Source organism: Apodemus sylvaticus, chromosome X (genome assembly GCF_947179515.1).
Source record: "Apodemus sylvaticus chromosome X, mApoSyl1.1, whole genome shotgun sequence".
Classification (NCBI taxonomy): domain Eukaryota; kingdom Metazoa; phylum Chordata; class Mammalia; order Rodentia; family Muridae; genus Apodemus; species Apodemus sylvaticus.
Genome location: NC_067495.1, coordinates 70,201,116 through 70,273,204, shown reverse-complemented (window position 1 = coordinate 70,273,204; position 72,089 = coordinate 70,201,116). Strand labels below are relative to the sequence as shown.

The 72,089-nt window shown below is 36.4% G+C and overlaps 1 pseudogene; it reads right to left on the bottom strand.

Annotated features, from left to right (window-relative positions):
• Positions 1-51,220: 51,220 nt before the first annotated feature.
• On the bottom strand, positions 51,221-52,691 carry LOC127674539 (kinesin-like protein KIF18B; annotated as a pseudogene).
• Between the last annotated feature and the right edge of the window lie 19,398 nt (positions 52,692-72,089).

Below are 72,089 nucleotides of genomic sequence, written 5' to 3'. Positions count from 1 at the left end.
CTTAGTACAAGGCGATAAAGATGGATCAATTCGCATTCTTCTGCATGCTGACCTCCAGTTGAACGAGCACCATTTGTTGAAAAGGCTATCTTTTTTCCATTGGATGTTTTCAGCCCCTTTGTTGAGGATCAAGTGGCAATAGGTGTGTGGGTTCATTTCTGGATCTTCAATCCTGTTCCATTGATCTGCCTGCCTGTCACTGTACCAATACCATGCAGTTTTTAACACTATTGCTCTGTAGTATTGCATGAGGTCAGGGATACTGATTCCCCCAGAATTTCTTTTGTTGCTGAGAATAGTTTTAGCTATCCTGGGTTTTTTGTTATTCCAGATGAATTTGTTAATTGCTTTTTCTAACTCTGTGAAGAATTGAGTTGGGATTTTGATGGGTATTGCATTGAATCTTTATATTGCTTTTGGCAAAATGGCCATTTTAACTATATTGATTCTGGCAATCCATGAGCATGGGAGGTTTTCCCATTTTTTGAGGTCTTCTTCCATTTCCTTCTTCAGAGTCTTGAAGTTCTTGTCATACAGATCTTTCACATGTTTGGTAAGAGTCACCCCAAGATACTTTATACTGTTTGTGGCTGTTGTGAAGGGGGTCATTTCCCTAATTTCTTTCTCAGCCTCTTATCCTTTGAGTATAGGAAGGCCACTGATTTGCTTGAGTTGATTTTATAACCTGCCACTTTGCTGAAGTTTGTTATCAGCTGTAGGAGTTCTCTAGTGGAGTTTTTTGGGTCACTTAGGTAGACTATCATGTCATCTGCAAATAATGATAGTTTGACTTCTTCCTTTCCAATTTTTATCCCTTTGACCTCCTTATGTTTTCGAATTGCCTGAGCTAGTACCTCAAGTACAATATTGAAAAGATAAGGAGAGATGGGGCAGCCCTGTCTAGTCCCTGATTTTAGTGGGATTGCTTCAAGTTTCTCTCCATTTAGTTTGATGCTGGCTACTGGTTTGCTGTATATTGCTTTTACTATGTTTAGGTATGGGCCTTGAATTCCCGTTCTGTCCAAGACTTTAAGCATGAAAGAATGCTGAATTTTGTCAAATGCATTTTCAGCATCCAATGAAATGACCATGTGGTTTTTTTCTTTGAGTTTGTTTATGTAGTGGATTGCATTGATGGATTTCCGTATATTAAACCAACCCTGCATTCCTGGGATAAAGCCTACTTGATCATGGTGGATGATCGTTTTGATGTGTTCTTGGATTCGGTTGGCAAGAATTTTATTGAGTATTTTTGCATCGATGTTCATAAAGGACATTGGTCTGAAGTTCTCTTTCTTTGTTGGATCTTTGTGTGGCTTTGTTATCAGCGTAATTGTGGCTTCGTAGAAGGAATTGGGTAGTGTTCCTTCTGTTTCTATTTTGTGGAATAGTTTGAAGAGTATTGGTGTTAACTCTTCCTTGAAGGTCTGATAGAATTCTGCACTGAAACCATCTGGTCCTGTGCTTTTTTTGGTTGGAAGACTTTCTATGACTCCTTCTATTTCTTTAGGCATTATGGGACTGTTTAGATGATCTATTTGGTCCTGATTTAATTTTGGTATTTGGTATCTGTCAAGGAAATTGTCCATTTCCTCCAGATTCTCCAGTTGTGTTGAGTACAGGCTCTTGTAGTAGGATCTGATGATTTTTTGGATTTCCTCAGTTTCCGTTGTTATATCTCCCTTTTCATTTCTAAGTTTGTTAATTTGGATACTTTCTCTGTGGCCTTTGGTCAGTCTGGCTAAGGGTTTATCTATCTTGTTGATTTTCTCAAAGAACCAGCTCCTGGATTCATTAATTCTTTGTACAGTTCGCTTTGTTTCCAATTGATTGATTTCAGCCCTGAGTTTGATGATTTCCTGCCTTCTACTCCTCCTGGGTGAATTGGCTTCTTTTTGTTCCAGGACTTTCAGGTGTGTCATTAAGCTGCTAGTGTATGCTCTCTCCATTTTCTTTTTGGAGGCACTCAGGGCTATGAGTTTACCTCTTAGCACTGCTTTCATTGTGTCCCAAAGATTTGGGTATGTTGTGCCTTGATTTTCATTAAATTCTAAAAAGTCTCTGATTTCTTTCTTTATTTTTTCTTTGGTCAAGGTGTCATTGAGTAGAGTATTATTCAGCCTCCATGTGTATGTGGGCTTTCTGTTGTTTTTGTTGCTATTGAAAATCACTCTTACACCATAGTGATCTGATAGGAGGCATCCCATGCAGTTTTTAACACTATTGTTGGGTACTACTGCTTGAGGTCAGGGATACTGATTCCTCCAGAAGTTCGTTTCCTTTTATATATATATATTCTATATTCATTGTTTACAATCCAAAAGCTTTCCCCTTTCCCAGTTCCCCCCTCCCCATATGTCCCATAAGTCCTCTTCTCTCCATCCATTCTCCTATCTTTCCCCCTCCCTTTTCTGTCCTGGTACTCCCCTACAATGCTGGATCAAGCCTTTCCAGAATTAGGGCCCTCTTCTTCCTTCTTCATTGGAATCATTTGATATGCTAATTGTATCTTCAGGATTCAGAACTTCAGGGCTAATTAATATCCACTTATCAATGATTGCATTCCATGTGTATTCTTTTGTGATTGTGTTACCTCACTTAGGATGATAGTTTCCAGTTCCATCCATTTGCCTAAAAAAATTCATGAATTCATTGTTTTTAATTGCTGAATAGTACTCCATTGTGTATATATACCACATTTTCTGTATCCATTCCTCCATTGAGGGATATCTGGGTTCTTTTCAGCTTCTGGCTATTATAAATAAGGCTATGATGAACATAGAGGAGCATGTGTCCTTATTGAATGCTGGGGAATTCTCTGGGAATATGCCCAGGAGAGGTATAGTAGGGTCCTCCAGAAGTGTCATGTCCAGTTTTCTTAGGAACCGCCAGACTGATTTCCATAGTGGTTGTACCATCTTACAATCCCACCAGCAGTGAAGGAGTGTTCCTCTTTCTCCACATCCTTGCCAATACCTGCTGTCTCCTGAGTTTTTAACCTTAGCCATTCTGACTGGCATGAGGTGAAATCTCAGGGTTGTTTTGATTTGCATTTCCCTAATGGCTAATGATGTTGAGCAATAAGGTGCTTCTTAGCTACCCGAATTTCTTTAGGCATGGGATTATTTCAATCTTTTTATATTTGTTGAGGTCTGTCTTGTGACCAATTATATGGTCGATTTTGGAGAAAGTACCATGAGGTGCTGAGAAAAAGGTATATTCTTTTGCTTTAGGGTGAAATGGTTTATATATATATATACATTTATATACATGTATATATATATACATGTATATACATGTATATATATATATATATATATATATATATATATATATATATAATCTAATTGGTCTAAAGCTTCAATTAGTTTCATTGTGTCCCTGTTCAATTTCTGTTTCCTGATGGATCCATTGAGAAAAGTGCAGTGTTGAAGTCACCCACAATTATTGTGTTAGGTGCAATGTGTGCTTTGAGCTTTAGTAAAGTTTCTTTTATGAATGAGGGTGCCCTTGCATTTGAAGCATCGATGTTCAGGATTGAGAGTTCTTCTTGGTGTATTTTTCCTTTGACCAGCAAGAAGTATCCCTCAGAGACTCTTGATGACTTTGGGTTGAAAGTCAATTTTATCTGATATTAGAATGGCTATTCCTGCTTGGTTCCTGAGACCATTTGCTTGTAAAATTGTCCAGCCTTTTACTCTAAGGTAGTGTTTGTCTTTGATACTGAAGTGTGTTTCCTATATGCAGCAAAATGTAGGATCCTGTTTAAGTATCCAGTCTTTAGTCTATGTATTTTTATTGGGGGAATTGAGTCCATTGATGTTAAGAGATATTAAGGAATAGTGATTATCCTTTGTAGGGCTGGGTTTGTGATAAGATATTTGGTGAAATTGCTTTTGTCATGGAATATCTTGGTTTCTCCATCTAGGGTGATTGAGAGTTTTGCTGGGTATAGTAGTTTTGGCTGGCATTTGTGCTCTCTTAGAGTCTGTATGAGATCTGCCCAGGATCTTCTAGCTTTCATTGTACCTAGGGAGAAGTCTGGGGTGATTCTGATAGGTATTCCTTTATATGTTGCTTGACTTTTTCTCTTACTACCTTTAATATTCTTTCTTTGTTTAGTACATTTGGGGTTTTGATTATTATGTGATGGGAGGTATTTCTGTTCTGGTCCAGTCTGTTTGAAGTTCTGTAGGATTCCTTTATATTCATAGGCATCTCTCTCTTTAGGTTAGGGAAGTTTTCTTCCATAATTTTATTGAAGACATTTGCTGTCCCTTTAAGTTGTAAAACTTCACTCTCATCTATGCCTATAATTCTTAGGTTTGGTCTTCTCATTGTGTCCTGGATTTCCTGGATGCTTTGGGTTACAAGCTTTTTGCATTTTGCATTTTCTTTAACTGCATGTAACCCAAAGTCCATGGTTTCTATGGTATTTTCAGCATCTGAGATTCTTTCTTCTATCTCTTGTATTCTGTTGTTGATATTTGCATCTATGGCCCCTGATTTCTTCCCAAGGTTTTCTATCTCCAAAACTGTCTCCTTTTGAGATTTCTTAGTTGTTTCTACTTCTGATTTTAGATCCTGGATGGTTTTGCTTAGCTCCTTCACTTGCTGGTTTGTGTTTTCCTGTAATTCTTTAAGAGCTTTTCGTGTTTCCTTTTTCATGACCTCAGCCTGTTGACCAAAGTTCTCCTGTATTTCTTTAAGTGATTTATGTGTTTCCTTCGTATTGGCTTCTGAATTCTCCAGAATTTCTTTCAATGATTTTTGTGTTTCCCTTGTAAGGGCTTCTAACATTTGGTCCATTTTCTCCTGAATTTCTTTAAGAGATTTATTTATTTCCTATATGTGATTCTGTAACAGCATCATGACCAGTGATTTTATGTTTTTTTATTTTGTGAGTATATTTTTTTAATTTTTATTTTTATTTTCTATATTCTTTGTTTATATTCCAAATGATTTCCCCTTTCCCAAATTTCCCCCTCCCCATATGTCCCATAAACCTTCTTCTCTACATCCAATCTCCAATCACCACCCTCCATTTCTCTGTCCTTATATTCCCCTCCAATGCTAGATCAATCCTTTCCAGGATCAGGACCCTCTCCATACTTCTTCATTGGAGTCATTTGTTATGCAATTTGTGCCTTGGGTATTCAGGGCTTCTGGGCTAATTAATATCCACTTATCAGAGATTGCATTCCATGTGTATTCTTTTGTGATTGGGAAACCTCACTTAGGATGATATTTGCCAGATCAAACCATTTGCCTAAAATTTTTGTGAATTCATTGTTTCTAATTGCTGAGTAGTATTCCATTGTGTAAATATACCACATTTTCTGTATCTATTCCTCCTTTGAGGGGCATCTGGGTTCTTTCCAGCTTCTGGCTATTATATAGAAGGCTGCTATGAACATAATGGAGCATGTGTCTTTATTGCATGCCAGGGGAATGCTTTGCGTATATGCCCAGGAGAGGTATATCAGGGTTCTCAGGAAGTGTCATGTCCAGTTTTCTGAGGAATCACCAGACTGATTTCCAAAGTGGTTGTACCATCTTACAGCCCCACCAGCAGTGAAGGAGTGTTCCTCTTTCTCCATATCCTCACCAACACCTGCTGTTTCCTGAGTTTTTGAACTTAGCCATTCTGACTGGTTTAAGGTGAAGTCTCAGGGTTGTTTTGATCTGCATTTCCCTAATGACTAATGATGTTGAACACTTCTTAAGGTGCCTCTTGGCCATCCGAATTTCTTCAGGTGAAAATTCTTTGTTTAGATTTGTACCCCATTTTTTAATAGGGTTATTTGGTTTCCTGGGGTCTAACTTCTTGAGTTCTTTGTATATATTGGATATTAGCCCTCTGTCAGATGTGGGGTTGGTGAATATCCTTTCCCAATTTGATGGTTGCAGATTTGTCCTTTTAACAGTATCCTTTGCCTTACAGAAACTTTGTAATTTTATGAGGTCCCATTTGTCAATTCTTGATCTTAGAGCATAAGCTATTGGTGATCTGTTCAGGAATTTTTCCCTTGTGCCCCTGTCCTCAAGGGTCTTCCCCAGTTTCTTTTCTATTCTTTTCAGTGTGTCTGGTTTTACATGGAGTTCCTTGATCCACTTGGAGTGAAGTTTAGTACAAGGAGATAAGAATGGATCAATTCGCATTCTTCTGCATGCTGACCACCAATTGATCCAGCACCATTTGTTGAAAAGGCTATCTTTTTCCCACTGTTTTCGGCTCCTTTGTCAAAGATCAAGTGACCATAGGTGTGTGGAATCATTTCTGGATCTTCAATTTTATTCCATTGGTCCACTTGTCTGTCACTGTACCAGTACCATGCAGTTTTTAACACGATTGCTCTGTAGTATTGCTTAAAGTCAGGGATACTGATTCCCCCAGAATTTCTTTTGTTGTTGAGAATAGTTTTAGTTATTCTGGGTTTTTTGTTATTCCAGATGAATTTAAGAATTGCTTTTCCTAACTCTGTGAAGAATTGAGTTGGGATTTTGATGGGGATTGTACTGAATCTGTAGATTGCTTTTGGCAAGAGGGCCATTTTAACTATATTAATCCTGCCGATCCACGAGTATGGCATATTTTTCCATTTTCTGAGGCCTTCTCTGATTTCCTTCTTCAGAGACCTGAAGTTCTTGTCCTATAGATCTTTCACTTATTTGGTTAGAGTCACACCAAGATACTTTATATTTTTTGTGGCTATTGTGAAGGGTGTCATTTCTCTAACTTCTTTCTCAGCCTGCTTATCCTTTGAGTATAGGAAGGCAACTGATTTGCTTGAGTTGATTTTATAACCAGCCACTTTGCTGAAGTTGTTTATCAGCTGTAGGAGTTCTCTGGTGCAGGTTTTCGGGTCACTTAAGTAGACTATCATGTCATCTGCAAATAGTGATAATTTTACTTCATCCTTTCCAATTTGTATCCCTTTGACCTCCTTATGTTGTCTAATTGTTCTAGCTAAAAATTCAAGTACTATATTGAAAAGATATGGAGAGAGAGGACAGCCTTGTCTAGTCCCTGATTTTAGTGGGATTGCTTTAATTTTCTCTCCATTTAGTTTGATGTTGGCTAACAGTTTGCTGTATATTGCTTTAATGATGTTTAGGTATGGGCCTTGAATTCCTGTTCTTTCCAATACTTTTAGCATGAAAGGATGCTGAATTTTGTTAAATGTTTTTCTGCATCTAACGAGATGATCATATGGTTTTTTTCTTTGAGTTTGTTTATGTAGTGGATAGCATTGATGGATTTCCTTATATTGTACCATCCCTGCATCTCTGGGATGAAGCCTACTTGATCATGGTGGATGATGGTTTTGATGTGTTCTTGGATTCGGTTGGCAAGAATTTTATTAAGTATTTTTGTGTCAATATTCATAGGGGAAATTGACCTGAAGTTCTCATTCTTTGTTGGATCTTTGTGTGGTTTTGTTATCAGCATAATTGTGGCTTCATAGAATGAGTTGGGTAGAGTTCCTTCTGTTTCTCTTTCGTGGAATAGTTTGAAGAGTATTGGTGTTAGGTCTTCTATGAAGGTCTGATAGAATTCTGCACTGAAGCCATCTAGTCCTGTGCTTTTTTTGGTTGGGAGACTTTCTATGACCCTTTGTATTTCTTCAGGTGTTATGGGACTGTTTAGAAGATCTATTTCATCCTGATTTAGTTTTGGTGTCAGATATCTGTCTAGGAATCTGTCCATTTCTTCCAGATTCTCCAGTTGTGTTGAGTATAGGCTTTTGTAGTTGGATCTAATGATTTTTTGAATTTCCTCAGGTTCTGTTGTTATAGCTCCCTTTTCATTTCTAAGTTTGTTAATTTGGATACTTTCTCTGTGCCCTTTGGTCAGTCTGGCTAAGGGTTTATCTATCTTGTTGATTTTCTCAAAGAACCAGCTCCTGGTTTTGTTGATTCTTTGTATGGCTCTCTTTGTTTCTACTTGATTGATTTCGGCCCTGAGTTTGATGATTTCCTGCCTTCTACTCCTCCTGGGTGAATTGGCTTCTTTTTGTTCCAGGGCTTTCAGGTGTGTCATTAAGCTGTTAATGTATTCTCTCTACATTTTCTTTTTGGAGGCACTCAGGGCTATGAGTTTTCCTCTTAGCACTGCTTTCATTGTGGCCCATAGATTTGGGTATGTCGCATCTTCAATTTCATTAAATTCTAAAAAGTTTTTAATTTCTTTCTTTTTTCTTCCTTGACCAAGGTATTATTGAGTAGAATATTGTTCAGTTTCCACATGTATGTGGTTTTTCTGTCGTTTTTGTTGCTATTGAAGTTTTACTCCATAATTATCTGATAGGAGGCATGGGATTAGTTTGATCTTCTTATATTTGTTGAGGTCTGTCTTGTGACCAATTTTATGGTCGATTTTGGAGAAGGTACCATGAGGTGTGAGAAAAAGGTATATTCTTTTGCTTTAGGATAGAATGTTCTTTATATATCTGTTAAATCTAATTGGTCCAAAACTTCAATTAGTTTCACTGTGTCCCTGTTCAGTTTCTGTTTTCCTGATTTGTCCATTGAGGAAAGTGCAGTGTTGAAGTCACCCACAATTATTGTGTTAGGTGCAATGTGTGCTTTGAGCTTTAATAAAGTTTCTTTTATGAAGGAGTGTGCCCTTGCATTTCGAGCATAGATGTTCAGGATTGAGAATTGTTCTTTGTGTATTTTTACTTTGACCAGCAGAAGTTTCACTCAGAGTCTCTTTTGATGGCTTTGGGTTGAAAGTCAATTTTATCTGATATTAGAATGGCTTCTCCAGCTTGTTTCCTGAGACCATTTGCTTGTAAAATTGTCTTCCAGCCTTTTACTCTAAGGTAGTGTTTGTCTTTGACCCTGAGGTGTGTTTCATGTATGCAGCAAAATGTAGGGTCCTGGTTCCTTATCCAGTTGGTTACTCTATGTCTTTTTATTGGGGCATTGAGTCCATTGATGTTAAGAGATATTAAGGAATAGTGATTATTACTTCCTGTCATTTTTGATGTTATTTTTTAACTTTGATTGGTTAAGTTCTTTTGGATTTGATGAAAGAAGGTTACTATCTTGTTTTTCCAGAGTGAAGTTTCCCTCCCTGTATTGCTGTTTTCCTCCTATTATCTTTTGTAGGGCTGGGTTTGTGGATAGATATTGGGTAAACTTGGTTTTGTCATGGAATATCTTAGTTTCTCCATCTATGGTGATTGAGAGTTTTTCTGGGTATAGAAGTTTTGGCTGGCATTTGTGTTCTCTTAGAGTCTAAATAAGATCTGCCCACGATCTTCTAGATTTCATAGTCTCAGGTGAGAAGTCTGGTGTGATTCTGATAGGTCTTCCTTTATATGTTACGTGGCTTTTTTCTCTTACTGCCTTTAATATTCTTTCTTTGTTTAGTACATTTGGTGTTTTGATCATTATGTGACGGGAGGTATTTCTGTTCTGGTCCAGTCTGTTTGGAGTTCTGTAGGCTTCTTGTATATTCATGGGCATCTCTCTCTTTAGGTTAGGGAAGTTTTCTTCCATAATTTTATTGAAGATATTTGCTGTCCCTTTAAGTTGTAAATCTTCACTCTCATCTAGCCTATAATCCTTAGGTTTGGTCTTCTCATTGTGTCCTGGATTTCCTGGATGTTTTGGGTTACAAGCTTTTTGCATTTTGCATTTTCTTTAACTGCATGTAACCCAAAGTTCATGGTTTCTATGGTATCTTCAGCATCTGAGATTCTTTCTTCTATCTCTTGTATTCTGTTGTTGATATTTGCATCTATGGCTCCTGATTTCTTCCCAAGGTTTTCTATCTCCAAAGTTGTCTCCCTTTGAGTTTTCTTAGTTGTTTCTACTTCTGATTTTTGATCCTGGATGGTTTTGCTTAGCTCCTTCACTTGCTTGTTTGTGCTTTCCTGTAATTCTTTAAGAGCTTTTTGTGTTTCCTCTTTAATGACCTCAGCCTGTTGACCAAAGTTCTTTGTAAGGGCTTCTAACTTTTGATCCATTTTCTCCTGAATTTCTTTAAATATGTCCTTCATGTGTTACTCTACCAGCATCATGACCAGTGATTTTAAATCCAAATCTTGTTTTTCTGGTGTGATGGGGTATCCAGGACATGCTGTTAAAGGAGAATTGTGTTCAGATGCTGCCATATTGCCTTGATTTCTTTTAGTTATGTTCCTAAGTTTGCCTTTTGCAATCTAGTTCTCATTGGTGTTAGTTGGTCTTGTCAATGCTGGACTCACCAGTGCAAGCTGCCTCTTCCCAGGTGGCCTCTGGTGCATAGCTGACCTCCTACACTGCCTGGAGACAGGGTGCTGTGGTCCAGGTTGTTCAGATCCCGAAGCAGATACCTGAAGGCTCCTGCTGGGGCCTGCTGGACTCACCAGAGCACACTGACTCCTCCCAGCCGGCCTCACGGTTGCCCCTCTGTCCTCTTGCAGGACCTGGAGATGTGGAGTTGCAGCCCAGGCTGTTCTGGATCCAGAAGCGGAGATCTGAAGGCTCCTGCCAGAGGCCTTAGGACTGGAACCTAAGCTCCATGCTGCCGGAGCAAGCTGTGTGCTCCCAGTCTCATGGCCAGTGATTTTAAATCCATATCTTGTTTTTCTGGAGTGTTGGTGTATCCAGGACATGCTGCTAATGGAGAACTGGGTTCAGATGCTGCCATATTGCCTTGATTTCTGTTAGTAATGTTCCTTCATTTGCCTTTTGCCGTCTAGTTCTCACTGGTGTTAGTTGGTCTTGTTGTCAATGCTGGACTCAACAGTGCAAGCTTCCTCTTTGAAGCTGGCCTCCGGGTGCACAGCTGACCTCCTGCACTGCCTGGAGGCTGGGTGCAGTGTCCCAGGCTGATCCCAATCCTGAAATTGAGGCCTGAAGACTCCAGCCAAAGGCCTCAGGGCTGGATCCTCTGCTCTGCAAGGCCTGACTCACCAGAGCATGCTGCTTGCTCCCAGCTGGCCTCTGGGTGTACTGCTGGCCTCTTGCATTTCCTGGAGACGGGGAGTTCTTTTACTCTTAAGAATAGTTTTAGCTAACCTGGGTTTTCTGTTATTCTACTTGTACATGAGATTTGCTCTTTCTAACTCTATGAAGAATTGAGATGGAATTTTGATGGGGATTACACTGAATCTGTAAATTGCTTTTGGCAAGATGGCCATTTTTACCATATTAATCCTGTCACTCCATGGACATGGAAGATCTTTCCATCTTATTATGTCTTCTTTGATTTCTTTCTTCAGAAACTGTAAGTGCTTGTCATACAGGTCTTTCACTTGTTTGGTTATAGTTAGACCAAGATACTTTTTATGATTTGTGACTATTGTGAATGTTGTCATTTCCCTATTTTTTTCTTAGCATGATTTTCCTTTGAGTATAGGAAGGCTACTGATTTCCTTGATTTAATTTTATATGCTGAAGTGGTTTATCAGCTGTAGGAGTTCTTTGGTGAAGTTTTTTGGGTCGCTTAGGTATACTATCATAACACAGGCAAATAGTGATATTTTTAATTCTTCTTTTCCAATTTGTGTCCCTTTGATATCCTTTTGTTGTCTAAATGCTCTAGAATTTGTTGTCTAAATGCTCTAGCTAGAATTTCAAGTACTATGTTGAATAAATATGGAGAGAAAGGGCAGCCTTGTCTAGTCCCTGATTTTAGTGGGATTGTTTCAAGTTTCTCACAATTTATTTTGATGTTGGCTGTATATGGCTTTTACTCTGTTTAGATATGGGCATTGAATTCCTGTTCTTTCCAAGACATTTAACATGAAAGGATGCTGAATTTTGTCAAATGCTTTTTCAACATCTAATTAAATGACCCTGTGGATTTTTATTTTGAATTTGTTTATGTAGTGGATTACATTGATGGATTTCCACATATTGAACCATCCCTGCATCCCTGGGATGAAAGCTAATTGATCCTGGTGAATGATCATTTTGGTGTGTTCTTGGATTCCATTGGCAAGAATTCTATTGAGTATTTTAGAATCAATATTCATAAGGAAAGTGGGTTTGAAGTTCTCTTGCTTTGTTGGATCTTTGTGTGGTTTTGGTATCAGCGTAATTGAGGCTTCATAGAGTGAGTTGGATAGTTTTCCTTCCATTTCTATTTTGTTGACCAGTTTGAAGAGTATTGGTGTTAGGTCTTCTTTGTATGTCTGCTAGAATTCTGCACTAAAATCATCTGGTCCTGTGCTTTTATTAATTGGGAGACTTTCAATGACTGCTGCTATTTCTTTAGGGGTTATGGGACTCTTTAGATTGTATACCTGATCCTGATTTAACGTTGGTCTTTGGTATCTGTCTAGGAAATTGTTCATTTCATCCAGATTTTCCAATTGTATTGAGTATAGGCTTTAGTGGTGGGATCTGATGCTTTTTTGAATTTCCTCAGTTTCCATTGTTATGTCTTCCTTTTCATTTCTGATTTTGTTAATTTGAATACTGTCTCTGTGCCCTCTGGTTAGTCTGCCTTAGGGTTTATCTATCTTGTTGATTTTCTCACAGAACCAGCTCCTGGTTTTGTTGATTCTTTGTATAATTCTTTTTGTTTCTACTTGGTTTATTTCAGCCCTGAGTTTCATGATTTCCTGCATTCTACTCCTCTTGGGTATATTAGCTTCCTTCTATTCTAGAGCCTTCAGGTGTGTTGTTAAGCTGCTAGGGTATGCTCTCTCCAGCTTCTTTTCATAGGCACTCAGAGCTATGAGTCCTCTTAGCACTGCTTTCATTGTGTCCTATAAATTTGGGTATGTTGTGCCTTCATTTTCATTAAATTCTAAAAAAGTCTTTGATTTCTTTCCTTATTTCTTCCTTGACCAAGGTATCATTGAGTAGAGCATTGTTCAGATTCCACGTGTATGTGGGCTTTCCTGTTATTTTTGTTGCTATCAAAGACTACTTTTACTCCATTGTGATCTGATAGGAGGCATGGGATTATTTCAATCTTCTTATATCTATTGAGATCTGTTTGTGACCAATTATATGTTCAATATTGGAGAAGGTACCGTGAGGTGCTGAGATGAAGTTATATTCTTTTGTTTTAGGATGAAGTATTCTATAGATATCTATTAAATCCATTCGGTCCAAAACTTCTGTTAGTTTCACTGTGTCTCTATTTAGTTTGTGTTTCCCTGGTCTGTCCATTGAGGAGAATGGGGTGTGGAAGTCAACTACAATTATTATGTGAGGTGCAACGTGTGCTTTAAGCTTTAGTAAAGTTTCTTTTATGAATACATTTGGAGCATAGATGTTCAGAATAGAGAGTTGTTCTTGGCAGATTTTTCCTTTTATGAGTATGAAGTGTCCTTCAATGTCTTTTTGATGACTTTTGGTGGAAAGTCAATTTACCCAATATTAGAATGGCTACTCAGGCTTGTTTCCTGGAACCATTTTCTTGGAAAATTCTTTTCCAGCCTTTGACTCTGAGGTAGTGTTTGTCTTTGACAGTGAGATGGGTTTCCTGTTTGCAGCAAAATTTAGGGTCCTATTTATGTATCCAATCTGTTAGTCTATGTCTTTTTATGGGGAAATTGAGTCCATTGATGTTAAGAGATATTAAGGAATAGTGAGTGGTTTTTGCTTCCTGTTATTTTTCATATAATTTGTGTGTTTGTATGGTTATCTCCTTTTGGGTTTGTTGAAAGATTAATTTCTTGCCTTTTCTAGTGTGTATTTTTCCTCCATTTGTTAGTGTTTTCCATTCATTATCTTTTGAAGGGCTGGATTTGTGGAAAAATATTGTGTAGATTTGTTTTTGTCATGGAATATCTTGGTTTCTCCATCTATGGTAATTGAGAGTTTTGGTAGGTATAACAGCCTGGGTTGGCATTTGTGTTCCTTTAGAGTCTGCATGACATCTTCCCAGGCTCTTCTGGCTTTCATAGTCTGGTGAGAAGTCTGGTGTAATTCTGATAGGTCTACCTTTATATGTTATTTGATATATTTCCCTAATTGCTTTTAATATTCTTTCTTTGTTTAGTGCATTTGGCATTTTAATTATTATGTGATGAGAAGAATTTCTTTTCTGATCAAATCTATTTGGAGTTCTGTAGGCTTCTTGTATGTTCATGGGCATCTTTTTCTTTAGGTTAAGGAAGTTTTCTTCTATAATTTTGTTGAAGACATTTACTGGCCCTTTAATTTAGAAATCTTAAGTCTCTTCTATAGCTATAATCCTTAGGTTTGGTCTTCTCATTTTGTCCTGGATTTCCTGGAAATTTGGGGTCCTATTTATGTATCCAATCTGTTAGCCTATGTCTTTTTGTGGGGAATAGAGTCCATTGATGTTAAGAGATATTAAGGAATAGTGAGTGATTTTTGCTTCCTGTTATTTTTGATATAATTTTTGTGTTTGTGTGGTTATCTTCTTTTGGGTTTGTTGAAAGAAGATTAATTTCTTGCTTTTTCTAGTGTGTATTTTCCCTCCATTTGTTGGTGTTTTCCATTCATTATCTTTTGAAGGTTGGATTTGTGGAAAAATATTGTGTAGATTTGTTTTTGTCATGGAATATCTTGGTTTCTCCATCTATGGATTTTTTTTTTTTTTTGCATTTTGTATCTTCTTTGACTCACGTATCAATGCTTTCTATGGTATCTCCTGCACCTGAGATTCTCTGTTCTATCTCTTGTATTCTGCTGTTGATGTTTGCATCCTTGACTCCTGACTTCTTTCCTAGGTTTTCTATATCCAGTGTTGTTTCCTTTGTGATTTGTTTATTGTTTCTACCTCTACTTTTATATCCTGAATGGTTTTGTTCAACTCCTTCACCTGTTTGGTAGTGCTTTCCTGTAATTCTTTAAGGGTTTTTACCTGTTTACCTTTGTTCTCCTGTATTTCTTTTAAGGGAGTTATTAATGTCATTCTTGAAGCCCTCTATCAGCATCATGAGCTGGGATTTTAAATCCAAAGCTTTCTCTTCCTGTGTGTTGGGGTATCCAGGACTTGCTGTTGTGGGAGAATTGGGTTTGGCTGTTTCCATATTGCTTTAATTTCTGTTAGTAATGTTCCTACATTTGCCTTTTGACATATGGTTATCTCTGGTGTTGGTCCTGCTGTCTCTGACTGGTGCTTGTTCCTCCTGTGTGCCTTCAAGCCTGTCTCTGCACCCCTGGTGACCTGCTTTCCCCTGGTATAGAGTGCTGTGGTGCTTCGCAGCTGCTGGGTGCTGGTGGGGTCCTGGCAGACCATAACCCAACTGTTCTGACACTCAAGTGTTCCCTGTGTTCCTGACTGTACCTGTCTGCTTAATCACAGGAGCAAAGATGGCAGCCCCATCTTTCTAGTAGTTATGCTAGGGGTACAAATTAACATTTCAATATGATTTTGATTTATACTAACTTGATAATTAATGATGATAGAATATTTTAATGTCATTTTATATAGTTTTTATAGTATCAGGTTTTATATGATTTTTTTTTGTTTGAAAACAAAACAAAACAAAAAAGAACTGTTTCTGAGTAGTAACTGAAATGGCTCAGACAGTAAAGATATTTCCTGCCAGGGCTGAAGACCTGAGTTTAATCCTCATGATCCCCTTGGTACAAAAGGACTGTGCCTATAAATTATCTTTTATTTTTTTACATGTATGTCCTGGTGATCCTACGGCAATAAATAAGTAAATGTAACAAAAAATTACAAAGGACTAACAAAGCTTTTAAACAATTTAATTTATGCCTATGTATTTTTAAGGATCTCATATATCACAGGCTGACCTTGACCTTTAGTAGGTGCCCAACAATGCCACTGAACTAATCTTCCTGTTTCCATGTACCTCATCTGGAGATGACAAAGGCACTACCACATTTTAAACTCTTTGTAGAAATTTCAGCCCAAATTCATTTTCCTATACTTAATTGCACTTTTATTTTCATTGTGAGTTGGAATTTCTTATACAGTTTATATGCCAGGTACTTATCAAGAACATGATTTGCAAATACTTTCTCCAATTCTGCAAGTTCTTTTCATATTTTCATGCCTGGTGTGTCTTATGAATCACTGAATCATAATTAGAAAGGGCAAATCTACCTTAGCAAGAATATTTTATTAAACAGAAATTCTCATTCTCCAAGTATATCATATTCCAGTGTGTTTCATGTGAATAAATAACTAAATATTAACAGCATTTCTGAGATGAGAAATTCTCTATTTAATATGTGATGTTTATTTCGTGCCCCAAATAATTATATATCCACAAAGAAAGTTGGTTAATATTTAAATCTTCATAGGATTAATATCAGTATTTGAATTCATTACTTGTAAACAATGACACTAATAAAAGCTAAGGTGATAAAACAACAACTAAAAACTAACTGACTTGAAATGACATCATTTGAGGAAATAGAATCTAATGAGATAGAAATGGAAGACCATTGTGTCAGTGATGTTCTTTAATCAATACAATAATGTAACAAGATACTGAAATTAGCAAATGTCTGAATCTGTTGATTCCAATGATGTCAGTGTAATACTGAGAGAAAAGAGACAAAAGAAGTACATGTTCTGTAACTCTAGCTTGATCTCTCTCTCTCTCTCTCTCTCTCTCTCTCTCTCTCTCTCTCTCTCTCTCTCTCTCTCCCTCTCCCCCTCCCCCTCTCCCTCTCCCTCTCCCTCTTCCTCTCCCTCTTCCTCTCCCTCTCCCTCCTTTTCCCCCTCTCTCTCTGCCTCTCTCTGCCTGTCTCTCTCTCCCCCCATGAGCAATGAGATGCTTATTCAACTATTATGTTCAGGTGGATCATTAAAACCCTGACAAATAATTTGGGCACTAGTGTATGATGAGCAAATTAATAAATAAATAAATAAAAAGAATTGATTTAAGAACTCTCTCTTTAATTTAAGAAAAAAAACTCAACATGTCAAAATTTGATTTAATGAGGAACATAATTCTGTTCAAGCCGATGTAAATACTCATTTGAATTTTTATTTTATAATTCTAGTATTTTTTCCTTTGATGAGAATTAATTTTCACTTGATGAGAATAAGTAAATTCATTTAACTATTTATTGCATGAATACTTGCATATCAAACTATATAAAAGATATCAAAAGTCATGCACTAAAAATTCCAAGAATTGCTCTTCAGCATGTTTTCAAATCCTATTAACAAAATTAGGAAATTTGTGCTGGGGCACGTGAGGATTTTAAAATTAAATCTGCTGTAGTTAGTATTTTGAATGTGTCCCCAAATGCCCATGTTGATAGTTAAATTGATACTACTAAGAGACTATAGAAGCTTTGAACATAGGTCATGGTCAGACATGAAGACATTATGAGGCACATCTATGTTCTAAATTTTAAGAAAGTGAGGGGCTGTCCTACTGCTATCATGATAACCTACCTAGCCACAAATCTCAAAATAAGGGAGCCAATTGATAATTAGTAAGGACACAGAATTATAAGCAACAAAATGTACATTAACCATAAGCTTATTACTCTCAGGTAATAGAAACTTGTGTGGCATGGAAAATCTTTGCTAAGAAATTCCAATATTGCTGTAATAACTTTAGTGATGTAGAGAAACATTTTAATTTGGCTCATTGGATGAGTTTGGTAAATTTGTATTGTGAAGACTTGAGAACGTCTTGAACTCTGAATAGCGTTTATGAATAAATTATGGTAGGGACATTTAGACAAGAATACTAGTAAAAACAGACAATAAGTATAGTATCATTAAATTTTGCAGTGAAGACAATGATTCTATGTAGACTCAAAGACATTCTTGACATACTGTAAAAAAATATATTTTCTCTCTTCTATTGCTTTGATGGAGGTAGAGTTGAAAGGCATGGGGTAATTGATATGTATAAATTTAAAAGAAATCACTCAGATATAGAGTGTTGATAATAGTTTTCCCACTTGGTAGTCTGCCATTGTGTCCTATTGATGGTATCCTTTGCTTTACAGAAACTTTTCAGATTCCTGAAGCCCCATTTATTAACTTTGATCTTAGTGTCTACTTTGATGGTGCTTTCATCGGGAAACTATCTCTCATTCCACTGCATTCAAGACTATTCCTTGCTTTGTCGTCTATCAGGTTTAGTATATTTCATTTTCTGTTGAGATCTTTGATCCATTAGGATGTGAGTTTTGTTCAGGGCAATAGATAAAGGTCTACTTGCACCCTTCTATATACCAATATTCAGTTAGACTAACACCATTTGTTGAAGATTCTTTTTTCTCCCTTTATATATCGAAAAAGATTTTTGTCACCTACTGACAAGGGGTTAATATTCCAAATACAGTAAGCACTCAAGAAACTAGACAGCAACAAACTAAGCAATCCATTCAAAATGGGGTATACATCTGAGTAGAATTCTCAAAAGAGAAATCTCAAAGGGATGAGAAGAACTTTAAAACATGTTCAGCAACTTTAGTCATCAGGGAAATGCAAATAAAAACTACTTGGTGATTCCAACTTATACCTGTCAGAATGGCTTAGATCAATAACACAAGTGGCAAGGATGTGGACCAAAGAGAACACGCCTCCATTGCTTGTGGGACCAAAAAGAACACGCCTCCATTCCTTGTATAGGCAATATGAAAATTAATGTGGTGATTACTCAGAAAATTGGGGAAATATGTATGTCATAACTCACCTATACCCCTCTTAGGTAATTACCCAAAGGATTTTCCATTCTACCACAATGACACCTGTTCAACTATGACTTTATTATGAATAAATAATAAACTCATTCATTATTACTTTATTTATAATAGCCAGAGACTGGAAACATCTTAGATATCCCTCAACTGAAGAATGGATAAAGAAAATGTGACAAAGTTACACAATGGAGTATTACTCAGATATTTAAAAAATGACATCATGAAATTTGTAGGCAAATGGATGCACCTAGAAACCAAACCATCCTGAGTGACATTACACTGACCCATAAAGCCAAAAATGGTATATGTATTCACTTATAAAAGAATTTCAGCTGTTAAGTGAATAATAATCAAGATAGAATCAATAGTCCTGGAGAAGTTGAATAAACACAATGGCTGTTCCTAGGAAGGTTCAGCCAGCAACTGACCAATGCAAATATGAATGCTTGGAGCCAACCATTAGGCTGAAAAAGGACTGGAGGAGTGGAAGGGCATTGAAACCCCATAGGAAGAGCTACATCAGCTGCCTAGACAATCCAGTGCTCCCAGGAAATAGATCACCAACCAAGGATCACGTAGGGAGGGAAAGGACAGAGGAAGAGAGTACAGGGATGGACAACTGAAATTTAGGGACATTTTGGATTTAATGTGGAAACCTAGTGATTGGAAACTTCCTGGAATCTATGAGGGTACCTTGTGAGGACTTCTAGTAATAGAATATAAGGAGTGTGAACTAGCTATCTTTTATAACCTATGGTGGACAGTAGTTGCACTCAGTTGAGTTGTATAATGAGGAGCCCCATGGACATCCATGAAAATTCCCCAGGCTGATCCTAGGATACAGGGTTGCTCTCTGAAAACTGACAGTGGGGCCCCATTGCCAAGGAAATCTACACAGTTCATTAAAAGTAGAGAGGTCGGTCTGATGCCTGTATTGAACTTTATGCCTTGGTTCTAATCCCTTTGATGCTGCAAAGTACTCTGTGGGCTATAAAAAGATAAAACATGAATACCAATATAGACACAAATCCCTTGACTTATAAATCTGTTCTGTTGGCAAGATGTGCTGGGACAATATTGGCTCAGAACTGGTGGAAGTGGTCAGCCAATATTTGGCTTAACATGAGACCCATAACATGATAGGGAGACCATGCCAGACATGTACAATTCTCAGAATCTAAATTGACAAGTGGTCTTGAAAAACCCCACATGGGTTCTGGGAATCATATTCTATTCTCTGAATTATTAACATGCATTTTTAACCTCTAAGCCATCTCTCCACCTCCCATAAAATTGTTTGAGAAGAGAGACTTGGGGTATCATTTTCTTCCTGCTTGATTTAGGAAATTATGTTCCCTAAGGCAGTATTCTTTTTTTCAACAATTATTTTACCCAGTGTTCTTAGAGCAATGGTTCCAATATTTTCAGTACAGTTAGTATTCCTGGAAGAGTTTGAAACCAACCATATATGTGGAATTCAAGGGTCATGGTTGCTTCTACTTGATATTTCAAAGGAAACCTAGGATATCTAATATATATAAAGGTCAAAATTATTGCATGTATGTCATCTTCAGAAAGGTGTATATGAATCTCAGTAGAGTATGTATGAATAGAGGCAAATGAATTAAAGAGAGATTTACAGAACTTCCCATTTTAACAAAGCATTATATGCACTCATCTCAGTAGTCAATGGAAGTTCTGCTCAGTTACCATTTTAAAGCACCAAGCAAATCTTAATGAGTATAATCAAAGATATATAATTTCCTATATTCTATTTTAACATAATGGAATAAAATAAAATGAACAAGAAGATGAACTACAGAAAGTATACAAACTGAGGGATTGAAGAAAATAGGCTATCAGTCAAGTGAGGAAAGAAATAAGAAAACAATTTCTGAATAAAATTAAAAGAAAGCATTCATCTTAGAATCTTCAGTATATGATGAAAGTTGTTCTAAGAAAGAAGTTTATAATTACAATTACTCATGTTTACAAACACAAGAGGGTGGTTCAAAGGTAAAGAATGACACTTACAACCAAACCTTACTACCTGAGTTCTATCATGGTAGCACACACCATTGCTCTAAGGAGAATGAATGTACTAATGATTGAAAGAGAAATATTGTTTTAGAAAAACTAAATTCCTAAATAAACCAAGAGGAAAAGGATGTACCAGGGCTCTCTGTGATCCACAAGGTAGATGAAGATAAATGACTGCAATAAATTATCCTCTGACCACCATATGTTTGTGGTGGCATGTGCATGCAAACAAACACACACACAAACATGAATGAGATTTTAAAAATTAACAAGCCAAATTCAGTATCAGTGGGTTGAAGGAAATGATAAAGTTCAGGGCACAATGAAATGGAAACATAATGACACAAAGAATGACTGAAAAACTTGCTGATATTTTTTGGAAGTATGCTTATTAAAATTTATTTTAGTAATCATTGTTTATGACTATATTTACTATTTATATTTATGCAGTAAATATTGATGATTTGCCTATTACAATTATATAAATTTATTATTCTAGGTTTAATTATGACTTTAGCACAACCAGTGGGTTTGTACTTCCATATGTTTTTATGATATTAATTTCCTTCATTTTGACTCCATTCAAAGCTCAGTTCTATTATTGCCTGGGAAACTATTTCTTTTTTTTTTCTTCAAGCTTTGCAATATAATATTTTAAACTGACCTTTTAGTACTCAAGTTTTGATGTCTTGCCATTCTTCTACTTAGTCTGCAAAGTTATTTCTTACAAAGGTGCTGAATTATAACATTTATTGGAAATTGTTGAGCCTTTATCCTCTTGATGCTTTGAGTATCTTTCTTTACTATTAATTTTTGACAAATTTATTACAATGTGTCTCTATGTACTCTTTATATTTACTTGAGATCCACAGAGATTTTTGAATATGGATATCTATTTGTTTCTTTTCCAAGATTTACACATTCCCACCTAATATTCCTTTAAATAAGCCCCCTTTCTGTTTCTCCATCACTGTCACTCCCTCCACCCCTCTCCTTTCTGAGACACTCCTTTATCATATATTCATGTGCTTGATGATAGCTCCTGTCTCAGGTATATCTTATACTTCATATTCTTCACTCTTGTTTCTTTGTGTTTATCTAACTGGCTAATTTCTACTCATGGTCTTCAAGTTCATTACTTCTTTACTTTGTGTTGGTGAGCATAACATTGCAATTTTCCTCCTAACAGATTTAAAGGATCATGGATAATTAAATGTATTCATTTTCATTAAGATTATTTGAATAAAAAAGTTTACAAGATATTCTTACTTATGTTCACTATTACTTGCCATCAATTCACCACTATTTGTGTAAAATAAAATGAATTTGATATATAGTATGTGCAAAACAAGTCTTAATTTAAATGCAACTTATTAAAGCATTCACCACAAATATGTTACCAATTTGCCCGTAATGGTGAAAGAGAAAATACTGTGTGCTACCTACTTAATGTTGACACTGTCATAGGAATCAATTATTTTAATTAATATTAGTATCACTAAATACAAAGCTAAATATGAATGTGAAACTTTGCTTAATCCTTAATGAAAAATACTATTTACTCCTTTTATAAAAAAAATCATAGTGAATAATAGTGTCTACCTCTGAAGCTTACATGTCTCATAAGTTATACTCGTTGCTTCAGTAGTAATGGGAATATAAGAATATAAAAAATTGTGCTGGTTAAGATAACAATATCATCTGATTTTTGGTTTTTTCTCTTATTAGAAATAATACACTAATTTAGGGTAGAGAGAAGGTTTTTATTAAAGTGGATACTTCATTTGCATTTCCACAATATTGAATATGTGGTTAGCAGAGTAGCAGTGCATGTTTCTGAGATGTGCAATGCTGTTCTTCTTGTAGTGAGGCAAAGTACTTATTTTTCAACTCATGCTGGCAATTGTAATCTACTGAACTATATTTTTGTAAGGGTTTGGTTCTTGGCAAAATGAAAATGTGAAGTCTTCTCTCTTTGCTCCTCTTTGCTACTGATTACCATCACATTTTGGATTAAAGTAGCCAGTAATTAACATATAATATTCTGAATAACTTATTGCTTTGAAAGTTTCTCTATGGCCTTTAGTCCTGTGAGGGCTTGATGTCCCACTGAAGTGGAATGCTAGGGCATTGAGGTAGGAGTGGATAGGTGGGGGAACACCATCATAGAAGCAGGGGAGGGAGATGAGATATGGGGATTGCAGAGGAGAAACTAGAAAAGGGGATAACATTTAAAATGTAAATAAGATATCCAGTAACAAAGAACTTACTCTATAAGATGAAATATCCCATCACCTGAAATCCATGACCTGCCACAATGACATAAACAAATGGCTTCCAAATTCTTTGCTTTAATTAAATAGTAGTGGAATTTAGGTTGATTCACAATAATGATCTTCTTCTTTTGGAAATATATTTTTAATCCTGACCAACATCACCTAACAAGCTTTATTTAAAGAAATTAGGCTTTCTCTAGTTACTTTTTCCAAGCTTTTCCCACAAACAATTTTTACAAGCTGTTCTATGACCTCAGGTATAACTACAATAAGAGACCTAATTTTGATACCAATTTTCTACATTAATAGTCATCTTTCCATTACTGCAGTGTAGTTACTGAAAAAGTAAACATAGAAGACAAAATATTGGTCAGGTATAGTGTTACACACTTACAATAGCAGTGTTCAATAAATGAAGTAACTAAGAGATCAAGGCAAGTTTCACCTACATAGCAGAGCAAATTCCAAACAAGTCTGGGCTGCATGAGACCCTGTTCCAAAAAATAAAAAGTAAAATTATCTGTGTGGGGGGCAGGGAGGTCACAATACTGGAAATATCATTTCCTGTTTATTTGGGGTTGTTATTTTAGTAAGTGTTTTAAGTCCTAATCTTTCATGTATAAATGGTTAATTTCCTTTAAATATGTTCCATAAAGCCATTATGTAATTGTAGATGTCAATAAGAAAGAATTCATAGGCTATATTTAGTTCTTTTGTGGCAGGTTTTCTCAGTCATTCAACTCAGCAGAAGATGTGTTCTCAGTGCAGTGTATTATTAGTTTTACATAACTTATGACACACAAAATATGAAGGATAATATTTTACTATGCTAGATCTACTGAAAGAGGTTAAACTGACACAGATCATGTATTAAAAATGCAAGTAGACTAACAGGCAGTGTATTCTGGCTCTATTATTGTTCAAAGAATAATAAAGTCATAGGCATTTCTCTTAATGTAGACATAAGTGAACTGCAGAAATTAATGAATGGTGTTAGTAAACTATGATGTGGACTTGAAAAAACATCAACAAAATTACTGAATTGGTGAAATGCATCATTTTCAGGGCCATATCATCTCATTTCATTTATCTGTATGAACTCTAAGACAATAAAAAATTCATTCTATCTATTTCATATTGATTTGATGCATTCCTAACTAAATGCAAAATTTATGAGTCAAGTACAGAATTTATGTGAAGGAGAAATTTTGTGTTTCTAATATAGTTTGTTAGTTATGAAAGAATGTTACATGACATAAAGGAATATGAGAATTCACTATAAAAAATTCAGAAAATGCTTCATGACAGACTGTATATTGGTTATTATTAAAATAATTACCAGAGAGTAGAAAATAGACTTAGAATTTTTGTAGACTTACTGCTTGTCATGATAAAGAAAGATGAGTAATGTTATTTATGGTTTATCTCCAGATGAGGCAAATTTAAAAAATTAGTTGCTAACATCACAATGTTTGGCTACATGAAGCTGAAACTCTGTTTCGAACTGTGTCTTTTGACTTTCAGTTTGAAGTCTGACATGATAATTTTGGAAGTTGTCATTCTTATTATTAGAACAAAAGAAAAGTGGGTATGCTGAAAATCATGATCATTTCCTGAACAGTCAGAGAACAGAAGTCACAGGGAAAAACATGGCTTTGAAGTTTAGGAAGGGAGGCACACACACACACACACACACACACAAATCAAAACCTATAGCGGGAAAAACTAAGAATACTTAAATACAGATGTTAATGACTTACCCTAGTTGTATAAGGACTATCTCCCATGTAAAAAGTTACTGAGATTGTAAAATGAAATTTTGAGGAATCTGCAACTATACTGAGGAATAGTTGACTACAACATGATCATGATTGTGGTAAGATGGATTGTATATGGGGAACAGAACACAGATGTGTTATCATTTTTCCATTTAAATAGCCATTGGCCATTAGCTTCTATAGTAAACCTATTGTCTTCATGAAAACTAATTAAAATTACTGGAGTGTATTTTTAAGTTTAGGATATCACTTGATTTTCTTTGTCCCAAAGCACACATAGTTAAAATGTCTGGAGTCTAAAGAAGACCTTTTCCCCTGGGCTGGTTTATATTGTTAGCAAATTTTGCAGGCAGCACCACAACACAATAGAGGAACCTCTGCTCCCAGGCATGTTAACAGGTCCAGGATCTTAGGAGCAGAGGTGAGTAAGACTTAACATCTATCTCAACACCACTGGGAGTAGCTGGGTCCAGTGGGACCCAGGGACTCATGAATCCTGCCCAACCAGTGGATTGGGTTCCTTTCCATCTGGGCTGGTTTACCTTGGGAGGAAATTCCCCAGCTAGTCCAGCAAAACCCAGAGGAAGCTCCACTCCCAAGCTGTTTAACACACCCAAGGTCACAGGATCACTGGATCAGAGGATCCCTGGCACACAGGAGCTTGGTTACACCAAGATCCAAGGGCTCCTGTGTAAACTTGACTCCCAAGAAATCTGACACACCCAGGATCTCAGGATTACAGGATCCCAGAATCACAAGACCATAGATACAGCTGGATTCTCAGGAGTTCTGATACAACCAGGATCACAGGAAGAATGGGCTACAGTCAAATGTATTGAGGACAGGTAGCATTAGAGATAATCAGATGGCAGGAGGCAAGCAAAAGAACATAAGCAACAGAAACCAAGGTAACATGGCATCACTAGAAGCCAATTCTCCCACCATGGCAAGTCCTGGATACACCATCATACCAGAAAAGCTAGAAGATCCTGGGCAGATGTCATGCACACCCTAAGAGAACATAAGTGCCAACACAGGCTACTATACCCAGCAAAACTCTCAATTACCATAGACAGAGAAAACAAGATATTTCATGGCAAAACCAAATTTACACAATATCTTTCTACAAACCCAGCTCTACAAAAGATAATAGACTGAAAATACCAACACAAGGAGGGAAACTACATACTAGAAAAAACAAGAAGGTAATCTTCCAACAACCCCAAAAGAAGATAGACAAACATAATTCCACTTATAACAACAAAAATAACAGAAAGCAACAATCACTTTTCCTTAATATCTCTTAATATCAATGGACTCAATTCACCAATAAAAAGACATAGACTAACAGACTGGATACGTAAACAGGACCCAACATTTTGCTGCATATAGGAAACATACCTCAGTGACAAAGACAGACACTACCTCAGAGTAAAAGGTTGGAAAATTTTTTTCCAAGTAAATGGTTCCAAGAAACAAACTGAAGTAGCCATTCTAATATCAAATAAAATCAACTTTCAACAAAAGTTGTCAAAAAGACAAGGAAGGACACTTCATAGTGGTAAAGGGAAAAATCTACCAAGATTAACTCTCAATTTTGAACAACTTGCTACAAATGTAAGGGCACCCACATTCATAAAAGAAATTTTACTAAAGCTAAAAGCAGACATCACACTCCACATAATAATAGTGGGAGACTTCCATAACCCACTCTCAGTAGTGAAACTAACAGAAGTAATGAACCAAATGGATCTGACAGATATTTATAGAGCATTTCATTGTAAAGTCAAAGAATATACATTCTTCTCAGCATCCCATGAGGCCTTCTCCAAAATTGACCATATAATTGGTCAAAAAAAAAACAAACAAAACAAAACAAAAAACAAAAAACAAAAAACAGGCCTCAATAGATACAAGAAGATTGAAATAAACCCAAGCACCCTATCTGATCATCATGGTCTAAGGCTGGTCTTAAATTCCAACAAAAACAATGGAAATACACTACACATGGAAGCTGAACAATGTTCTACTCAATGATAGCTTGGTCAAGGAAGAAATAAAGAAATAGATTAAAGACGTTTTGGAATTTAATGAAAATGAAGACACATTATACCAAAACTTACAGGGCACAATGAATACAGTGGTAAGAAGAAAATTTATATCTCTAAGTGCCTCCAAAAAGAAACTGGAGAGAGCTTACATTAGAAGTTTGAAAGCACACCTGAAAACTTGAGAACAAAAAGGAGCAAATACACCCAAGAGGAGTAGACAGCAGGAAATAATCAAACTCAGGGCTGAAATCAACCAAATAGAAAGAAGAACTGTACAAAGAATCAACAAAACCAAGAGCTGGTTCTTTGAGAAAATCAACAAGATTGATAAACCCTTAGCCAGATTAACCAGAGGGTCTAGAGTCAGTACTCAAATTAATAAAATTAGAAATGAAAAGGAAGACATAACAACAGAAGCTGTGGAAATTCAAAAACTCATAAGATCTTACTACAAAAGCTTATACTCAACAAAATTGGAAGATCTCTATAAAATTGGTAATTTTATAGACACATACCACGTGCCAAAGTTAAAACAGGATCAGATAAACCATCTAAACACTCCCACAACCCACAAAGAAATAGAAGCAGCCATTAATAGTCTCCCAACCAAATAAAAATTACCAGGACCTGATGGGTGTAGTGGAAAATTCTATCAGACCTTCAAAGAAGACCTAATATGAATACTCTTCAAACTATTCCACAAAATAGAAACAGAAGGGACACTACACTCCAAACTCATTCTATGAAGCCACAATTACGCTTATACTTAAACCTAACAAAGACCAAACAAAGAAAGGGTACTTTAGACCAAATTCTCTTATGAATATTGATGCAAAAGTACTCAATAAAATTCTTGCCAACTGAATTCAAGATCACATCAAAATGATCATTGACCATGATCAAGTAGGCTTTATCCCAGGGATGAAGGGATGGTTCAATATATGGAATTATAACAATGTAATCAACTACATACACAAACTCAAAGAAAAAAACACATAATCATATCATTAGACACTAAAAAAGCATTTGACAATATTGAGCATCCCTTCATATTCAAAGTCTTGGAACTGTCAGGAATTCAGGGCCCATACCTAAGTATAGTAAAAGCAATATACAGAAAACCAATCACCAGGAAACAATTCATATATCAAATGATGCCAAAGAAGAAGGAATGAGCAGCCCCTGGTCCTAGAAGGGCTCAGGGCAAGAGTATAGGGGAATACCAGGACAGGGAAGAAGGAAGGGGTTAATTGGGGAACAGGGAGGGAAGAGGACTTATGAGACTTTCAGGGAGAGGGCATCCTGAAAAGGAGAAATCATTTGAAATGTAGATAAAGAATATATCAAATAAAAAAAGAAAAAAGAAAACCAATAGCTAACATCAAACTAAATGTAGAAAAATTTAAGCAATCCCACTAAAATCAGGGACTAGACAAGGCTGCCGAAACTCTCCCCATATGTTCAATAGAACTTGAAGTTCTAGCTAAAACAGCTAGACAACAAAAGGAGATTAAAGGGATACAAATTAGAAATGAAAAAGTCAAAATATCACATATTTGCACATATAAAATATTTGCAGATGATATGGTTTTATAGTTAAGTGACCCTAAAAATTCCATCAGAGAATTCCAAAAACTGATAAAAAACTTCAGCAAAGTCTCAAACAAATCAGTACCCTTCTTCTACTCAAGGGATAAACAAGCTGAGAAAGAAATTAGCGAAATGACACCCTTCAAAATAGTCACAAATAATACTATATACCTTGGTGTGACTCTAACCAAGCAAGTGAAAGAGCCTTATGACAAGAACTTCAAGCCTCTGAAGAAAGAAATTGAAGAAGATCTCAGAAGATGGAAAGATATTCCATGCTCATGGATTGGCAGGATTAATATAGTAAAAAATGGACATCTTACCAAAAGCAATCCACAGATTTAATGTCATCCCTATCAAAATTCTAAATCAATTTTTTCATAGAGCTAGAAAGAGCAATTCTCAAATTCATCTGGAACAACAACAACAACAACAAAACAGGATAGCAAAAACTACTCTCCACAAAAAAGATCTCCTGGGGAAATCACCATCCCTGACCTCAAGCTCTAATACAGACCAATATTGATAAAACTGTTTTGGTCTTGGTATGGAGACAGGAAGGAAGCTCAATGGAATAGAACTGAAGACTCAGAAAAGAACCCACGTACCTACAATCATTTGATATTTGACAAAAGAGCTAAAAACTTCCAGTGGAAAAAAAGACAGCATTTTTAACAAATGGTGCTGGATCAACTGGAGATCAGCTCACAGAAAATTGCAAATTGACCAATTTTTATCTCCTTGTACAAAGCTCAAGTCCAAGTGGATCAAGGACCTACACATAAAGTCAGGCACACTGAAGTTTATAGAAGAGTAACTGGAGAAGAACCTTGAACACATGGGCACAGAGGAAAATTTCCTGAATAGAACAGCAATGGCTTATGCACTAAGAACAAGAATCGGCAAATGGGACTTCATAAAACTGCAAAACTTCTGTAAGGCAAAGGACACTCACTGTCAATAGGACAAAACGGTAACCAACAGATTGTGAAAATATCTTTACCAATCCTACATCCAATAGAGGGCTAATATCCAAGGTATACAAAGAACTCCAGAAGTTAGACTTCAGAGACTCAAATAACCCTATTAAAAACGGGGTACAGAGCCAAACAGGACATTCTCAACTGAGGAAACTCAAATGGCTCTGAAGCACCTAAAGAATTGTTCAGCATCCTTAGTTATTAGGGAAATGCAAATCAAAACAACACTGAGATTCCACCTTACACCAGTAAGAACGACTAAGATGAAAAACTCAGGGGACAGCAGTTTCTGGAGAGTATGTGGGGGGAAAGGAACACTTCTCCATTGTTGGTGGGATTGCAAGCTAGTAAAATCACTCTGGAAATCAGTTTGGTGAGTCCTCAGAAAATTAGACATAGTACTATCTGAGAACCCAGCTATAACACTCCTGGGCATATACCCAGAAGATTATCTAACAGGTAATAAGAACACATGCTCCACTATGTTCATAGAAGCCCTATTTGTAATAGCCAGAAGCTGGAAAGAACCAGATGTCCTTTAACAGAGAAATGGATACAGAAACTGTGGTACATTTACACAATGGAGTACTACTCAGCTATTAAAAACAATGAATTCATGAAGTTCTTAGGCAAATGGACTGAACTAAAACGTGTCATCCTGAGTGAGGTAACCCAATCACAAAAGAACACACAGGGCATGTACTCACTGATAAATGGATGTTAGCCCAAAAGCTCAAAATGAACAAGTTACAATTTACAGACTACAGGAAGCTTAAGAAGGAGTACTTAAGTAAGGGTGCTTTGGTTCCTCTCAGAAAGGGAACAAAATATTCACAGTAGCAATAATGGAGACAAAGTGTGGAGCAGAGACCAAAGGAAAGGCCACCCAGAGACTGCCCTACCTGTGGATTCATCCTATAACCAGTCACAGAAACCCAAAACTATTATGGACAACAAGTTGTGCATACTGAAAGGAATCTGCTATGATTGTCTTTGGAGTGGACCTACCAGAGCTTTACAGATACAGAAGGAGATGCTAGCAGCCAGTCAGTGGACTGTGGGGTCCCCAATGGAGGAGTTGGAGGGCAGACTGGAGGAACTGATGGGGTTTACAGCCCCATGGAAAGAACAATAATGTCAGTCACCCAGATGTCCCAGGAGTCTCAGTGATTAAACCATCAACCATGGGATACATATGGTTCTAGCCAAAAGTGTGGCAGAGGAATGCCTTGTTGGGAATAAGTGGGAGGAGAGGTCCTCTCAATAGATGGTGATGAAGGCTCAATAGATGCCCCAACAAAGGGAAATCGATGGGGCAGGGGAGATGAGAGTAGGTCGTGTGAAGGAGCATATACTTGGAAGCAGGGGGCGGGAGGAGGGGTAGGGGGTTTTCGGGGAGGGAGGAAAGCTGGGAAGGTCTTAGCATATGAAATGTAAATGAAGAATATATTCAATTTGAAAAAAGAAAAAAGTAATAACAGGTGAACACACACACACTCAAACACTCATATTAATTCAATAGAACAGCACCCAAGATAGACCTTGGAAATCACAAAAGGTGACAAGCAACATGTTGAAAATATTTGCCCTATTCAGGTTTTCAGTTGTTTCATTAGAAAGTCAAAATTTTTATTCCTTCATGGAGAATTATGATAAACATCAGCAAATGAAGTTCTAAACAATTACATGACCTTACCTGCCATAAAATTTCAAAAACATAGAAATAACAATTATAATGATAACAAACAACATTTAGTATTTTATGTAAGAATATCATTTATTAACCACAATGGGAAAATTACCTGGTTCAAATAAAATGACACTTAAAATGCAGCATAGCCAAACACTCTCGGCATAAAGTTTTAATGTTTCAAATTATGTATCAATTACTATATTGAGAAGTTTAATTTCAAGCAACTCATTATGAAACAATATTTCACTGATGAATAATTCTTTAATTAGTCTCAGTAGCTGAATCTTGGAATTAATTTTTGACAAAAATGGTAACACTGAATATGTAACTACTTCTGTTAATATTTAATTACTTAAAAGAAGCACTCTTGTGAGAAAATAAAAATAAGAAAGCTTGAGTTGATGTAGTGATTTCAGACAATCAGACTTGAGAGAGCATATAGATACACAGAAATAGTGTGACATAAAACTGAGAGCAAAAATCATAATTCCCTACATTAATGTTCATAAGAAAAGTGAGTTCAAAATGCATGGAGCATATTGTATAGAACTGCAAATGGAGCAGACAACTGTTTATGCATTCGATGGCTTTTGTTCTGTGTTGATAATTGACAGTTTAAGTAAGGAGGAAATTGGTAAATGTTAATATAAATCATATTTATCTTATTGAGATTTATGACATACCATCTTCAACAAAGCAGAATGACTTTTCTGTTGTTCACAGGGAATGTCTGTAACTGAGACCAAACTATAATTACATGGTTATATCAACTATTATAAAACACATAATTCATACATTATAAGAATATATATCATATAAAACATGGTCTCATAATTGTCTCTAAATATACTTAATTCACTAAAATTTATAATAAAGCAAATTTGACTAAGAAATTACAATAGATATTTAAACATTTGTATTAAATGAAAATAAATTATAACATGCTAAAATGTCTTGGGTAAAAATCAGTCCTAAAATACAACTCAATGGCATTAAGACTCATGTTAGCGGTTTACAAAATGATATCAAATGGGTTTGGAAATCATGATGCTCTTTCCACCAGAAAAGCTAACATGTACAAACAATTAAAAAATCTTCGTAGCCTGGTCTACAGAGTGAGTTCCAGGACAGCCAGGGCTACACAGAGAAACTCTGTCTCGAAAAACCAAATAAAAAAAAAAAAAAAAAAAACAAAAAACAAAAAATCTTCGTAGAACCACCAGAAATTTGGGGTGGCAAAATGAGCCACTCCTACCAAACTTAGCCAACCAGCCACAAGCAGATAATGAAAGGTAACCATAGCAACAACCAAAGAAAAGTCTGTTTCTCTATCATGGAGTGAAACATCAATCTGTAACTTTTTAAATAGTATGTGCTCAGAAATTAGAATTCCAAATGGGAGGAGGCCTATACTTTTAAAAAGACATTTTACATTTATTTTATGTTCATGAATGCATGTGTACAGTATCTGAGGAAGAAGGTTAGGAGAGGCCATCATCTCCCTTGTACCAGAAGCTATAGATGGTTGTGAGCTGCCGTTTGGGTGATAGGAAATGAGTACAGGACCTCTGAAAGAACAGCAAGATTTTTTTAAAGGTTAAGCCATCCACCTAGCCCTCAGAAATCTGTATTTTAAAAACTATTACCTCTGCTCCTCCAGACCACCCTCCAACTCCTCCACTGGGGACCCCATGCCTAGACCAATGGTTAGCTGCTAGCATCTACATCTATATGTGCAAGGCTCTGGCAGGGCCCCTCCAGAGACAACCATGACATTCTCCTTTTGTTATGCACTTCCTGTTATCCATAATCAGTGCATTTACCAGAATCTATTTTTGACTTTGGTATGGATTTTTAAACATGCTCCCACTTATGTGATTGTTCTATACCACTATGCAGATTAAAACTGACATAGGAACTAGATCTACTTGACACCTGGAAAGAAAAGAGATAGCTGTGTGTGAATATGAATATGATGGCTAAGACAGAAAAGTGATTGACCGGGGTACATAGGAGCACTTACTGTCTTGTGCCTTGCCCCATTCAGAAGAAATTGTCTTGGTCTGACAGTTTCCAGTATTCTTAATACCCAGAGATATCTGGGAAGAGAAAACACACACTTTGTTTGAGAATTTTACATTCTAATCCAGCACTGGCAGAGTATTTCTGTTGGGAGAAGGCATCCAACTTGAGGTACAGCTGTAGGGAGCAAATTCAGGACAGTTGCTTCACTCTCTACATTGGCAGTCCCTCATGTGGAAAAAACACTGACAAGAATTCAGCAGATAAATTGGCAAAATATCCTGTTGGCAGGAAAAGAAGGACAGAGGTCAGCTTTCAAAGAGCCTTTTCTAATCTAACCTGTTTGGCTTACATGGAAAAAGTGTCTCAATACTTCCATTAACTCACAGGGCAAATAAAAAACTGCAAAACAAGTCTAGGAAAAAGTATATCCTTTTTGTTTTCTTCTTCCTCAAGAATGAAGAAATAATGACTTGTTTATTTATGATGATGATACTTATCATTTTATCTTTCCCTATATTTTATTTTTTTCATTGCAAGTATTCTTATAGTTTCTCCGGCCTCTTTTATACTTGCCATAATATCTGTTTCTATAGCATTATCATATATGTATTTGTTATTTTATTTATTTACATTTCAAATATTATCCCCTTCCCAGTTTTCCTTCCACAAGCTTCCATCCCCTTCTCCCTCCCCTGCCTCTATGAGTGTGCTCCCCCACCTACCCACCCACTACTGCTTGAGTAGCCTAGTGTTCCCCTATCTTGGGTCATCAAGCTTCCACAGGACCAAGGGGCTCCCCTCCCAGTGATGCCAGACAAGGCCATCCTCAGCTACATATCCAGCTGCAGCCATGTGTAACCCCTATGTACTCTTTGGTTTGTCATTTAGTCCCTGGGACCTTTGTGTGTGGGGGGGGGAGTCTGGTTTTTCCTATGAGGTTGCAAACACCTTCAGCTCCTACAGTCGGTGCCCTAACTTCCCCATTTCAGTCTCCATGCCTGGTTCAATGTTCGGCTGTGTACAATCACATCTGTATTGGTCCTGCTCTTATCTTTAATAATTTTAATCTTGAAGTTGATTCAATAAGTACCCTAAATTCTTTATTATCTAACCTTATTGGGAAAGTAGCCAATATTTCCATTTTTCTTTTACTAAATTTATTTAAGTATTTCTTAATATTTTTAATGTTGTCTGATGCCTCTTCTCTTGGTAGTTGTAAGGATCTTGACCTTTAAAGAAGGCTTCTATTTAAAAATGATACCATTTTGAAACCAAAATGTCTGGAAGACAAAAGGAAGGTTAGATGGGTAGGGAGGGAGAAAGGATATAGGAGATAAGGAAGGGAAAATACTAATTAGAATATATATTATGGAAAAGTTTATTTTCAGTTAAAAAAGTGGTATCTATTCCAATGACTTTGAAAAATGAAAACATAGAAACCAAAGAAACTTGAAAATTGAAGAAAATGTGACTTCTCAAAACAGTTTATAACTCAATAGTTACATTTAAAAATACTGAGATGGTTTAAGTCCCAAATAAATAATTCAGATGTCTAGTTTTCAAAATGATCTCTTCAAAGAGGATTCACATCCACAGATGGGTGTAGGAGGAACTCAATTCAGGATCTACATCAATAATTCAGCAACATAGAGATAAATTCATAAGGAAATGAAAATTCTACAAAACAGACAGAGAAACAGAAATATTGGAAAATAAATTAAATAAAAGAAATGGACAAAAGTATCTCAGACTAGATCAAGTAGAAGAAAGAATATTATAGACTAAAATCAAAGTTATTGAATTTAGAAAATAAAGAAAAAGAAATAATCATTCAAGATCCTAACTTTAAGGAATTTTGAATAAATTTAGTAAATGAAATTTAAACATCCAAGCAAGAAGATGAACAGAAATATACTGCAGTGATACATAATCATTAACAGTAAATACAGTAAAAAATAACAAATAATAGTAGGAAAATGTTGTTAACAATAAATATTAGAAGATAAATATATGTTTGCTGAAATATAGAAATTTAGGAGTGGGTGGACAGGTAGGGAGCACCCTCATAGAGGCAGGGGAAGGGAAGAAGGGATAGGGGCTTGTGGAGGGAAAACTGGGAAGAGGGATAATATTTTTAAAATGTTAATGTATTTTTAGAGCGTAAAACAGAGTAAGAAAGAAAATTTTTACATCATATTATAATTAAAATTTTAAGATTATAGAAAAACAAGAATATATCTAATAAAAATAATAAAAATAGCCTATTAAAAAAGAAAAATATAATGATTAAAATATTGGCTATAATTAATATTTGGAAATTAAAGCCTTTCTAGTATCAAATGTAATTGCCCATTCTGAATGGGTCTTACGTGGGAGCTGTTGATTACTCCAAAGATATGTGTGACCTATAGCACACTTAGGGTTATATTGCTATAGTGTTTGTTGTTGTGATTCATAGGTTCCTTAGCTGGTAGGATTATTGGTTGCATCCTTCCTTTAGAAACTTTCTCAGCACCTATACCATGAAAGCTAGTCCTCAGAAAAGAGGCTTTCAGGACAGTCACAGATCAAGGACCTCTGGTCCCTATGTCTGAGGAGGATGACATCCTCAGCAATAGGGACATACCTGCCACCTCCATGGAGCAACCGAGAGTAATTGTATTAAATGTTGAGTGTGTTCTTTAATTCACTTTGCAAATGTTTTATTAAGAATTTTTTTCTTCATTTTTTTTAGATATATTCTTTATGTTTTAAATGATTTCCCGTTTCCTGGTTCCTCCCTACCAGAAAGTTCCATAAGCCCTCTTCTCTCCCCCTGTTCCCCGGTCAACCCCTCCCCCTTCTCTGTCCTGGTAATCCTCTACAATGCTGGATCAAGCCTTTCCAGGACTAGGGCCCTCTCCATCCTTCTTCTTGGGAATCATTTGATATGTTAATTGTGTCTTGGGTATTCAGAGCTTCTGGGCTAATATCCATTTATCAGTGACTGCATTCCATGTGTGTTCTTTTATGAATGGGTTACCTCACTTAGGATGATATTTTCCAGTTTCAACCATTTACCTAAAAATTTCATGAATTCATTGTTTTTAATTGCTGAGTAGTATTCCATTGTGTAAATACACCACATTTTCTGTATCGATTGAGGGACATCTGGGTTCTTTCCAGCTTCTGGCTATTATAAATATGGCTGCTATGAACATAGTTGAGCATGTGTCCTTATTACATGCTGGGGAATCATTTGGGTATATGCCCAGGTAATGGGGTTCTCCAGTAGTATCATGCTCAGTTTTCTGAGGAACTGCCAGATTGATTTCCAGAGTGGTTGTACCAGCTAGGAACCTCACCAGCAGTGGAGGAGAGTTCCTCTTTCTCCACATCCTCTCCAGCACCTGCTGTCTCATTAGACAGGAGAAATCAACAACTGAGAAAATGCTTCTATAAGATCAGCCTACATGCATGACTGTATTGTATTTTCTTAGTGACTGATGGAGGAGGGCCCAGTCCATTTTTTTGTAGTACCAATTTTCCTGGATTCTATAAGAAAGCAGGCACAGCAAGTCATGAGGAACAAGCCAGTAAACAGTAACTTTCCATGGCCCCCGCATCAGTTCCTGTCTCCAGGTTTGTGCACCTGTCCTGATTTCCTTCAGTGATGGACAGTGATATCAAAGTATAATCCAAATAAGCCCTTTGCTTCTCACCCTGCTTTTTTGTCATGGTATTTTATCATATCAATAATAAGCCTAAGAAAGACACAACATTTTTTTCTTTCCAATTTCATTAGCTTGAGATTTCTTTGTCCTTCCTTTCAATTATTCAGCTAACCATTCTTAAAACTTTTTCATGATTTCAAAGAATGAACACTTTGCTTCACTCATTCTTTTTATTATTCTTTTAGTCTTCATTTCATTACTTTACCATTTGTTCTCTATTTATTACTTCCATGTAATTTTGTGTTGAGAGTTTATATGTTTGTAAGAAGTTAAGGTGCTTCCTGGAAAGGTATATTTTATATTTTTCTCATTTTTATGCACAGTTACTTGTAGCTAAGATCTTTCCTCTTAAATCTGAATTTTCTGAAGCCAAATATTCTGCTAAACATTTCCATTTCATTTTACATTTTGAAAGGTCCTCATTGATTTACTGAGTGCCTCCTCATCATTAACATCTGTGTTATTAAATTTCTATGAGGTTTTTCTAGTTCCTGTTTGAAAAGTGAGTAACAGTCCAGGAAAGGAGACATGATAATCTGAATTCCCTACTGATTGTATATTCATGCACATATATCTAAATGCATTTACATTAACAAATGCATATATCACATGTATGTATACCATACTATACATACATACAACATAAAATACATACAGGCACAGGCACACACACACACACACACAGAAAGAGAGAGAGAGAGTGAGAGTGAGTGAATGAGAGAGAGAGAAAACCCTTGTTTACTTAGACGACTCTTAAACCAAATTTCATAAAGTTTTTACAGCTTAAAGTATAGTCATAATAAAAATATAGCTATGTATTAGTGTATAACCCAGATATCCTTCAACAGAGAAATAGATAAAGAAAATGTGGTATATTTACACAATGGAGTACTACTCAGCTATTAAAAAACAACATCATGAGATTCTTAGGCAAATGGATGGAACTAGAAAATATTATCCTGAGTGAGGTAACCCAATTACAAAAGAACATACACTCACTGATAAGTGAATATTAGCCCAAAAGCTCAGAATACTCAAGATACAATTCACAGACCACATGAAGCTCAAGGAGAAGGAAGACCAAGGTGTGGGTGCTTCAGTACTAAGAAGAGGGAACAAGATACTTACAGGAGGAAATACAGAGAAAAAGTGTGAAGCAGAGATTTAAGGAAAGGTCATCTAGAGACTGCCCTACCTGGGTATCAATACCACATACAATCACCAAACCCAGATGCTATTACTGATGCCAAGACGTTCTTGATAACAGGAGCATAATATAGCTGTCTCCTGAGAGGCTCGGCAAGAACCTGACAAATACAGATGCAGATGCTCACAGCCAACTACTAGACTAAACATAGGATCCCCAATGTAGGAGTTACAGAAACGACTGGAGGAGCCAAAGGGGTTTGAAACCCCATAGTAAGAATAACAATATCAACCAACCAGATCTCCCCTCCAGAGTTCCCAGAGATTAAACTACAGACCAAAGAGTACAAATGGACTGACCCATGGTCCCAGCCACACATGTAGCAAACTATGGCCTTGTCAGGCAGTAGGAGGAGAGGCCCTTGATCTGTGAAGGCTAGATGCCACAGTGAACAGGAATGCCAGGGCAGGGCGGAATGAGTGGGTTGGTGAGTGGGGGAAGGGGGGATGGAATAGGGGGTTTTCAGAGGCGAGACCAGGAAAGGGGATACGACTTGAATTGTAAATAAAGAAAATATCCAATTAAGAAATAGCATACTTTAGAAAATGACTCCTTAGTTTGCTCACTTACCTGTGCATCCTCTATAAGAGGATTACTCCAGACTGGTTATATTATAGCTATTGAAGAAGTAATGGTTAGAGCTGGGGCAAGCTTCAACAACTCTTCTGCAGTGTTCCAAAAATGTAATTTTCAAACATCTTGATCACATTCACTAATTATTATACTCAGAAAAATAATCAACAATATCAAATTTTAAATTATAATCTATTAATTTATCTTAACAGTAAATTTATGTATCATTACACATTTTAATAAAAGTATCTATTTAGTAAGAATAATTACATGATTTTGCAGTTTGAAATTTCCGTTATTTTCTATCCTAGAGGAAGAGTAGAATATGTTCATAGTTATTCAAGATTCTGTTTTATCAGGTATATAAGTTGTTTTGGCTGAAATAACCAGGGTCCCATGAATAAGTAATTTTAAAAGAAAGCATAGTGGGCTTTTAAAAAATTATGGGTGTTCTTTCATACATACCAATACTCCACAAGCAGTAGTATGTTGTGATGATTGTATTACTGATAAAAATTTAAAGTATAGAATATTTTATCTAAAATTCTTTACAATAGGGGGGGGGAAGTCCTAGGTACAGTGTTCTGAATGTCTTCAGCAAATCAAAATAGAGCTTTATAAGAATGTGAGCTTTTTGAGGAAGAAGGATTTACAGTTGATATTATGTTTTAGGTTGGAACACTTTTAGTAACTTACTATAATAAGGAATGCTTATTTTTAGTTCAAGTTAAAGGGGTCAAAAGAAATGACAGAATGGTGCTACTGGTTCCATAGGAGGCCCTTGCAAAAAGTGAAAGATTTGCTTTTAGCTTTGTCAGTTGCAACATGGATCTAAATGTATATCAGTAAACATCTTCTATTTCAACACATTAAAATTCATAGGTTTATGTTGTATTTGAGTGAGAATTTCAACCACTGGAAGATTTCATAACACCATTCAATGGTTATTTTGATATTACTGGTTCATTGAATTTTGTAGATATGAAATATTTGATTCTACAATTCAATTAACCTCATGAAACAATTGACTTATTAGGAGACTGTGAAACTCATCTAGCTGATGCACATTTCCCAAAATTCCAGGCTTCTATTGAAATATAAATTTTATCATTGGCTAAACACATTCCATGTTTTCCTTGCAAAGAGTACTATAGTTTATTGGGGGGGGGGGGAAGAGATTACAAATGTCTATAACTAAGCACTGTTTTAATGTTATTTTGGTGAATAATATCCAATATATATAAAGAACTCAAGAAGTTAGACTCCAGAAAACCGAACAACCCTATTAAAAAATGGGGTACAGAGTTAAACAAAGAATTCTCACATGAAGAACTTCGAATGGCGGAGAAGCATCTTAAAAAATGCTCAATTTCATTAGTCATTAGGGAAATGCAAATCAAAACAACCCTAAGATTTCATCTTACACCAGTCAGAATGGCTAAGATTAAAAACTCAGAAGACAGCAGGTGTTGGAGAGGGTGTGGAGAAAGAGGAACACTCCTCCACTGCTGGTGGGGTTGCAAATTGGTACAACCACTCTGGAAATCAGTCTGGAGGTTCCTCCGAAAACTGGGCACCTCACTTCCAGAAGATCCTGCTATACCACTCCTGGGCATTTACCCAGAGGATTCCCCACCATGTAATAAGGATACATGCTCTACTATGTTCATAGCAGCCCTATTTATAATTGCCAGATGCTGGAAAGAACCCAGGTATCCCTCAACAGAAGAGTGGATACAAAAAATGTGGTATATCTACACAATGGAGTACTATTCAGCCATTAGAAACAATGAATTCATGAAATTCTTAGGCAAATGGATGGAGATAGAGAACATCATACTAAGTGAGGTAACCCAGACTCAAAAGGTGAATCATGGTATGCACTCACTAATAAGTGGTTATTAACCTAGAAAACTAGAATACCCAAAACATAATCCACACATCAAATGAGGTACAAGAAGAAAGGAGGAGTGGCCCCTGGTTCTGGAAAGACTCAGTGAAACAGTATTCGGCAAAACCAGATCGGGGTTTATGTGGAGGTTCTTGATCCATTTGGATTTGAACTTAGTACAAGGTGATAAAGATGGATCAATTCGCATTCTTCTGCATGCTGACCTCCAGTTGAACCAGCACCATTTGTTGAAAAGGCTATCTTTTTTCCATTGGATGTTTTCAGCCCCTTTGTCGAGGATCAAGTGGCCATAGGTGTGTGGGTTCATTTCTGGATCTTCAATCCTGTTCCATTGATCTGCCTGCCTGTCACTGTACCAATACCATGCAGTTTTTAACACTATTGCTCTGTAGTATTGCTTGAGGTCAGGGATACTGATTCCCCCAGAATTTCTTTTGTTGCTGAGAATAGTTTTAGCTATCCTGGGTTTTTTGTTATTCCAGATGAATTTGTTAATTGCTTTTTCTAACTCTGTGAAGAATTGAGTTGGAATTTTGATGGGTATTGCATTGAATCTGTATATTGCTTTTGGCAAAGTGGCCATTTTAACTATATTGATTCTGGTGATCCATGAGCATGGGAGGTTTTCCCATTTTTTGAGGTCTTCTTCCATTTCCTTCTTCAGAGTCTTGAAGTTCTTGTCGTAAAGATCTTTCACATGTTTGGTACGAGTCACCCCAAGATACTTTATACTGTTTGTGGCTATTGTGAAGGGGGTCATTTCCCTAATTTCTTTCTCAGCCTGCTTATCCTTTGAGTATAGGAAGGCCACTGATTTGCTTGAGTTGATTTTATAACCTGCCACTTTGCTGAAGTTGTTTATCAGCTGTAGGAGTTCTCTAGTGGAGTTTATTGGGTCACTTAGGTAGACTATCATGTCATCTGCAAATAATGATAGTTTGACTTCTTCCTTTCCAACTCTGAAGCTAATAGAAAAGAAACTGGGGAAGACCCTTGAGGACATTGGTACAGGGAGAAAATTTCTGAACAGAACACCAATAGCGTATGCTCTAAGATCAAGAATTGACAAATGGGACCTCATAAAATTACAAAGTTTCTGTACGGCAAAGGACACCATCAAAAGGACAAATCGGCAACCAACACATTGGGAAAAGATCTTCACCAATCCTACATCAGATAGAGGGCTAATATCCAATATATATAAAGAACTTAAGAAGTTAGACTCCAGAAAACCAAACAACCCTATTAAAAAATGAGGTACAGAGTTAAACAGGGAATTCTCACCTGAAGAACTTCGGATGGTGGAGAAGCATCTTTAAAAATGCTCAACTTCATTAGTCATTAGGGAAATGCAAATCAAAACAACCCTGAGATTTCACCTTACACCAGTCAGAATGGCTAAGATTAAAAATTCAGGAGACAGCAGGTGTTGGAGAGGATGTGGAGAAAGAGGAACACTCCTCCACTGCTGGTGGGGTTGCAAATTGGTACAACCACTCTGGAAATCAGTCTGGCGGTTCCTCCAAAAACTGGGCACCTCACTTCCAGAAGATCCTGCTATACCACTCCTGGGCATATACCCAGAGGATTCCCCACCATGTAATAAGGATACATGCTCTACTATGTTCATAGCAGCCCTATTTATAATTGCCAGATGCTGGAAAGAACCCAGGTATCCCTCACCAGAAGAGTGGATGCAAAAAATGTGGTATATCTACACAATGGAGTACTACTCAGCCATTAGAAACAATGAATTCATGAAATTCTTAGGCAAATGGATGGAGCTAGAAAACATCATACTAAGTGAGGTAACCCAGACTCAAAAGGTGACTCATGGTATGCACTCACTAATAAGTGGATATTAACCCAGAAAACTGGAATACCCCAAACATAATCCATACATCAAATGAGGTACAAGAAGAAAGGAGGAGTGGCCCCTTGTTCTAGAAAGACTCAGTGAAGAAGTATAGGGCAAAACCAGAACGGGGAAGTGGGAAGGGGTGGGTGGGAGGACAGGGGGAGAAAAGGGGGCTTATGGGACTTTCGGGGAGTGGGGGGCTAGAAAAGGGGAAATCATTTGAAATGTAAATAAAAAATATATCGAATAAAAAAAAGACAAAAAAAAAAAACAATACTGAAATTCCACCTCACACCTGTCAGAAAAAAAAAAAAAAAAAAAAAAAGACCGGGGAAGTGGGAAGGGGTGGGTGGGAGGACAGGGGAAGAGAAGGGGGCTTACGGGACTTTCGGGGAGTGGGGGGGCTAGAAATGGGGAAATCATTTGAAATGTAAATAAATTATATCGAATAAAAAAATTAAAAAAAAAGTATGTGAAGGGGATGACATACTCTCAACTATAAAATTTACAATGTTCAAGTGCTAACATTTCAGCATGAATTTCCTATACTTTGCATCTTTTTGGAAAGTATTATTCTTTGCATATAGTCTTATTTCATTAAAAGTAGCCTTGGCTTTTCTTCTGCTCTTTCTATAGTTCTTTGACTGGTAAAATTCTTCTATGAAAATTAACTTTAACATTGGATCACCTTATCCAAAGATGGAGATGATTTCCAGTATTTTGGTAACATTTTCATGGTGAGATGTTTTAACCTCTTGCAAAGTGGTTATTTCATTTTGTAGTTTGTTTGAAAACATACCCTTCTTTGTGTTAATCATGGTGAATAATTACCCACAAAATAATCTTATTTGTAGTTGATATTGCACTGCATAGGACAGCCGCACATATATTTTCAAGAATAGGAACATGATGAAATTAATAAAAATTATTTGCATTACTGGGGATATTCTAAAATGAAATTGTTTTTCCATTGTTAGTGTTTCTATGTGAAGAACATCATGGCTAGTAGGCCAATTTTTTCTCAGTACTTCCTTTTGCATTTTTACTATCTATAATTTCACCACACTAAGACAACTAAAATCTTGGCATTATTGTAAAATTAACCTTGACACTACAGAGTACCTGAAACTACTTAACAATTTCCATGTGTTCTTGGGTCTACAGTTTGAGAAATGCACTAGCAATATATCTCATAATTTAAAGTATATAAAATTGCCAAGTGATTGTGTTAAAATACTAGTGACACTTTAATATGTCTGTAGTGGAACTCATTATTGTCGTACAAATCCCAAATAAAAAATTAATTCTGTCTCACTGACCACATTTTGAATGAAAGTTTCCAGAGTACTACATAAACTAATTCAAGACTCTTGGTTCATCTTGTCAAAAGCAATTTGCAGATTCAATGTAATCTGATTCAAAATTTGTAAGTCATTATTCACAAAAATAGAAAAATATCCAAAAGTTCATATGGAAGCATAAAAGACTCTAGATACTTAAAACAATATTGTCCAAAAAATAGCAAAGAGGAAAGGATTAACATCTCAGAATTCAAGCTATATTATAGAGCTATAGTAATGAAAATAGCATTGTACTGGCAATAAAGCAGATATGTAGATCAATGGAATAGGATAAATAGAAAGTCTTCCAAACATGTAAGTTATTGCCCTTGGTTGACTCCCAGAATTTTAAGATAAGACATCATTGCTTAATACATCACACACTGACATAGGTCTTGAAAACTGACCTAGAACCCTTTCGTGAGGATGCAGCCTAATTCTACTAGAATGTACTGTGCAAGTTACTTAGGGAGAAAAAAAAATAGCCTGGCCCAGCTGTAAAGCCTATAAACCATAACAATGACTTTCCTATCAAGATATTGAAGTTATCCCCAAATTGTACAATAGGGGCAATATTACCATGGGTGTAAACAATAAGCTGTTCAATTGGACTGAATCTGCTCATTTGGAGGGAATTCAGGCTTGGTATTATAAATGCAAGGAACTACTCAGGGTAGGAAACATAATAAACCCTAAAGAACCCACTACTGCCAATTAAAAACTTCATTCTCAATATCCATTCTTAGTGGAATACCAAATAAGAATTTTTACAATTTATGGAAACTTGATAGATAACAGAGCTAACTGATCTCTTAAGAACAGATAAAAGACAGTGTGATAGTATATTTTTGTAATTTCAGCACTCTAGAGAAAGATATAAGTAGATCAGGATGGTGAAGCATAAACCACACAGTTGGACTCCATAAAAATAAGAGTAACTTTCTTTTAAAGATTTTCCCTAGTGGTCAGAAATAGCACAGTTAATCAAGCTTCAATTATTTATTCCCTCATATTCAGGAAGCCAAAGCAGGAAGATTACAAATTTAAGGTCTACCTGCACAAATAAATAAATTCAGAGTAAGTTGTGAATTCTTGGACAAATTTGTGAGACCTTATCTAAACAAAAACCTTTGTAAATGACCAGGGATATTACTCAGAGTGGAGTCCTTACTTACCTTCTGCAAGGACTTTAGATCCATTCACAATTAATTTTATGTCTTGGGTTGTATCCTATGTTGTGCTATGGTAGCTGATTTAGTGTGTATAATCTCCGAAGATCATAGGAAGTTAATTATTATGGTATTATTCTTATGGATCACAGACTACTTATATAGAATAGCACTACAGATTTTCCTCTGGCTCCAAATGCATAATTACAAATGTGCATACACATGGACCTGAACACAAATGAATTTCCATAATCATACATAAAACTGGTATATTTATACGTGTATCTATTCACGCATATGTTAATTAATGTTTTATCACAATACTTATTGAACATATTTCCTGAAATATTTTATTATACAAACATCTCTTCTCATGGTGTTTAAAATCTTGACAAAACTCTCATATCACCTGAGAAGAGTCTCAAGAAAAGATTGTGTGATTTGTTTGGCCTGTGGCTATATCTTTTGGACATTGTCTTGACTATGTTATTTGGATTGGGAAAACCAATCTTTTATGGTGCCATAGTTTCCAAGTTATGTGTCCTGGACTGTATTAAAATACAAAGAACAAGAAAGTCATCTGAGAACAACTTGCATGGATAAATTCATTGATCTTAGTTTTTAAATGCAAATGAGATATGATCAGATCCCCAATGTTCCTGACACGGTGACATCCTTGCTGTAATGAACTGGTACCTAAAGTTCTGAGGTAGATACCTCATAATTGCTACCATAAGTTAGATTTTAAATATATTTTGACACAAAAACAGAAATAAAATGAAAAGAATTCTGTAGTAATAACACAAGCACAGACCATCCCTACATCATACAACTTATAGTGAAGGGACGAAAAATATTTGTTTGCTAATACCTTGAAGTTATTTTAGTCTTATATTTTGCAAATCATTACATTTTTATTTTTAATTTTGTGTATATGACTATCTTGCTTATATGTCTGTGTACTATGTTCATGCCATACCCACAGAGACCAGAAGAAATTATCAGGTCACCTTGGCACTAGTGTTAGAGACAGTTAGTTGCTTTTACAAAGGGCAGTGTCTTAGTGTTTATATTGCTATAAGGAAATATCATGATCAAAAGCAAGATGGGGATAGAAGAGTTCATTTGTCTTACACATCCACATCATAGCCCATTACTGAAGGAAGCCAGGACAGGAACTCAAAAGGGCAGGAGCTTGGAGACAAAAACTGTGATAGGGTCCACCGGGCATGCTGATTACTGGCTTGCTGCCCATGGATTATTCATCCATTCATTCATTTCTCAAAGAACTCAGGACCACCAGCCCAGGCATGGTAGTACCACCCACGATGACTGGCCACTCCCCCATAAATCACTAATTAAGAAAATGCTTTACAGGCTTGCCTGCAATTTGATCTTATGGAGGCAATCTTTTAATTGAGGATCCCTTGTCTAAGATGACTTTAGATTGTGCAAATTGACAAAAATTTGCCTATCTATTAGGCAGTCAGTGCTTTTATCCACTAAGGCATCTTAAAATGGCCCTTCCCAATCATTCTTTACAAAATTCTAATTCTTCTATTAGATAGCAATACCTTTTTAATAATTAATGAATTTAAATAATCAAATTTGATAAATTATGTATATTACTCAAATTGGGACTTTATGGAGAAGTTTAGTATATCAAGGATTCTGAAAAGCCTTCTGCTTAAACAAAACAAACATTGTATGCTGTCCTAACATTTCCAAAATCTAACTACAAAAGCACAACTGATAAAAAATCTAATATTATTTTTATATAATAAATGCAATATATAAGTAGCTCTACAACAATTCAATATCATATTTTGTAGTTGAAATGACTAAAACACACAAACAACAGAATAATATGTACACTGTGACATAGTCAATCATTATATGAGTATTAGATTTCTTCATGAAGGTGTTTAGATATAAAATCCCCTTTGCTTTACACCTAGCAACAATAATATGAGATTGAAAAGTCTTTCCATTATCATCTTTGTGCCTGTCAAAACAGCAAGCTTAACTTTAAGTAATTCAAAGGATATAAAACTAAATCCCATGTTCCATTTAAAATCTTTCTTAAATTAAAAATGACAAAAAATAATTTTATATATCTAATATTGTCTGAAGAACTAGTACAATTCATGTACCTATCTAAAATATTTGATATTTTATTTTTATTTTTTTACATGTATTTACTTGTCACGGATGTGTATGTAGTCAAGAGCCCCCATATGGAGGTCAGAGGATAACTTACAAGAAACAGTTCTCTTCTTTCAACATGTAGATTCCATGGATTGAACTCAGGTCATCAGGGTGGGTAGCAAGTGTTTTTACACACTGAGCCATCACACTGAGCACCAAACATGCTATTTTAAAATAGAATTTTATATTTATATTTTTAGAATGTTGTCTTTCTGATATATAAGAAAGTTCAGCTATCTTTTTGAGAACTTTCACCAAAAAAAAAAATCCTCTTGTATAACTTTAAGTAGAAAATCAGTTGTCATAGAAGATGTTGGTTTGCTCCATCCTTGTTCTTTTATAGAAAGTAAAAAGGAAATTATAGATATTGGGTTCAGATGTGCACAATTGAAATGCATACCATCTCTTGTTTTCTACTATCTTAACAAATACATGTCACAAAGTCTAACTGTCACTGGATTGTCTTTTTTTAAATTGAGTACAGAAAATAAACATAGAGAACAAAAAGGAGGTGGAGAGTGAAATAGCTCACGGATAACAGAAGCAGCAGCAAACTCTTACTGCTCTTTGGAAAGAGTAGTTTTAACAAAGCAAGAATCATTTTCTGTGGTTGAGTGTTGATTCCCCAGCGTGCTCTCAGTAAGTAATTAGAATGGCCCACTGAATGTCAGCATCAGCTTGTTTATTCTCATTATTTTATCATTTTAAAAACCCTCTAGGTGATGAGACATGCAGTATAGAACATAATTACCATTATTAGCATACTAATTGGACACAAAAATAGGCCAACTACAAGGTAGCCAACTGAATAATTTCACATTAATCAAACACCATAGTGAATAAGCCTATTGTTAAATTGACAGCTACCATAATTGGCAATATTTTGCAGTGAAATATCAGAATTTCCTTGGAATATCTCTCCAGTGCCATATAATTTAGTAATTTCCCAATGTTCCTGCCTTGAATTTGTACACCTAACTTAAAGAAAACATGAAAGTTTAAGAAAACATCATGATGCGAACCTTAGTCTTTTAACAACTGTCCTAAATACTTAAGCTGAGACTTACTGACCTTCAGGAGGAGATGTAAGATAAGAAGTGAGGACGCTACTAATTTAGTCACTTGTTGCTCTGTATAATGTATCCTTTCTAAATATGTGCTATTAAGTTTCAAAAGTCTCTTGACCACAGTGATCCTTTTAAGGATACTCTATTTCACAAAAAGTACAAGTATTATATTTAACAATAATCCTTTACTTGACAATGTAATATTTGTTATATTTTAAGAAATGTGAATTTTGATTGTTCTATAGAAAGCCTATTTTTCTTCAGAACAGACCAATAGAGAAGCTATAGATTAAAATCCCCTTTTCAGTAACCAAGTATCATTTTATGATTAACTCAATTTCTTCCCCTATGAAGAATTCTGGAAATATTAACCCAGAAGTGAATTTCCCATAGCTATGATTATAGCACATTTACTATTTACTTATCATACATCCATTCTCTTAGAAATCTGTCTCTGAATATTTAAGAAATGCTCCTTCTATAATAACTTTATGGTATCATTTTTACTAGAGAAAAAGTCTGGTGAACTATAATTAATAGCCAGTGCTTGCCCTCACAATCCAGTGCTCTATTCAGGACCATTACATCTTCTTATAATAGAAACGCAGGAGGCTTTTCAGGCTTATACCCAAATAAATTGTGTGTTCTGATCAGTCAGTTTTATCTATACTAAACACACACGTTGCAACTCCTTGTGTGGGGTGGTTTGAATGTGAAATATCTATCACTGGCTTGTTTTTCTAAACAATTGGTATCCAGATGATGGCTCTATTTTGGAAGGTTTTGGAGCCTTTAAGAGGGAGAAATTCACTGGAGGAAGTGGTTCACTAGTGGCAGGCCTTGAGGATTTACAGTTCAACCCCATTTCCTATCCACTGTTAGCTTCTCAGCTTTATATACATCAGGACTACCCATCTCATATTATTGTGTCATATTTTCCTGCTGTTACAGACAGTATCTCTTTTTAAATTGTGAGTTGAAATAAACTTCTCCTTCCTTACATACTTTTTGTCAGGAATCTTGTCACAGCCACAAGAAAAGTATTTAATACACACAGTTTCTGCACACATATTTGTACAATTAACTTCTTTACTGTTTGAAATACCCATAAATGGTAACTTGATTTTTTTTCCCTTTGTGATTATTCTTCCTCCATGAGTCATTACCGACTATTGCATCAAGGACTAATTTCTCCCTTGCTAAATTCTACTATACATTCTACTTGGTTTTCATCTGTTTTCGCAGTAAGAAAACAATAAGCACATGTGTACTTGGTGCCAGACAGGCTATCAAAAGGCTAGAGAAGAGACAGGGCTGTCACATTGTTTTTCTTTAAGTTCTTTAAACTTTACAAGTCTGGTCCTAATATTTACTTATAATTTTACTTACCTTTCACCAGGGATAGAGATGATTTATTATTACAATAGAAATATCTATAAATCTATAGACATAGACCTATACATATGTGAATATGGAGAAACATAGAATCAGAAGGATGCCTAAATACTGACATAACCAACCAGCATTTATATCTAAGGCTCTGTCCTCACTCTCCTTACATCAGGTCATATGTCGTGTTTAGTGAGTGAAAATAACAAAGCTGATGTCTTTTACAAACCAAAGTCCTGTCCCAAGCCTGCCATCATCAAGGGATGAGGCATATCCACCTCAGGCTGTGGGCACAGGACTGAAGATACCCATTTCAAACACCAGGAGAGCTAAGTCAACACTTGTCAGCAATTCTTCTTATCCTCATCAACTTTCACTGTGCAGAGGCCATCACTGTGCAGAGCTCTATAGTCAAACATGAAGTTGAGGGGTAAAGAATAGAGCCCAAGAATTCTCTGCTTGTGTGGAAGGCTTGGGAATGAGAAAGCATGACAGGATCCTTTAATATAGCCACACGTTTAATGTTCACAAATGAATATGTATATACCAAGATTAATAAGAAGACAGAGATTAATAAATAAGGCAAATAGATGAGAGGTTGGGGAGGGTGTTATAGAGCAAAATCATGGTAGTGTTAATTGCACCAAGCTGAGGAAGGCAGGCCAGGGACTCTTGGCATTGGCTGCTCCAAGGACAAGAGAAGGCTGATGGCCTAGAGGTGTTCGTAGATCAGAAAAAGCATGAATGTCAGAAGTCGCTTGTTGTTAAGGCACCCAGTTAACACCCTAATCAGTACTTATGAGTCTTCTGGTAACTAAGGCAATGGGGCCTCAACATGGTTCTGGGACTGTAAAAGGTCTGGCTGACTTCTTCAGGGTGCTACTGGGGAGGCAAGCAATGCTATTGCGGCCTTGGGAGACTAAGGACCTCACAGAGCCTCTTCTTGCCTGTAGTAGTTGTAGGAAGATAAGGCTTGGGGCCCTTCATGCTGAATGAGGACAGATGCACTAGGAACAAAGGCCTGGTCTGTGCTGTTCAGCTCCATGGGGACTTTCTGCCAATCAATACGTTCATGGAAGCTGGGTATAGAGGGGCACTCTTCGGAGATACTGAAGGTGGTGTTGAGGTCACGAGTATATAGAGCCAGAGGAGTGGAACAGTTCTATAAGACAGAAAGGCCCTTGGGTACCAGCTTTTAATGACTGTATCTGGGCAGAATCTAGATGAGTGGGAGGGGGAAGAAGCCCTTTTTCCTTTGGGAGTTCTGGGCTCAGAGGCCGGGCCTTAGAGATCTCTGCTGCAGGCAGCAGGCAGTGGAGGAAGGACTGGTGCTAGTAGATTTGGAGCTGGTGGACTGCCTAGCTCTCTGAGGGACTCAGTCTTCTTCCCCTTAGTGGACTTTTGTGATGTCTTATCTGAGCTGTGATCAGGAGGGAGTGGGATCAGCAGAGTGAAACCATTCAGTTGCTTTGTCATGGTCCAGATCTTAGGACCACAGTTCTCTGAAGACTTACACTCTGAAAATAGCTCCTGAGCTAGAGTATTCTCCCTTGCCAGACCAGAAAATCTAGGGGTCTCAGCCCCAAGCTCAGTGCTTTCCTCATGCATGAACTGCTGCAGGGTCTCAGATTCTGAGATCATGTCAGGAGCCAGAAAGTTGGGAGTACCTTTGCTGGGCCAGTAGCAGCACCCAGAGGGCCAACTGCTTAGAATGGTCCACCTCTAGATTCTGTAGTGAGTGTTGATTAATGACTGGCTTTGTCTGCAAAATTAGATTAAGGGACCATGGCATGTTCAGTTCTAGCATCCGGGTTGGAACTGCTTGTGTTGGAGGGACTACTCTTATTCTGAAGAATTTTCTTCCACAATCTCCTGTCTCTAGGTGTCTGTTCCCAGCCTCTCCTCTTGAAGAGTCCCATACTTTGGATGGAATTCTGGAGTATAGGACTAGCTGGAGTATTCAGGCTGAAATGGGGACCTAGGCATTGTGGTATTCTCATCGTGGGGGCCTGTGGTATGTACAGTTGCAGGGACTGGGCTCCAGCCTTATATGTCTGGAGCTTCTCCCCCAGGGTAGCTACCTCAGTCTGGCGCTGCTGGCAGATGGTGATATACTGGCTAATGTGATGGTTCAGGCTGATCATGTGGTTCTTCAGCATGAGTCTGATCTCCTTGGTCCAATTAGTCTATTTGAGGGAGTTGTAAGTATCTTCTTCATAAGTCAGGCTGGAAGGGCTGATGGAAGTAGCCATCATAGTGCAGCATTTGCCCCCAGTGGAGACCTTGAGGAGACGGGTCAGTTTGCGGTCTCAGTAGGTGATGTGAGACTTGCAGGCCCCTTGCATTGGCCACATTGAGGATATCGATGAATGAGGATATCGATGAATGCTAACAGAGCTGTTGATGTTGGCACCCTCCCGCAGCAGCTTTCCTTTGGTATGGGGGCTACATGAGGGCTATAAGCCAGTCAGGTCAATCAATCTCATCTTGGCTACTTGAAGAGCTTGGGTCAGTCCTGGAACCCAGTCCTGCTGCTTCATAGAGATCTGGAAAACAGCATGAGAATGGGATAATATAGCGTTGATATCCCTGGGGTACTGTGTGTGGCTGCAGTTTTCTCTGACCAGCATCTTTAGTAGCTGCTCAGCTGAAACTGATTTGTGAAAAGTCCTGGCACCACAACACCCTTATCGGAGTCCTCAGGAATTGTGTGTGCATTTGGGGGGGAGGGCATACTTTGGGCACCGGGAGGTCATGGATCAGCTCATTATAACCCTCCAAGTAACTGATGAACACCTCAAATTGTTTTTCTTCCTGGTGAGCTTCAAGACGCCTATACAGTTCTGTGGTTGTCAGGTACATGATGCCAGTCTCTCTCTTCAATCCCAGCATAGTGTATGTCTTCACAGCACCAGTGACTCCAGAGGCAAACACTGAAGAGTTGTAACCCTGGAGAAAGCTGTCAAGAATGCTGTGTGTAGTGTGCTGCAACATACCCTGTTGAGTGACCACCTCACCAAAGACCCAGTCAAAGACAAATGTCAGGTCTTTGCCCTTGGGGCCACTGTGGGAGCCACTACATTTTAGGCCAGGAAATACCCCATCACTCTCCTTGGGGTCAAACACCAGCATCTGCTCATCTGCCACCTGAATCTCAGGACATTGATGACTCTTTAGCTCCTTAGGGGTCGGGGGGGGGGGCCTCACCCATAGGACCATCTGAAACACTTTGTCTTCCACAGCCATCACTATGGCAACATCTTTTGTTGCTTCCTGCTGTTGGTGTTGTGTTCTTTAGAATCCCTCAGATTCAGCAGAGAGCTTCCTGCCACCCTCTTTTACTGATCTGACCTTCTTCTAGTGTGGCCATATATTATTCTTTTTAAATTCCTTTATTACTAAATGACCAGTGCATGCTTCAGTAAAATTTATTGAAATAAAGAAACCTGTTCCTTTTTTTTTCCTTTTATATCAGTCCTATTGACCCTTCTCATCATCCACATTCAAAACTATGTTGTAATTATTCCAATATTTTAAATTTTCTTTTTCCTGTGTTTCTCTTTTATAGTGTGAGAAATTGTAAAAACTGTAACAAAATACCTTAGATAACCAATTTGACGTGATGAAAAGCTCAATTGGGTTCAGAATTATGAGGTTTTAGTACATGGTCAGTTGGCTGTTTAACCAATTGTATAGCCAATCAATGATATAAATTCATTGCCGTAACCTTCATAGTTTAATGGTTCTTTCTAATCCCAACAATACCACAGGCTAGGGAACAAGTGCTTAATGCTTGGGTTATGGGAGATGCCCACAATACACTCTTTTAATCAGTGTTCTCTCCGTATAAAGAGACCCCACGATCATGGCAACTTTAATGAAAGAAAGCATGTAATTGTGGGCTTGCTTATAGTTTCAGAGGCTTAGTCTATTATCATCATGTCAGGAAGCATGGTAGCAAGCATGATGCTGGAGCAGTAGCTGAAAATTCTATGTTCTGATCCATAGGCAGAGAGTGGGAGACTCTAGGCTTTACATGTGCTTTTGAAAGACCAAAACCTATCCCATGTGACACACTTTCTGTCAATTTGTGGTGCTGAAGTATTCAAATATATGAGTCTTTGGGTGTCATTTTTTTTTTCAGAGGAGCACATTTTACTCCCTTGCCCCCTACAGGCTGATAGCCATGTTATAATGCAAAATACCTTTAGTCCAAATTCAAAAGTCCCCATGATTTTTCACAATCTCATCACTGTTGAAATGTCAAAAGGACAAAGCCTCTTGAAAGACTCATGTCAATCTCTTAAATATAATCCCCTGCAAAATCAAAATTTAAAAAAATCACATACTTCCAACATACAGTGGCATAGGATGTAAATTACTAATCCACAAGGGAGGAAAGTCAGCATAATGAGGAGATTATGCCCAAAAGTAAGACTAGAAACAAACAGGGCAAACTCCAAACTCTGTATCTCTATATCTGATGTCAGAGGGCTCTTCAGAGCTCCAACTTCTTTCAGTTTTATTGATTATAATATTCTTCTCTCTTTTGGGCTACTCCCAGGCTACAACTTTCCTCAGCAGGTTCTATTCTGGCATCATAAACATCTTGCAGTCTCCAAGGCTCTCCAAGCTTCACCTTCACAGCTTCACACAAAGTCATTTCTGGGTCTCTATGCATGGAAATTACTGATAGGCATCTGACTTCAGCACCTTTTCTTAGTTATGGAGGAATATTCCATAACCCTTTTTTTAATCCTTGACTCTTAAAGCCAAACCAGCATGGTCAATGCTTTTAGGTTTTGCTGATTGTTAGGACTGGAACATGGCCCCCTCATTCAATTACAGCTGCATTATAGTTACAGTTTTTGATTCATTCATTCCTTCATTGCCTAAGTTTTTAAAATTCCTTTTCACAAGTAAGAAGCTTAACTGGTTATGGTCTTGCCATGAGGTCACCATTCCCTTTATTCCATTTAGCATCAGAATTTCCCATAATTATTTTTCTCCTTAAGCAGTGGACTTGGCTCCAATATTACACTTTCTAGTGCTTAATTCCTCTTCAAAATATATATTTTGTATTCTTTCATGCTCAGAATGCTCCTTCATTATAGGTCTGCATAAGAATGAACAGCTACAAGACATAAACAAAACCAGGCTGTCTTGAAATCTCCTCTACCAATGTCATTAATCCAAAAAGTCTTCAATTTAGTCTTAGGCATGTTTGTGGACAAGGCCAGAAATGCATCTATTTTCCTTGCAAAAATATAGCAAGAATGTTTTTGTCTCAATCACTGTTTTATCATTATGAAGAGAAGCAATGACCATGGCAACTGTTAAGAAAAATAGCTTTTAATGTGTACAATATCAGAGGCTTAGTCTATCAAGACCATGACAAGGAGCATGTCTGTAAGCATGGCACCAAAGCGGTACCTAAGAATTCTACAACATGATCCATAGGCAAAGAAAGAGAGAGAGACTCTAGGCTTGGTATGACGTTTTAAAACTTCAAAGCCTCCCAGTGACACAGTTCCTCCAACAAGGCCACATATACTAATTCTTTTAATCCTTTCAAATATTGCAACTTTCTATTGATTAAGCATTCAAATATATGAGGCTATTGGGGCCATTGTTATTCAAATTACCATAATCTACACAATGACATCTAGTTATATATTTTGTTTATTCTTTTGTATCATTAACTTGTGTTTTTATATTAGATTCTATGTCTAGAGTTGTCCATCAACACTTCTTTGATGCACATTAAACCTTACTTCTTCCATCTATAAAATAAACATGAAGAGCTGGGTAATAGGATATACATATTATATATATATATATATATATATATGATATAGATTGATATATATACATATATATGACATAGATTGATATATATATATATGACATAGATCTAGATATAGATAGGTAGATGTGCCATGATTGTTATATTTGTATAATATCATTCATATTTAACTATGATTTCTTAATTTAAATGGTTCCATCTTTTATGGCTAAAAGCACTTCATTGTATAAATATACAATCTGTTTATATCAATTCATCAATTTATGTATACCCACCATGATTGAATAGCTTAGCTACTCTGGATAATGTTATCACAACAAATATAGGTGTCCAAGTACCTCTTTGATAAATTGTATTAGTTACTTTCCTTATTAGTGAGATAAACATTTGGCCAAAACAATTTACAGAAGGGACAGTTTATTTTAACTTACAGTTTAAAGATACAGTGCATAATGTTAGGGAATTTATACTGAGAGGAACAAGAGGCTGTTCCTTGTATTTAGGCTTTCAAAACATGCTACATATTATTATTATTTATAATCACTTTAAAATAACATTGCTTCTGCAATCAGGAAGCAGACAGTAATGAATGTAAAAACTCAGTTTGCTTTTTCCTTTTCATTCAGTTTAGGACCCCAACCGACAGAATATTGGCAACCACAGTTAGAATGTCTCTTCCCACTCTAATTAATCTAGTCTCAGCAACCCATCATAAACACCAGCAGAGGCTAACCTCTTCTAAATAATCACTTATAAACATGTTCAGAAATTTGTCTCCTAGGAAATTCTAGATCCTGTCAAAGTGATAAAAATACTGATTTCATTTCTTTGGGATGTACATTCAGTCTAGAGAGTGATGTATAGTATAGCATTTCTACTTTTACTTTCATTAGTAGCCTCTAGTATAACCTACATTTCCACCAATAGTGACTGAGTATTCATCTTCTTCTACATCCTCATTAAAATTTTTCATTCCCTAATGCTTTGATAATAACCATCCCATATGGAAATGGCAAGATACCTATTTGCGGTTTTGATTTAGATTAACCTGTCGTAATAAGAGGGTTTTTTTTTTTCATGGACCAACTGTATATTTGCATGTCTTCCTTTAAAATTTTTCTGGGCTTGCCTGCCATCATATAGTGTGGGTAGGCAAATGGCTGCCACTACGATGAGCAAGAATGTGGTGAAGAGATGAGAGAGAAATAGAAGTGCAGGATTTGTCCAAAATAAAGAGAGGTGGAATTGAAATGTGTGCGCTGTGAGGAACAGCCCAAGGTGAGTAGCCTGCTAGTCATCTTAGTCTGTGAACCTACTGCAGAAAGATTATATGTCAATGTCTTTGGCCCTTGTTACCCAAAGACCATGTTGACATCTTTGATCTATGCTGCTGCTTGAGGCCTTGTTAATGTCTGAGGGCTGAGATGAACTGGTCCTACCCCTAGCCAGCCATGGAGTGTCATGGGTGAAGGATGGCTGCCCTACCGTTTGCTGCCTGCAGCAGGCAGAAGAGTTGGCCCCATTCCTCACCTGGGCAAAGTGGGAGATGGGGAAGAGTTGTTGGGCTGACAAACTCAACTACTATCCAAACCCAAATCTAGGTCTTTGAGTTGTCTCACCTTAACATCTATTCCATCTATGAATTGCAGGAGCACATGAAGGAACTGGTCCTGAAGAACCAAAACTGCAGGATGCCCATGACACAGAATAACAACAGGATAGCATATAGGAGTCCTGGTAAGGATTCAGTATTAATGGATGTAGCAGAAGTTAGAGAGGCCTAGAACCAGACTGATGACATTTGAAAGTGAAGCTGTTTGGGCAAAACGGTGTACTGTGGAACACTGTATGACACACCTCAGATTCCATTATGAGATTTTTTTCTTTTCTTTTTTTTTTATTCGATATATTTTTATTTACATTTCAAATGATTTTCCCTTTTCTGGCCTACCATTCCCCGAAAGTCCCATAAGCCCTCTTCCCTCCCCCTGTTCTCCCATCCACCCCTTCCCACTTCCCTGTTCTGGTTTTGCCCTATACTGCTACAATGAGTCTTTCCAGAACCAGGGGCCACTCCTCTGTTCTTCTTGTACATCATTTGATGTGTGGGTTATGTTTTGGGTATTCCAAGTTTCTAGGCTAATATCCACTTATTAGTGAGTGCATACCATCTTTTGAGACTGGGTTACCTCACTTAGTATGATGTTCTCCAGCTCCATCCATTTGTTTAAGAATTTCATGAATTCATTATTTCTAATGGCTGAATAGTACTCCATTGTGTAGATATACCACATTTTTAAATCCATTATTCCGTAGAGGGATACCTGGGTTCTTTCCAGCTTCTGGCTATTATAAATAGGGCTGCTATGAACATAGTGGGGCATGTATCCTTATTACCTGCTGGGGAATCCTCTGGGTATATGCCCAGGAGTGGTATAGCAGGATCCTCCATAAGTGACATCACCCTACATCAGATAGAGGGCTAATATCCAATAAAGACAGATGTCCTAAGGACAGATAATGATGTCCAAAGGACAGATAACAAAAGGAAGGGAAAATAAGTAGTATTGGGGTGCATGATGTGAAAGTCACAAAGAATCAATTAAAAGGTTTTAAAAAGGAGAAAAGAAAAAAGTTTCTGACAAAATTTTTGCCTATTTTAAATTTTTTTTTGGTTTTAATAATGAGATGCTTAAGTCATTACATATCATACATAACATTACCTTGCCAGGTTCAGCGTTTGTATTTACCCCATTTTGTAGGTATATAGTTCTTCAAATGTCAACCCAGGTGAATTAAATGTGCAACCAGTGTTGAGAAGCATTTTATTGTGAGACACTGATTGTTTATGATTTTGCAGTTTAAAAAGATTTAAGCTATTGAGAGAACTTTGTCAAAATTATACATTGATTTTAAGGAGACAAAAAATATTTATGTGTAATATGATAAATAGTTAAACTCTGAGGGAATTGGTGAAAGTCTAATACCGGATAATTTTGAAGGAATTTTATTCAACTCTAGCTTAATGCATCTTCAGCTTGAGTTAAAACAGCTGTTTTCTGAATTTACACATTGTATATTTTAGCTGATGTTAAACAGAAACTGAAACTTTAATTGTTGCTTAGGAAGAATAAATAAATGGGAATCAGGAACTCTGAGCTTTCAGAACTGCTACCAAAATTGTGGGCAAAGGTAGTAAGATTCTACAGTATCTAACTGTAGATACATAATGCTAAAGAGCTGGATTGTAATCTTTCTTAGACAAGGCTTAAAATTTCATGTTTTACAGATATGAATGAGTCCAGAAAGTTCAAGTCAAAAACATTCATATAATAGGAAATTATAGAAAGTTAAGTCTTATAGCGGTGCTTCTTCAAAACTACAACCTGGCATCCAGGAAATGCCTCTTCCCCAAAGAAACTGGCCTTGCCCAAGTACCACTTATTGATCTGCTGAAAACAGAAGAATCAGAAAGGCTTCTGGCAGTTTAATCCAAAGTCATGTTGCTATGTTTACGTTCCTGAAGGATATATTGAGGCCATCTGTGTGGTGAGTGAACATTTCTCCAGGCAGGAGATCTCTCATAGATTACTCAATAGAGGTTCTTCCTGTCAAAGGAAGTCTACAAGCATATACCTTTCTAAGATATGGCTCTCTATCCAATGAGTTCAAGGCCTTTTTTGACCTTCGGTGACAGAATTATGAAAAGAGATCCACTGAAGTGTTGATCCAATTGTCCAGGTTCAAGTTCTCACAAAACTCGTTTGTTATACTATTGTTACAAGACTCCACAGGATGGTCTGATCTCTCTATCAAATTCCTTCTCACAGGAATGTGCTAATAAAGGACATAGATTTGTCTTGGCTTTCCTTGAAATCATATTGTATTCCAAAATGAATGTTTCCACTTATTTTCTGTAGTATAGGTGATTGCTTTATATCATGGCCATATTTAGAGAACAGTGAACAGGATAACATTACAAAATATGTATGCTTCAGTGAGGTTTAACTCAGAACATTTTACAGTAGTAATGACTATGTTCAGCAATATTTTTTTTTAAATCTCAAAAAAAAATGTTGATTTGATTATTTGGTAAAAAAAAAATCAACAAAAATGCCAAATTAAATTTGCTGCTAAAGAAAAATGGAGATTAAGCAAACTAGTCTTTGAAAATAGTGATGATATTACTATTGAATTTATAGAATGCAAACTATACAAGGGTATAAAATAAAAATCTTGGTATGAACAAACCATATGAAATAAGTTTCTAAGACTAGTTTGCCATAATTAAAAAATGAAAAAAAAAATCTGAACAGACCACTAAGAGATTCAATTCAAACTGGAACTCTGCTATATCTCCAAAGAACACTCTGCACATTTTTATCTTAACTGGTGTGTTTTATGAGATATGAAAAAACTAGATATTTTTCATTTGAAAATATATATCAAATTTCCAAGTAGATACTTCATTAATATAACTTAGATGCCTAAAAATTGAAAATGAGAAGTGCTAAGATGGTATGTTCAGACATTTGGAATGAAAATGTATGACTATTTTCACACTATGGAAAATGATTTGGTAATTTGTAGGACTACCATAGGAACAAATAATTCCTCTCCCTGATATATGTCAGAAAATTAAAAATAAGTGCTAAAATACATGTAAATACATATTAATAGCAACTCTGTGGACAATAGGCAAAAGACAAATTCCTAATTTTCACTGAAGGAATAATTAAAAATTAGGTTTTATATACAGTGGAATATTATTTACTATGTGAGTATGGAGCAAATTGACATGTTCTATATCAATAAATTTTAATGATATTTTGGGAATAGATAAATCCGTAGATACTGAGCACACAGGGATTTTACAGGGATTCAGGGAAAGGGAATATGGTGAATACAGTGCTTAATGGTAAGTTATCATTTTTATGATTAATGAAATTTTTAAATAAGAAGTAGTGATGCAAATGTGATATCACAGTTGTTCCTGAAAATGGTTGGTTTTCTGCTATAAGAATAATGCCTGAATAAACTGTGAATAATTATCCATATATTAAAAATACTTGTGTTCACAGAAGGTAACCTTCAATCATCACTCATAGTAGTGATGCCATGAAATTATAAGAGAAAATTTTCACCAGAATACTTCATGATTTCTGTGTGTTACTGGATAAATAAGCAGGCACTGAGGATGCTTTGATACAGGTCAAATGACTAGATGTGATTATCAATATTATATTGAACTGCTGACACTCAACAAGTTCAGGAAGAATTATGGTTAGAAGCAATGAAAATGACGAAAAGCATAAGTACCATGGCCAACTTTTTAGGTCCTGTCACCTAGCTGATTTTTGCATTTGCTTATTCTCCTAAGTACAATTAATTTTACACCCCTCACAATCATTTTTTGTTTATTAAAACAAAATGAATTTTCTGTTGTCTTCCGAAAACATCTTCTGTAAAGAATGACTGTGCTTCCCCAAGTCAGTTCATCAATAAATTCTGGGTTTGGGTGGTTAGCTCCATTAAATGCATTTCCTATCTTTGCCTTTAAATATTTCATTCATATTCCTTCTTTTAAACATATTTATAACTGTATTATTTTATGGCTATATATCAATGAACATATTCCTACAAAACAGAAATCTTATTAATCTGTACTTTCCAGTACATATATGTGTAGAAGGATTTCTTCACTTGGATGCTTTTGTTGATGCTTGTGCTTTAGATTACTATTAGTGGTGTTAAAAAGGTAGTGTAGTGGCTATTCCTGGTTGTCAACTTGACTATATCTGGAATGAACTACAATCTAGAATTGGAAGGCTCACTTATGATCCTAATCTGGAGGCTCAAGAGATATAAGTTTCTGACCTGGATCTTGGCATGGAGATCTTGAAGCATAGTGGCTATGAATTCCAGAAGATTAAGACAAGGAGATTTCTGAGTTCAAGATCATCTGGGATGAAAGGCATGGAGCCACACGCCTTTAATCTGGACCACACCCTCTGCTGGAGACCCACACACCTTTAATCTGGGCTACACCCTCTGCTGGAGATCTATATAAGGACATTATAAGAAGGAAGACTTACTCACTTTTCCTTGCCTGTTTGCCTTGTGGGACTGAGCAACTGCTAGATCCTTGGACTTCCATCCACAGCTGCTGCTGACCATTGTTGGGGAGTTGGACTATAGACTGTAAGTCATCGACAAATTCCCTAACTATATAGAGACTGCCCATATGTTCTGTGACTCTAGAGAACCCAAACTATTACAGGTAGTAATATTGTGGAATACTACAATAAACTTCAACACACAAACAAAAGCCAGAAGATCTACAAAGTTTAAATTTAGATTTTATTCGGTGACAAAACTTTACCTAGAGTTCATAGAACAGTTGAAACCATGTTAGATTATAGTTTCAGAATATTAACATATGATGAGATATTATTAAGTGTCTCCATATGAAAAGGGTCATAAAATTGAGAAACATATTAAATACTACAAGACAGCTATTCTTACTATAGTTGTTATCAGAGTATTGAGCATAACAATCTATAAAGAGTCAAGATGATGTGGAATGCTCAGCTGTTTCTTAATTATATTCATATGACATTTATTATGACCTTATAAAACACTATCACTTGAGACAGACACTTTGGAAAAGCTTTACTTATATGATTTTTAAATGACTGAAGAGTACTTCCCTTTATTAATGTTGTTTGCTCTCTTTATAATGGAAATAAATAATTCTACATTAGCATTTGAAATTTTCCCTTAACCAAAAGTCAGTAGAGTAGAATTTATGCAATAGTAAAACTATCCTAATTTCCTATACTCTAATGGCATTTTCCAGTGTACAAGTGGAATGTATTTCCCTTTTAGGTATTAGGTTTTGACTTGCTGTGGATCAGTGGAATAGACAGAATTCAACACCAGTTCTGAGCCTAACCCTTATATATATATATGGTAGAAGCAAGCAAATCTCTGTGAGATTATCATATTTGATGAGTTAAGTCTGACTCGAAAACACAAATATCTACACACGTACATTGAGAAATCAGAGGGCAATGATGTGAGTCTGGGGGATCAAATTCAGCTTGTTAGCTTTGGAGGCAAGCATCTCTATCAGCTGAATTATCTTTTAAGTCCAATTGCTTGATTCTTGAAAACAAATTTTGAAGATGACTCTGGGTCAAATGTTTGGACATGTCTCCTGACACTTTCATATATATATAAACCTAATAGCTTTTGCTTTCCTTCTTTAGGAAGACAGCCTTTGTCAGAGACAAGTGGAATTGCGTGGGACAGGGACATTTTAATGATTAAAGACTGCAATGAAGGAAGAAGTCCAAGGAAGCACCTAGCCATTCCACACACTAACATGAAACACAATATATTGGAGTAAGATCATCGAAGGGTTTTCTAGACAGAGCTGAAGTGCCTAGCTAAAGTTCTGTGAAAGAACAATGTGGGCTTTCTGATCCTTGTATATACTCCACAATTATGACTGTGGAGTAGGTAATGACTGCTATTATTTTAATACTCAAAATTTTCTATTCAATTTCATGCAGCAATAGAAGACTTTTCACTTTAGAAAATTAGGTTGACTCATCAGAAGCTAAAACATTAAAATATCTAGTACTTTGCTCATAAGTAAATTCCCTAAATTTTTGTCTTAAGAAGACTATAAATAAGTTTAAGGCTGATATGGACTCATTAATTGCAAAGAAAAACACTATCCAATGCAAACTAGAAATCCTCAAATGGAAATATTACTGACGGGCATAGAAACATGTAATTGCCTGTATGCTCTTTAAGTATAAATCACTTAGCATCTGGGCTTAAAAAAAATACAAAGTAAAAGAAAATGGTGTTTTACATGTGAAATTCAGAATTGAAGAAATTTCAACTTACTAGAACCATGTGCTCAGAGATTTCAAAAGCTTAGAAACTAAGTGAAAACTCAAAAGTAGAAAAATACTGTTTTTATTAAATGTTCTTCCTAGTGCTTTGAGGTCCCTAATAGCTGGGATGAATTTGCAAAATTAGTTTCTTTTATTGTTCCAGCATGTTGTATTACCACAATGCAAAATCTGGGAAAATAGGGAAATGCCCAAATGTGTATGTGAAAGAAGGATAATGATGATACCCATAGTATTCTATAACCAACAGAATACTCATGAATTTGCTGGACTGTAGTGGCACATGCCTTTTATCTCAGTACTCAGAAGGTAGAAGCAAGCAAATCTCTGTGAGATTATCATATTTGATGAGTTAAGTCTGACTCAAAAAAAAAACAAATATCTACACACATGTACATTGAGAAATCAGAGGGCAATGATGTGAGTCTGGGGGATCAAATTCAGCTTGTTAGCTTTGGAGGCAAGCATCTCTATCAGCTGAAATATCTTTTAAGTCCAATTGCTTGATTCTTGAACACAAATTTCGAGGAGGACTCTGGGTCATAATGTCAAATGTTTGGACATGTCTCCAGACACGTTCATCTCTATTTTCATGTCATGTAGACATGCATGATTTATACACAATTCAAAAATAAACTAAAACATATCTATCTTTTTGAGTCAGAATACTTTGTTCATGGCAAATGCCTAAGCTCTAATAGTAACTTGATGGTTATGCATTCAATTTCTCTGAAGGCATGGTTAAGACATCAAGAATTTTCCTTGAGTGAAAAATCCCTGAAGGAGAGATCAACCCATGCAACAAGAACCCAAGATCCTGGTTGGAAGGGACTGAGTACCAGCCTCTTCCTCTCTACTGAAGCAGACCCTGTAATTGTTTTGCCTACCTCATCCAAGAAAGTCTTCTTGAGTCAGGTTTTTCAATGCTCTTATCTCTTGAGAATATAGCAATCCACCTGAAGAATGATACTGCTATGCTAACGATTTTTACTATGATTTGAAACATATCCTTTCTATTTCCAAAGGACATCTTAAGGACCACTGGAAATGGTAAATTACATATCCAAATTTGAAGATCAGCTTGCACGAAAGTCTGGATTCATTACAGAGTACACACTTCTTCTGAGTTCTGCCAAACTCAGAATTCTTTTTATCTATTGTTAAATAGGCTGGAATTACACACTTATATGATGATCTTGTTGCCTCCCAAATTCAAAGAGATCTACTTGGCTTATATCTCCTTTATACATGTAGAATAAGCAAATGAAACAATTATTCCTTTGCTATAGAAGGTTTTTACTTTTATGAACAACTACTAAAAATGTTTCCTTTGGAGATATAGCAACACAACATACACACAAGCACATATGCCCAACATATATAATAGATTTACACAACTACAAAGGCTTACACAACTAGGGGTATGCTTTATACAAGGATTGTGCATGAAGGTATAATTATCTAATTTTAGGAAAAATCTAGGAATTCCAATAGTTCAAATGCTGGTACAAGAGAATAGAAGAATAATGATTCAAATTTAATAGGAAGACTTCACAAACATGATCCAAAACTCAGGCCTGAAGAGATGATAGGTCCTAGAAGTGAATCTAATAAAGCTGATTATCCAACTTGACATAGCATCAATCTGCATTCTAAATATCTATATTTATATTCACAAATAAAAGCTACTCTGAATTACATTACAATTACTTTCTTTGCACTGAACATAGATGAATACAGGGACCAGTGGCTGTATAAAATACTGATAAAAAAGGATAACTAACAAAAAATTATACCATACCATTGAGAGTCAAGAAACATTAAACAAAAAGCATCAGAAATAATATAAAACCAGGATGATATGTAGCAAAGCTATGAAATATAATCTAAGCTGAATGTAGCCATGGCAACTGTCACTGGCTCACAGGAGTCAAGTCCTAATGATGGCTACCTATCACTGGGAAAAGGGCTCCTAGGACCTTACCACTTATGGCTGATCTATTAGAAAATAGAAAATAAAATCGGGGAGAGGCCTATAATGTCTGCTTGTATACCCAATAGTGGGCTCAAGATAATCTAATGGATCTTTCCCCAAAAGAATATCCAAACATTAAAGATGTTCTTCTGTTTATGAAATAGTTGACTAGTAATAAGAAGAAAACATAGAGTATTGCAGTTTCTGTATTTCAGGATTCATTTTGAGATCTTTTACCAATGGCATTAATTTTTGTGCAGGGAGATAGAGATGGAGATTGTTGTGTTTTATAAGAATAAAGATAAAAGTGCTATATTTGTATGAGACACAGTATAAGTGTGGAAGAAGGGGGTGCCTATGTGGGCCCATACTGAGGCACCCCTTCTCTTGAGTGACCAGCCACATGATGTTATAGTATAGAACAGAATTTATTCAGGGCATTGAGAGAGGAATTGAGGGGGGCAGGGACAGAGAAAGGCAGAGAGAGAGAAAGAGAGAGAGAGAGAGAGAGAGAGAGAGAGAGAGAGAGAGAGAGAGAGAGAGAGAGAGAGGGAGGAAGGGGCAAGTAGGCCCTTTTATAGTGAGTCAGGCATACCTGGCAGTTGCCAGGTAACTATGGGGCAAAGCCTAGTCTAAATGCTAACATTCCCACTTTTTAGTTTAATTTAAAAAGGAAAAATTAGAAAGAAGTGAGTGTGGCATATCAATAGGGTCATCTTAAACTTTAGTTACTTCCTGCTGACTTTGGGGAGATGTATCTCTGGAACACCTAGGAAAATGTGTATGATGATGTTGGTCCAGTCTTAGCAGAGGTGGCTATTTCCTTGTTGTCTAGGGTATGTGGACCCACCTGTGGATAGATCAGAAGGAGCAGGTCTAATAGAAGTGTCTGTGTCTATGAGAGTAGGTTAAAGCATCTGGGTGTTGCTTCTCTGGAGCTGTCCTGGATTGTAGAAAACACCTGAACTTGGCAAGATACTGAACACACACACACACACACACACACACACACACACACACACACACAAACATACACACACACACACACAGAAAGAGAGAGAGAGAGAGAGAGAGAGAGAGAGAGAGAGAGAGAGAGAGAGAGAATAAGTAAAGAATAAGGTTAAATACAGGAACAGGAGAGTAATACCAACCTCTGAAATGGGTAGTAAGTGAGAACTTTAGCCTATTGATTAGCATATATTTTCTTATCTGGGTGGAGTCTATATGGTCCATGAGAAGTAGATCTGAGTGTGTTTCCTATAGCTTATAAGTTTACAAAAGAGATTTGTTAACAACATGAATAGTCTTTAAGATGAGCTTAGGGAAGACAAAAACCTTTTGTGGAGCAGAAGGAACAAGAAGGGCCTATTCTTTATGCCTAGGAGACTGCATATATATAAATTTAGTATAATAAGAAACAATTTTAAGTTTACATTTGAAAGACAAGGGTAATTCAAAACCTTGACCTTGTGACTAATATAATTGATCATATAGCTTAGCAAGAGTAACACCATAAGTTTATAGTTACAAGACAACAAAAGGAAGCTTATATATGATAGTCAATAATGTGCATTCAACACAAAAAAAAACTTTATCTTAAAGGCAATAAAAGGAAACTTCCATTTAAGCTTGTGATTATACAGTTGGGTCATATAGTTTAGCATGAGAAATATCTTAAGTCTATAGTTAAAAGACAATCAAAGAAAACTTGAATTGTGCAGTAGAATGTTTTATTAGGGTTAGGCAAATTTATAAAATCTCTATTAAATAATATGAGGACAGTGGCATGGCAAGAAGAGGAAATATGAAGCATTTCATCACTGGAAACTAAGTTTAGGTAAGGAAGTAACAGGTTACATCTGTGCAAGCTTACATCTGAACTTGTATATTGTTTACCATGAAGTCTGTAAGAAATCTGGCAGTTTTAGATAGTTACCAATTTTATTAATGAGCTAATATAATGGTGGATTACCTTAGGGTAAGGAGCTATAGGTCTGTTTTCTAGTTGTCAAGCTACAGTTAGCTTAGCTGTCGATGTAGTCAGAAATCTGGGAAAGAGTAAATGATCATCTAGGAGTCATATATTAATTTAAAATGACAGTTTCATCCACGGTCCACTATCTAAACAATTCCCAGGTTCCTGTGGTCTCCATGACAACTTGGGCAGAATCAGTCTGCTTGTCAGGCCCAGAAGATGAAAAACTTTTTTTCTGGGGAATAGATATGTGAAGAAATGGGAAATGACCCACCTTGACTTAGGCAATATGAAACATTTGACTTTCAGGGTATCCTGTTTTGTCCATAGTGTAGGCCAAGCCCTGGTAGTAAGCAAAGCAATAGCATGGTGTTTCTTATTGGTTATCATTCCACAATCCAGGTGGTTTTGTTGCTGTGCCCATATCTTCTCAGAGACCTCGAGGGGTGACTGTCAGGCTTTGGTCTGTCTGTGATAAGCTTAAATATGAATACATTTAGCAGACTTCTGACAAGATTGAGAGTAGTATCACACATAATATGAGTTAGACAATCTGTGTTTGCTTAACTTCTTTGAAAATGTACTAACAAATAGAGTACACTATAACTTAATAGTAGTAGCAAAAACTAAAGATAAACATATTTATAAAAGGCAGGGATCTGCAACCTTATATTGTTTAAAAATCATCATTTACTAGGGCAGGATAGAATAAAAGCTTAATCTTGTTAAATGACTTTGGCAGGTTCTATCAGTAGAGAAAAACACACTAAGAGACAAAAGACAGCTTTGTTTAGTGTACACTTGGCTTAGATTTGCTGTAGACCAGAATGGAAAGAAATCAGAGAGCTGACAGTGAGGGCCTGAGACTGTGGTAAGGGACAGAACATGAGTGTATCCAGGTAGGTTCAGGCCAGAGTCAGAGCCTGAGCAGGCAGGCATAGAGACCCATTGCCCAGAGTGGAATGGACTGGGGCATGGTTACCAAGCAACCCAGGCTGTGGGCTGTGGACTATGCGCAAGCAGCTTTGATCTCCAAGGAAAGAACTGAGAATGAAATGGAGAGCATCAGACAGAGGAGCTGGGGAGAGGTTCTAGGGACTGGCATTGCTAGAAATAATGTAAAAAAAGCAGATGACTATTCACAGGCATGATCCCACTCCTGATCAGCATGGGAGCTTTGACCTACTCTGTGCAGAGGTTGGGGCTGGAGATGTAGCCAGCCTGAAGTGCACAGACTTTGAGAAGCCACAATAGGCCAGACAGCTTGTGAGTCCAAGCAACTGGCTGATGCAGGTCTAAGTGGCACAGGGGGAACAAATTGGAGTCATGGGCAGAGAGAGGGAGGGAGAGGGAGAGAGGGAGAGGGGAAGGGAGAGGAAGAGGAGGAAGAAGGAGAGGGAGAGAGGGAGAGGGAGAGAGAGAGGGAGAGACAGAGAGATAGCAAGACAGAGACAGAGACAGACACAGAGAGACAGAGAGCATGTGTGCAGAGAACATGGGGTGTGTCAGGGCAGATGTTTGAGGGAAATGCGGGAGTGCATCTATTGAAATGATCATGTGAATTATGAATTTTGTCTTTAAGTGTATTTCTGTTTAATACATTTTTATGGCTTTCAAATTTTGAATTATCCCCATTTTGCCCAGTTGAAGAAGAAAGAAAAATGCCCCATGATACAAACCAGCTAAAATAATTCATATCTACCAAAACACCCCTACAGAGAATACCAGATAATTAAATGGCCATTTAAAAGCCTTCTCATTAAAAAACTCTTAGGACCATATGGATTCAGACCACAAGTCTATCATACTTTAGAAGACCTACTGTCAATCCTTCTTAAATTATTCAAAGAATTAGAAACAGAAGAAAACCTAAATTTCTCCTATAAATACTGTACTACTTTCAAATGAAAATGAGGTAAAGACATACATACACTCAGGAAAAAAAACAGTAGGCCATATACCTGATAAACACAGACATAAAAATTCTACATAAAATAATATTTGCAAACAAAATAAATCAAAATTTTGTTCAGTGGCCACCCCGACCACATATATAGAAGCCACATTATATAGCTTTTATGAGTTAAATTTAGGAATGTATATATACATAAGGGTTTGGAGGGAGGAAAGGGAAGGAAGAAATGTTGTAATTAAAATATAATAAAAGTAAATCTGTGAAACAATCACTCCTGACTGACTAATTTGTCCATCTCACAGTTGGAGGATTTCTTATAGACAATAATTTTTTCTCATATTCTTAATAATGTATCACCCATATACATAAACCATGACAGAGGTAAATGAAAATAATGGTGTGGTGATTCATGAAGAAGAAGAAGAAGGAGGAGGAGGAGGAGGAGGGCGAGGAGGAGGACGAGGAGGAAGAGGAGGAGGAGGAGGAGAAGGAGGAAGAGGAGGAGGAGGAGGAGAAGAAGGAGAAGAAGAAGAAAAAGAAGAACAAGAACAAGAAGAACAAGAAGAAAATGAAGAAGAAGAAGAAGAAGAAGAAGAAGAAGAAGAAGAAGAAGAAGAAGAAGAAGAAGAAGAAGAAGAAGAAGAAGAAGAAGAAGAAGAACAAGAAGAACAAGAAGAACAAGAAGAACAAGAACAAGAAGAACAAGAAGAACAAGAAGAAGAACAAGAAGAAGAACAAGAAGAAGAAGAAGAAGAACAAGAACAAGAAGAACAAGAAGAACAAGAACAAGAAGAACAAGAACAAGAAGAACAAGAAGAACAAGAACAAGAACAAGAAGAACAAGAACTAGAAGAACAAGAAGAAGAACAACAAGAAGAAGAAGAACAAGAAGAAGAACAAGAAGAAGAAGAAGAACAAGAACAAGAACAAAAAGAAGAACAAGAACTAGAAGAAGAAGAAGAAGAAGAAGAAGAAGAAGAAGAAGAAGAAGAAGAAGAAGAAGAAGAAGAAGAAGAAGAACACAAGAAGGAGAAGAAGAAGAAGAAGAAGAAGAAGAAGAAGAAGAAGAAGAAGAAGAAGAAGAAGAAGAAGAAGAAGAAGAAGAAGAAGAAGGAGAAGGAGAAGGAGAAGGAGAAGGAGAAGGAGAAGGAGAAGGAGAAGGAGAAGGAGAAGGAGAAGGAGAAGGAGAAGGAGAAGGAGAAGGAGAAGGAGAAGGAGAAGGAGAAGGAGAAGGAGAAGGAGAAGGAGAAGGAGAAGGAGAAGGAGAAGGAGAAGGAGAAGGAGAAGGAGAAGGAGAAGGAGATGGAGAAGGAGAAGGAGAAGTAGTAGAAGAACAACAAGAACAAGAAGAACAAGAAGTAGTAGTAGTAGTAATAGTAGTAGTAGTAGAAGAAGAACAAGAAGAACAAGAAAAACAAGAAGAAGAACAAGAACAAGAAGAAAAACAAGAAGAACAACAAGAATAACAAGAACAAGAACAAGAAGTGACACCTACTAACAAAGTAGAAGAAAAATATTAATAGCTATGTATCTGATAGAGGATTAATATCCAGAATATACCAAGATTTTAAATGAAAAATTAAGAAACAAGTGACTCACTTAAAATGGGCTAGATATTTATACAGAGCTTTTAAATAAAAAATAAAAATATTTTAGCAACTACTGAAATTCAAATTAAAGCTTCTTTGCGATTTTATCTCACTCAGGTCAAAATGGCTAAGATCAAGAAAACAACTAACATTAGTGCTGGCAATGGTGTAGGGAAAGGGCAGTTACACTTCTTCTGGAATTGCAAACAGGTGCAGGCACTACAGAAATCACTATAGAAAATTCTGAAAATGCTAAAAAACAAACAAACAAAAGAACCCAACCAAATTAAAAAAAAAAAATCCCTTGCCGTATGCCCCAGCAATACATAAAGAACAACAAAAAATGGCTCACAAACTTAAAAATTCTTGAATACCACTTTAATATTTTCTATTGTATTCTACCTCATGAAAAGTGACAACTGTTTCTCCTTAAATTCACTTTAAGATCCACTATTGGGTGGTTGCTAACTCTTCATAAATACTCTTCTTATTCAGCCCTTCAACTCTCTAAAACAAACAAACAAACAAATCAAACTAAATTCCTAGGGAAATATCACTGATTGTAACAAAACTTATGGAAAAATAATGTCTAAATATGGAGGTAGTAAATTCTGAATGACTTGCTAAGATATTAGAATCCTTATATAATATTTTACATATCTAAATATAGTTTCAGTGCCTATCGTGTGTGATACTCAATAAATATTTTATAAATGTATTTACTAAATTGATGAATCCTCTATTAGGAGCCACCTAAGTAATGCTAGTTTATGGAAACAAATTTTTTTTACACCGCTGAAAATTTACTGAATGGAACAATTATTTGAAGTATGATTGGAAATTAATATAGTAGCAAACTGATTCAATGTGAAATGGTTCCAGAATATCAAATCTGTAGCCCATCAAAAAGGGCTCTTTTTTTTTAAATTTTGAGAACTGGAAACTGAAATGTGGAGAGGTAAGACAACACTGGAAAGCTAACATATCTTTTGGAAGAATTTAAAATACTTTGTAAATACTTCCTAAAAGACACCTTCAACTTCAATGATTATGTCATAAATGTGACAGTTTCTGTTTTGATATGCTTACTATAATCACAAAAGCCTTAAAAATATAAAACGTTACTTTTCTCTTTTCATTGCTATATTTTATTAGGTCTATTTGACAAGTTTATTTTATTGACTTTGCTAGTATTTAATTCTTACAGTGGTGACAGTGTATAAAAGAAGTTTTTTTTACAAAGCATCAAAAGTTCTATTTTAATATGCTCTTATTTGTGAGTCTTTATAAGCTAATAGAGAAGTTATCAAAAATTTTAACACAGCTACTATATTTTTCAAAGCTAAACAATATTTGAAAAGAGTGTGAATTTATTTTTAATAATAAAAATAAATGAAAAGAATCCATTGAAATTGCTGTGCTTGTGGAAATGACCACCAAATCTAAATTTCCAGAT